This window comes from Triticum urartu, chromosome 5 (genome assembly GCF_003073215.2).
Source record: "Triticum urartu cultivar G1812 chromosome 5, Tu2.1, whole genome shotgun sequence".
NCBI classification, from domain to species: Eukaryota; Viridiplantae; Streptophyta; class Magnoliopsida; order Poales; family Poaceae; genus Triticum; species Triticum urartu.
This window is the reverse complement of record NC_053026.1, coordinates 522,909,389-522,981,477: the sequence shown is the minus strand read 5'-3', so window position 1 is coordinate 522,981,477 and position 72,089 is coordinate 522,909,389. Positions and strand designations below refer to the sequence as shown.

The 72,089-nt window shown below is 43.6% G+C and overlaps 2 protein-coding genes and 1 pseudogene across 2 annotated transcripts; all 3 read right to left on the bottom strand.

Annotated features, from left to right (window-relative positions):
• Positions 1-25,066: 25,066 nt before the first annotated feature.
• Positions 25,067-25,205, bottom strand: LOC125511812 (annotated as a pseudogene).
• A 5,164-nt stretch (positions 25,206-30,369) lies between these two features.
• LOC125556554 (polygalacturonase non-catalytic subunit AroGP3-like) lies at positions 30,370-34,014 on the bottom strand. Its single transcript, XM_048719265.1, has 4 exons — positions 33,962-34,014; positions 33,686-33,848; positions 31,468-32,526; positions 30,370-31,359 (listed from the first exon to the last, which is right to left on the bottom strand). Exons 1-4 carry the CDS (start codon positions 33,995-33,997, stop codon positions 30,599-30,601), a joined length of 2,019 nt encoding a protein of 672 aa, XP_048575222.1. The 5' UTR covers positions 33,998-34,014; the 3' UTR covers positions 30,370-30,598.
• Positions 34,015-39,323: 5,309 nt separating this feature from the next.
• Positions 39,324-40,332, bottom strand: LOC125556553 (probable flavin-containing monooxygenase 1). Its single transcript, XM_048719264.1, has one exon. It carries the CDS (start codon positions 40,171-40,173, stop codon positions 39,547-39,549), a length of 627 nt encoding a protein of 208 aa, XP_048575221.1. The 5' UTR covers positions 40,174-40,332; the 3' UTR covers positions 39,324-39,546.
• Between the last annotated feature and the right edge of the window lie 31,757 nt (positions 40,333-72,089).

Here is a 72,089-nt window from a genome sequence, read left to right as displayed (position 1 = left end):
TGATCCGGGGATGGTGCCCGGTTATAGCAATCTTGAAGATTACCTGCCCGACGATGTACATTATGATTTCTTGGAGGTGGAAGAACATCAATACCATTACGGGAAGCCTCTTGTCAAAGATGAAAAATCTCTAACAACGATGATGCGAAGATTCCATGATTGGTACATGGAAACCTGCAGAGAGTCTGGGGGGACGATTACTTTGTATCTGAGAGTTAAAGAGGAGCACGACCTCGTTGGAATTGATTTGTTGACTATTCCATTTGAGGAGTTCTTCCAGTGGTTCAATCAAAAGGCCCTCGATAAATTAATGGTCACTTGCTACTGTCTGTAAGTACTACTTCCATCATTAAGTCTCTATATATAGCTCAGGTCTTTCATTGCATGTATATATGATTATCCTCACTATATTATGCAGATTGAAGATCGTTGAGTGCAGAAAAGCAGAAATGTATGATATTGGGTTCATTAACACAAATCTCATAGATAAATTTGAGGTTGAAAAGAACGTCGATGATGCTGAGGCCAACTTGCTCAAATCATTAATAGTAAATCAAAACAAAGATAAAATACTCTTTCCTTACAACTTCGAGTGAGTGTTACTGTCTTGTGCATATTTGGTTTCCCTTATTACTCGAGCGAGGTTATAGTAATGTAATTGATGAGTTATGCATGCGTGCGCAGCTTCCACTATATTCTCCTGGAGATTAAGCTTGAGCAGAGACTAGTAACCGTCTTAGACTCGAGACGAAAACCTCCCGAGACCTATGCGGACATGACTAAAATGCTCGAGAAGTAAGTTCAATCGATCATTATCGCACCATATCGGCAACTTTTTGTTCATTTCCTGATATCAAGTAATTATTTTCTTTGTCTCGCAGGGTTTGGAAAGTATTCACCGCACAAGCTCCGGGACTACCGGGTACCCGAAAGTAAGTAGTACTAGCTAGCTAGTTCCGCGCATCTCGATCCCGTTGATTCTAGCTACTTTCATCAATTCCATTTATAATGCTTCATTATCAGTTCGATTGACCTCTATTTCTCGTAAAGTGCTTGTGGCAGGAAGAAGGGAATGATTTCTATGGATACTACGTGAGTTCATCTACAACGCGACTTGCAAAGATAAGCGAGGCTACTCTAAAAGACAATTTGATGTGCGTAAGCAATAATATTCACAATTTCATTTTATTACACCATCATTTCTGTTGAGTTTCATTCATATATATGTATTAACCCCCTTCTTCAAATTAGAAGTGGGAGATGCGGAATGAACTCCTACCAGAAGATCGCATGAAAGCAATTCAAGAGGAATTAGCGGGATTCTTTCTTGACCACGTCATCAATAAAGACAGAGAATACCATGTGGAACTTGATTTCAGATGCTAGGGGATTGTAACAGATCTTACATATTGTATATGTATGTAGCCAGTAGCGTCGAATAGATAATACGAAAACTTGTTGTTTGACCAATCTCTCGGAGAAGGAGAGGTCGATCACTTCTCTCGGTATGCATGACGAATTTATGTACTTAATGGTTTCCTTCATTTTCTTACTAGCTAGCGTGTTGAGGGCCTCTCTATACGTATAGTACGTAGCGTCGACCAAGCACAGAGATAAGAGAGGACACTTCTCTCTATTAATTAATTAGCTACCTAACACAATATATGAAACACCTTGATTAACCATACAAAAACCCCAAATCCACCCCCCTTTCAGAAAAAAACAAAAACCCTAGCCCCTGACCAGCTGACGCGTGGATGCCTATTGGTCCCGGTTGGTGCCACCAACCGGGACTAAAGGCCCTCCTGCCTGGGCTCGCCACAGCGGCCACGTGGAGGCCCATCTGTCCCGGTTCGTATAAGAACCGGGACTAAAGGCCAAGGGCATTAGTAACGACCCTTTAGTCCTGGTTCCGCAACCGGGACAGATGGGCCTTATGAACCGGGACAAATGGCCCTTTTTCTACTAGTGATGTGTGGAATGATAAACAACAAAATAAGATTCCTAGTCTCGCCTCTAAGACTAGCTCAAGTTTTGTTTGTGATCATGTTTTCCGGATCTTAGGATATCGTTAAGTGTAATGATGGTCCTAAAACAACTTTGAGAGTATGATGCTAGAAAAACGATCATACTGAATCGACCCAAACTTGTTTGTTATACTTTGCCAATAATATCATCCGAAATCAATTGTTATAGCATGGAATGTTAACGTGTGTTTTAGCTCCTTAGACCACTAGAGTATCGTAGTCACTTCTTACCATACGGTGGACTTTGGGGTTGCTCAAACGTCATCTGTAACACGGTGCTCATAACGACAACTTGCAAATTCATCGGAAAGTTTGACAAGGGACTAGATAGCTCGAGAGTGGAATTTGCTCCTCTGACAATGGAGAGATATTCTTAGGTCTCTTTCACTGTGACAACATCCATCATCGTCTAGCCCGACACAAGTGACTATGTCACGGGGATGCCGGAACATGTCAACGAGGAAGAAGAACAAAACCGGCAACGAGGAGATCAGTATAGTGAGCATGGTGAGGACTAGGAGGATACCAATACATCTCACCTCGGGTTTTGTAAAGTATCGCGATGCAAAGGGAACATCACATGATAACCAAAGGTTTTCACTCGAATGCCATCCGTGTGATCATAGGGATCGATATGGACGTCCACAGTTCCACTATCAATCATTGAACGAAAGGATGTTTGTTCATGTCTATGTTTTACCAAACCTACAGGTTCACAAGCTTATGGGAATCACGATCTGTTAAGTGTTAGTGGAGCAAAAGTTATGAGAAAATATTCTCGGAATAGTTCTAGAAATATAAGAAATAGTTTCGAGACAGTTCTGAAAGAGTTCCGAATATTTGCAGAAATGTTCTGGTGCGAGAACACCTTGGCTAGGGCCAAGGAATAAGGCCCACGAGGCTTGAGGTTAGTACAAAAAGGGGTTTTGTGGAGGACATGAGCCAAATGATAGGGTCCCTCGCGTCCTCCTCGAATTCCACACAAAACACCAAGGTTCCTCGTGTTTCTAGAAACACCATGGACCTTGGGCTCTGTCCCAAGTCCAGATGCCAAGGACGCCAGATGCCAGGGTCCTTGGCGTCTGGTACTGGGCCAGACGTGTCGAGGTCCATGGTGTTTCCGGAAACGCGGGGAACCTTGGTGTTTTGTGCTACAATCCGAGGAGGACTCTTCCTTGTGTTCCAAACCAACTTTGGGGAGGCCCCTTCCCCAAGTTGCGACCTCAGGCCTCAACATATAAATAGAGGGGCAGGGCTAGCCCCTAGAACATAAGTTTTGAAACCTCCTCCAGTTCTCTATTGCTCTAGTTCTCATCTAGTTTGATCTAGACTAGATAGTTCTAGGTCTCTCTAATTCTCATAATAGAGAAGCCACATGAGGTTCTCTTCTCCCTCCTCTAATTCTTCGGCCACAAAGTTCTTCCGGATCATGAAGTCTAGTGATACGTCTCCAACGTATCTATAATTTTTGATTGCTCCATGTTATATTATCTACTGTTTTGGACATTATTGGGCTTTATTATACACTTTTATATTATTTTTGGAACTAACCTATTAACCGGAGGCCCAGCCCAGAATTGTTGTTTTTTGCCTGTTTTAGGGTTTTGAAGAAAAGGAATATCAAACGGAGTCCAAACGGAATGAAACCTTCGGGAACGTGATTTTCTCATCGAATACAACTCAGGAGACTTGGACCCTACGTCAAGACACGTAACAGGTGCGAGGGACTCGCGCGTAGCCTCCTACTGGATTGATACCTTGGTTCTCAAAAACTGAGGGAAATACTTACGCTACTTTGCTGCATCATCCCTTCCTCTTCGGGGAAAACCAACGCAGTGCTAAAAGAAGTAGCAAGAAGGATTTCTGGCGCCGTTGCCGGGGAGGTCTACGCAAAAGTCAACATACCAAGTACCCATCACATACCCTTATCTCCCGCATTACATTATTTGTCATTTGCCTCTCGTTTTCCTCTCCCCCACTTCACCCTTGCCATTTTATTTGCCCTCTCTCTCTATCCTCCCTCTATTTGCCTCTTTATGCCCGCTTGCTTTTTGTTTGCTTGTGTGTTAGTTTGCTTGCTTGTCACGATGGCTCAAGATAATACTAAATTCTGTGACTTCATCAATACCAACAACAATGATTTTATTAGCACTCCGATTGCTCCTCTTACCGATGCTGAATCTTGTGAAATTAATGCTGCTTTGCTGAATCTTGTTATGAAAGATCCGTTCTCCGGCCTTCCTAGTGAAGATGCCGCTACCCATCTAGATAGCTTCGTTGATTTGTGTGACATGCAAAAGAAGGAAGATGTGGATAATTATATTGTTAAATTGAAGCTATTTCCTTTTTCGCTTAGAGATCGTGCTAAAGATTGGTTTTCATCTTTGCCTAAAAATAGTATTGATTCATGGAACAAGTGCAAAGATGCTTTTATCTCTAAGTATTTTCCTCCTGCTAAGATCATCTCTCTTAGAAACGATATTATGAAATTTAAGCAACTTGATCATGAACATGTTGCACAAGCTTGGGAGAGAATGAAATTAATGATACGTAATTTCCCTACTCATGGTTTAAATTTATGGATGATTATACAAAAAATTAATGCCGGATTGAATTTTCCGTCTAGAAATCTTTTAGATTCGGCCGCGGGAGGCACTTTTATGGAAATCACTTTAGGAGAAGCTACTAAACTCCTAGATAATATTACGGTTAATTATTCTCAATGGCATACTGAAAGATCTACTAATAAAAAGGTGCATGCGATAGAAGAAATTAATGTTTTGAGTGGAAAGATGGATGAACTTATGAAATTATTTGCTAATAAGAGTGTTTCTTCTGATCCTAATGATATGCCCTTGTCTACTTTGATTGAGAATAATAATGAATCTATGGATGTGAATTTTGTTGGTAGGAACAATTTTGGTAATAACGCGTATAGAGGAAATTTCAACCCTAGGCCTTATCCTAGTAATCCCTCTAATAATTATGGTAATTCCTACAACAATTTTTATGGAAATTATAATAAGATGCCCTCTGATTTTGAATCTAATATTAAAGAATTTATTACTTTGCAAAAGAATTTTAATGCTTTGATTGAAGAAAAATTGCTTAAGATTGATGATTTGGCTAGGAACGTTGATAGAATTGCTCTTGATGTTGATTCTTTGAAACTTAGATCTATTACACCTAATCATGATATCAATGAGTCTCTCAAAGCCATGAGAATTTCCATTGATGAGTGCAAAGAAAGAACCGCTAGGATGCGTGCTAACAAAGATGCCTTTATAAAAGCGTGTTCTTCTAGTTCCTATGAAAATAATGATGAAGATCTAAAAGTTATTGATGTGTCCCCTATTAAATCTTTGTTTTGCAATATGAATCTTGATAATGATGGGACTAAATATGATCCACCTTTACCTAGAAGGCGTTCCAAGAATTCTGAATCTTTTGATCTTGATGCTAAATTTGATAAAGGTGGGATTGAAGAAATTAAAACCCTAGATGTTGCTAAACCCACTATTATGGATTTCAAGGAATTTAATTATGAAAATTTCTGTTTGATTGATTGTATTTCCTTGTTGCAATCCGTGCTAAATTCTCCTCACGCTTATAGTCAAAAATAAAGTGTTTACTAAGCATATCATTGATGCCTTGATGCAATCTTATGAAGAAAAACTTGAATTGGAAGTTTCTATCCCTAGAAAACTTTATGATGAGTGGGAACCAACTATTAAAATTAAAATTAAAGATCATGAATGCTATGCTTTATGTGATTTGGGTGCTAGTGTTTCCACGATTCCAAAGACTTTGTGTGATTTGTTAGGTTTCCGTGGTTTTGATGATTGCTCTGTAAACTTGCACCTTGCGGATTCCACTATGAAGAAACATATGGGAAGAACTAATGATGTTCTTATTGTTGCAAATAGTAATTATGTGCCCGTAGATTTTATTGTTCTTGACATAGATTGCAATCCTTCATGTCCTATTATTCTTGGTAGACCTTTCCTTAGAACGATTGGTGCAATTATTGATATAAAGGAAGGAAATATTAGATTCCAATTTCCATTAAGGAAAGGAATGGAACACTTTCCTAGAAATAAAATTAAATTACCTTATGAATATATTATGAGATCCACTTATGGATTTCCTACCAAAGATGGCAATACCTAGATCTATTCTTGCTTGTTATGCCTAGCTAGGGGCGTTAAACGATAGCGCTTGTTGGGAGGCAACCCAATTTTATTTTTGTTTCTTGCTTTTTGCTCCTGTTTAGTAATAAATAAATTATCTAGCCTCTGTTTTGGTTGTGTTTTTTGTGTTTAATTAGTGTTTGTTCCAAGTAGAACCGTTGGGAAGACTTGGGGAAAGTCTTGTTGAACTTGCTGTAAAAAACAGAAACTTTAGCGCTCACGAGAACTGCTGTAATTTTTATTTGGAAAGTGATATTTAGTTAATTCTTTTTTCAGATGATTAATAGATAAATTCCTCACGTCCAGGAATTTATTTTAGAATTTTTGGGGTTCCAGATCGTGCGCTACATACAGATTACTACAGACTGTTCTGTTTTTGACAGATTCTGTTTTTCGTGTGTTGTTTGCTTATTTTGATGAATCTATGGCTAGTAAAATAGTTTATAAACCATAGAGAAGTTGTAATACAGTAGGTATAACACCCATATAAATAAATAATGAGTTCATTGCAGTACCTTGAAGTTGTCTTTTGTTTTCTTTCGCTAATGGAGCTCACGAGATTTTCTACTTTAAATTTTTGTGTTGTGAAGTTTTCAAGTTTTGGGTAAAGATTTGATGGATTATGGAACAAGGAGTGGCAAGAGCCTAAGCTTGGGTATGACCATGGCACCCCCAAGATAATCTAAGGACACCTAAAAGCCAAAGCTTGGGGATGCCCCGGAAGGCATCCCCTCTTTCGTCTACTTCTATCGGTAACTTTACTTGGAGCTATATTTTTATTCGCCACATGAAATGTGTTTTGCTTGGAGCGTCTTGTATGATTTGAATCTTTGCTTGTTAGTTTACCACATCATCCTTGCTGTACACACCTTTTGAGAGAGCCATACATGATTTGGAATTTGTTAGAATACTCTATGTGCTTTGCTTATATCTTTTGAGTTATATAATTTTGCTCTAGTGCTTCACTTATATCTTTTAGAGCATGGTGGTGGATTTGTTTTATAGAAACTATTGATCTCTCATGCTTCACTTAGATTATTTTGAGAGTCTTAATAGCATGGTAATTTTCTTAAAATCCTAATATGCTTGGTGTGCAAGATTAATAATAAAACTTTCTTATGAGTGTGTTGAATACTAAGAGAAGTTTGATGCTTGATGATTGTTTTGAGACATGGAGGTAATAATATCAAAGTTGTGTTAGTTGAGTAGTTGTGAAATTGAGAAATACTTGTGTTGAGGTTTGCAAGTCCCGTAGCATGCACGTATGGTAAACGTTATGCAACAAATTTGAAACATGAAGTGTTATTTGATTGTCTTCCTTATGAGTGGCGGTCGGGGACGAGCGATGGTCTTTTCCTGCTAATCTATCCCCCTAGGAGCATGCGCGTAGTACCGAGGTTTTTGATGACTTGTAGATTTTTGCAATAAGTATGTGAGTTCTTTAGGACTAATGTTGAGTCCATGGATTATATGCACTCTCACCCTTCCATCCTTGCTAGCCTCTTCGGTACCGTGCATTGCCCTTTCTCACATTGAGAGTTGGCGCAAACTTCGCCGGTGCATCCAAACCCCGTGATATGATACACTCTTTCACACATAAACCTCCTTATATCTTCCTCAAAACAGCCACCATACCTACCTATTATGGCATTTCCATAGCCATTCCGAGATATATTTCCATGCAACTTTCCATCATTTCGTTCATCATGACACATTCATCATTGTCATATTGCTTAGCATGGTCATATAGTTGACATAGTATTTGTGGCAAAGCCACCGTTCATAATTCTTTCATACATGTCACTCTTGGTCCATTGCATATCTCGGTACACCGCCGGAGGCATTCATATAGAGTCATCTTTGTTCTAGTATCGAGTTGTAATCATTGAGTTGTAAATAAATAGTAGTGTGATGATCATCATTTTCTAGAGAATTGTCCCAAGTGAGGAATATTAAAAAAAGAGAAAGGCCATAAAAAAGAGAAAAGGCCCAAAAAAAGAGAAAAGAAAAAAATGAGAGAAAAAGAGAGAAGGGACAATGTTACTATCCTTTGCCACACTTGTGCTTCAAAGTAGCACCATGATCTTCATAGTAGAGAGTCTCTCATGTTATCACTTTCATATACTAGTGGGAATTTTTCATTATAGAACTTGGCTTGTATATTCCAACAATGGGCCTCCTCAAGTGCCCTAGGTCTTCGTGAGCAAGCAAGTTGGATGCACACCCACTAGTTTCTTTTGTTGAGCTTTCATGCATTTATAGCTCTAGTGCATATGTTGCATGGCAATCCCTACTCCTTGCATTAACATCAATCGGTGGGCATCTCCATAGCCCATTGATTAGCCTCGTTGATGTGAGACTTCCTCCTTTTTTGTCTTCTCCACATGACCCCCCTCATTATATTCTATTCCACCTATAGTGCTATGTCCATGGCTCGCGCTCACATATTGCGTGAAAGTTTATAGGTTTGAGATTACTAAAGTACGAAACAATTGCTTGGCTTGTCATCGGGGTTGTGCATGATGATAGCATTCTTGTGTGACGAAAATGAAACATGACTAAACCATATGATTTTGTAGGGATGAACTTTCTTTGGCCATGTTATTTTGAGAAGACATAATTATTTAGTTAGTATGCTTGAAGTATTATCATTTTTTATGTCAATATGAACTTTTGTCTTGAATCTTTCGGATCTGAATATTCATACCACAATTAAGAAGAATTACATTAAAATTATGCCAAGTAGCACTCCGCATCAAAAATTCTGTTTTTATCATTTACCTACTCGAGGACGAGCAGGAATTAAGCTTGGGGATGCTTGATACGTCTCCAACGTATCTATAATTTTTGATTGCTCCATGCTATATTATCTACTATTTTGGACATTATTGGGCTTTATTATCCACTTTTATATTATTTTTGGGACTAACTTATTAACCGGAGGCCCGGCCCAGAATTGCTATTTTTTGCCTGTTTTAGGGTTTCGAAGAAAAGGAATATCAAACGGAGTCCAAACGGAATGAAACCTTCGGGAACGTGATTTTCTCATCGAATACAACTCAGGAGACTTGGACCCTACGTCAAGACACATAACAGGAGGCCACGAGGTAGGGGGCGCGCCTACCCCCCCAGGCGCGCCCTCCACCCTCGTGGGCCCCTTGTTGCTCCACCGACGTACTTCTTCCTTCTATATATACCCACGTACCCCCAAACAATCAGAGACGGAGCCAAAACCCTAATTCCACCGTCGTAACTTTCTGTATCCACGAGATCCCATCTTGGGGCCTGTTCCGGAGCTCCGCCAGAGGGGGCATCGATCACGGAGGGCTTCTTCATCAACACCATAGCCCCTCTGATGAAATGTGCGTAGTTTACCTCAGACCTACGGGTCCATAGTTAGTAGCTAGATGGCTTCTTCTCTCTTTTTGGATCTCAATACAATGTTCTCCCCCTCTCTTGTGGAGATCTATTCGATGTAATCTTGTTTTTGCGGTGTCTTTGTTGAGATCGATGAATTGTGGGTTTATGATCAAGTCTATCTATGAATAATATTTGAATTTTCTCTGAATTCTTTTATGTATGATTGGTTATCTTTGCAAGTCTCTTTGAATTATTAGTTTGGTTTGGCCTACTAGATTGATCTTTCTTGCAATGGGAGAAGTGCTTAGCTTTGGGTTCAATCTTGCGGTGTCCTTTCCCGGTGACAGTAAGGGCAGTAAGGCACGTATTGTATTTGTTTCCATCAAGGATAAAAAGATGGGGTTTTCTTCATATTGCATGAATCTATCCCTCTACATCATATCGTCTTACTTAAGGCGTTACTCTGTTTTTAACTTAATACTCTAGATGCATGCTGGATAGCGGTCGATGAGTGGAGTAATAGTAGTAGATGCAGGCAGGAGTCAGTCTACTTGTCTCGGACGTAATGCCTATATACATGATCATACCTAGATATTCTCATAACTATGCTCAATTCTATCAATTGCTCAACAATAATGTGTTCACCCACCGTAGAATACTTATGCTCTCGAGAGAAGCCACTAGTGAAACCTATGGCCCCCGGGTCTATCTTTATCATATCAATCTCCTACTACTTAGTTAATTACTTTGCTATTTACTTTGCCTTTATTTTACTTTGCATCTTTATCATAAAAATACCAAAAAATATTATCTTATCATATCTATCAGATCTCACTCTCGTAAGTGGCCCTATAGGGATTGACAACCCCTATTTGCGTTGATTGCAAGGATTTATTTGTTTTGTGCAGGTGCGAGGGACTCGCGCGTAGCCTCCTACTGGATTGATACCTTTGTTCTCAAAAACTGAGGGAAGTACTTACGCTACTTTGCTGCATCATCCCTTCCTCTTCGGGGAAAACCAACGCAGTGCTAAAAGAGGTAGCATCTAGATGCTTGCAATCTGTAGATAGGTCATGCCTTCGATCTTCGGTTTGAGGGATCGTTCATGAACGGTTCGAGAGACTTCATCAACAATCTACACCAACTCTTCTTCCACTGCAACTCGAAGTTGGTAACGATACAATGTAAACCTGATATGCATCTTCATAGTGTTCTTGGTTGACCATAGGGAGAATTTTTTTTGTTTTCTACTACGTTTCCCAACACCATATAGGGTTTGGGGGCATATAGGACCAAGGTACTGAGAGGCAGTCTGGAGTTGGCCTATGGGCCTCACACGCCTTGTTGGTGTGACCATAGGCTAGGTCATGTAGTGGGGCCGCATGGCCACCCCATAGGCCCCCTCAGTCGGGTCTGTCTGCCCCTTGGCATACTTCCCATGAGAAGCTTATGAGAAAATTTTATTTTATTTTTGTCTTCAGAAAAATTAATTCTTCACTATTTCTTCTGTTAGTGTTTTTTGTAACTTTTGCGGCATTTTTCCTCTCCTGGTGAAATATGCACATTAAGAGGGAAAATGCATAAGAATAGTCCTATAATGTGCAGAACATCATTAATAGAAAGTAATTTGTACTAAAAAATAGTTATGCAAAATGGATGTATCAACCCCCTCCTGAGGTAAATCCATTCTAAAACATGTTGATTCTGACAGGGGCAGAGCCTGCTTGCAACCCACTTTGAATCTGACCTCTTTGCTCAGATTGCACCAAATTAGATTGGATATGCGAGTTCTGAACGTGTTTATCCACTGACTTTGAATATTTTGCAGTCTCCTTTTGCACTTGTCTCATTTTCTCTAGGGTTGTTGTAATTTCCTCTATAGCCTACACCACTAAAATTGGATCTACCTTCCCTACCACCTCTGTTGCGTTGATACTAGTAACTAAGGTTGTTTTGATTTCTCTCTTGCCATTTAGACCAGGATTGCCATCAATGGGCATTGCCTCCTTCCTAATTAGGTCTAACCCTAGATCACGGAAAGGCAGGAAACTCTCATCCTCCTCATCATCATCATGGTAAGGGATGGGATCAGGTGCATAGAAGTATAGGAAGCAACATTGTGCCCTCCCACTACCAGCCCAGTGGGCTTCTCACCGTGAACACTTCTCTTTCTCAAGAAGGGTCTAAATCTTTTCAAAAATCCATCCCTAAAAACTTTGCTACTATCCCTTCCTCTATCGGCAAAATTTTCCAAGTTTTGGGAACGTCAATCTCAACATTTTTGAGTTCCCTTCCATGTAAAATGGTGGAATGCGAGGATAGGGATCTAATTGCAGCTTATGCATAACAGATTTACTACTAAGAACACCATCTTGTTCAAAGTAAAATTCATTAGCACCATTTCCTCCCAAATTAGGAGAACTAGCCCCACTATTTCCCTTACCAACATCAACAATTGAAAATTTTCCATGACCGGCATCACATATAATCATACCAGTAGGAGAGTTAGGACATGAAGGAGTAGTATTCCTCCTCTACCTACGAGATTTACTACGCCTATCATGGCTAGAATTATTCATCCCATCACAAACCTGCTGGAGTCGGAGATCGCCGCCGCGAAAGGTCAATGTGTGAAAGAAAAGAGGTGAAGCGTATGCCTCCTGGCAGGGACGTGTGTGTGTTAAATAGGGAACAAGATTACAATCGGTTGGCAGGTTGTTGTGTTAGCTTTACCCTCATCCAAGATTATACAAGATAAGGATCTCTAAACTCCAACAACCTGCCCAAGTTACTGTTGGGTTTCGTAGTAATTTCAAAAAAATTCCTACGCACACGCAAGATCATGTGATGCATAGCAATGAGAGGGAGAGTGTTGTCTACGTACCCAACGCAGACCGACTGCGAAAGCGATGACGCAACGTAGAGGAAGTAGTCGTACGTCTTCACGATCCAACCGATCAAGCACCGAAATTACGGCACCTCCGAGTTCGAGCACACGTTCAGCTCGATGACGATCCCCGGACTCCGATCCAGCAAAGTGTCGGGGAAGAGTTCCATCAGCACGACGGCGTGGTGACGATCTTGATGTACTACAGCAGCAGGGCTTCGCCTAAACTCCGCTACAGTATTATCGAGGACTATGGTGGCTGGGGGCACCGCACACGGCTAAGGAATAGATCACGTGGATCAACTTGTGTGTTTTTGGGGTGCCTCTGCCTCAGTATATAAAGGAGCCAAGGGGGAGGGGTGCGCCGGCCAGGAGGAGGGCGCAGGAGGAGTCCTACTCCTTCCGGGAGTAGGACTCCCCCCCCCCCAATCCTAGTTGGACTAGGATTCCCCGAGGGGGAAAGAGGGAGAGGGGGGCCGGCCACCTTCTCCTAGTCCTAATAGGACTAGGGGAGGGGGAAGGTGCGCAGCCACCTTGGGCTGCCCCTTTCTCCTTTCCACTAAAGCCCATTAAGGCCCATATGGCTCCCGGGGGGTTCCGGTAACCTTCCCGGTACTCCGGTAAAATCCCGATTTCACCCGGAACACTTCCGATATCCAAACATAGGCATGCAATATATCAATATTTATGTCTCGACCATTTCGAGACTCCTCGTCATGTCCGTGATCACATCCGGGACTCCGAACAACCTTCGGTACATCAAAATGCATAAACTCATAATATAACTGTCATCGTAACCTTAAGCGTGCGGACCCTACGGGTTCGAGAACAATGTAGACATGACCGAGACACGTCTCCGGTCAATAACCAATAGCGGGACCTGGATGCCCATATTGGCTCCTACATATTCTACCGAAGATCTTATCGGTCAGACCGCATTAACAACATACGTTGTTCCGTCATCGGTATGTTACTTGCCCGAGATTCGATCGTCGGTATCCATACCTAGTTCAATCTCGTTACCGGCAAGTCTCTTTACTCGTTCCGTAATACATCATCTCACAACCAACATATTAGTTGTATGCTTGCACGGCTTATGTGATGTGCATTACCAAGAGGGCCCCAGAGATACCTCTCCGACAATCGGAGTGAAAAAACCTAATCTCGAAATACGCCAACCAACATGTACCATTGGAGACACCTGTAGTACTCCTTTATAATCACCCAGTTATGTTGTGACTTGGTAGTACCCAAAGTGTTCCTCCGGTAAACGGGAGTGCATAATCTCATAGTTATAGGACATGTAATAAGTCATGAAGAAGCATAGCAACATACTAAACGATCGGGTGCTAAGCTAATGGAATGGGTCATGTCAATCATATCATTCAACTAATGATGTGACCTCGTTAATCAAATAACAACTCTTTGTTCATGGTTAGGGAACATAACCATCTTTGATTAACGAGCTAGTCAAGTAGAGGCATACTAGTGACACTCTGTTTGTCTATGTATTCACACATGTATTATGTTTCCGGTTAATACAATTCTAGCATGAATAATAAACATTTATCATGATATAAGGAAATAAATAATAACTTTATTGTTTCCTCTAGGGCATATTTCCTTCAGTCTCCCACTTGCACTAGAGTCAATAATCTAGATTACACTGTAATGATTCTAACACCCATGGAGCTTTGGTGCTGATCATGTTTTGCTCGTGGAAGAGGCTTAGTCAACGGGTCTGCAACATTCAGATCCGTATGTATCTTGAAAATCTCTATGTCTCCCACCTAGACTAGATCCCGGATGGAGTTGAAGCGTCTCTTGATGTGCTTGGTCCTTTTGTGAAATCTGGATTCCTTTGCCAAGGCAATTGCACCAGTATTGTCATAAAAGATTTTCATTGGACCCGATGCACTAGGTATGACACCTAGATCGGATATGAAATCCTTCATCCAGACTCCTTCGTTCGCTGCATCCGAAGCAGCTATGTACTCCGCTTCACATGTAGATCCTGCTACGATGCTTTGTTTAGAACTGCACCAACTGACAGCTCCACCGTTTAATGTAAACACGTATCCGGTTTGCGATTTAGAATCGTCCGGATCAGTGTCAAAGCTTGCATCAACGTAACCTTTTACGGTGAGCTCTTTGTCACCTCCATATACGAGAAACATATCCTTAGTCCTTTTCAGGTATTTCAGGATGTTCTTGACCGCTGTCCAGTGATCCACTCCTGGATTACTTTGGTACCTCCCTGCTAAGCTTATAGCAAGGCACACATCAGGTCTGGTACACAGCATTGCATACATGATAGAGCCTATGGCTGAAGCATAGGGAACATCTTTCATTTTCTCTCTATCTTCTGCAGTGGTCGGGCATTGAGTCTTACTCAACTTCACACCTTGTAATACAGGAAAGAACCCTTTCTTTGCTTGATCCATTTTGAACTTTTTCAAAAAAAATTCAAGGTATGTGCTTTGTGAAAGTCCAATTAAGCGTCTTGATCTATCTCTATAGATCTTAATGCCTAATATGTAAGCAGCTTCACCGAGGTCTTTCATTGAAAAACTCTTATTCAAGTATCCCTTTATGCTATCCAGAAATTCTATATCATTTCCAATTAGCAATATGTCATCCACATATAATATCAGAAATGCTACAGAGCTCCCACTCACTTTCTTGTAAATACAGGCTTCTCCGAAAGTCTGTATAAAACCAAATGCTTTGATCACACTATCAAAGCGTTTATTCCAACTCTGAGAGGCTTGCACCAGTCCATAAATGGATCGCTGGAGCTTGCACACTTTGTTAGCTCCATTTGGATCGACAAAACCTTCTGGTTGCATCATATACAACTCTTCTTCCAGAAATCCATTCAGGAATGCAGTTTTGACATCCATCTGCCAAATTTCATAATCATAAAATGCGGCAATCGCCAACATGATTCGGACGGACTTAAGCATCGCTACGGGTGAGAAGGTCTCATCGTAGTCAATCCCTTGAACTTGCCGAAAACCTTTCGCGACAAGTCGAGCTTTGTAGACAGTAACATTACCATCAGCGTCAGTCTTCTTCTTGAAGATCCATTTATTCTCAATTGCTTGCCGATCATCGGGCAAGTCAACCAAAGTCCATACTTTGTTCTCATACATGGATCCCATCTCAGATTTCATGGCTTCAAGCCACTTTGCGGAATCTGGGCTCACCATTGCTTCTTCATAGTTCGTAGGTTCGTCATGATCTAGTAGCATGACTTCCAGAACAGGATTACCGTACTACTCTGGTGCGGATCTTGCTCTGGTCGATCTACGAGGTTCAGTAGTATCTTGACCTGAAGTTTCATGATCAACATCATTAGCTTCCTCACTAATTGGTATAGATGTCGCAGAAACAGTTTTCTGTGATGTACTATTTTCCAATAAGGGAGCAGGTACAGTTACCTCATCAAGTTCTACTTTCCTCCCACTCACTTCTTTCGAGAGAAACTCCTTCTCTAGAAAGGATCCATTCTTAGCAACGAATGTCCTGCCTTCGGATCTGTGATAGAAGGTGTACCCAACAGTCTCCTTTGGGTATCCTATGAAGACACATTTCTCCGATTTGGGTTCGAGCTTATCAGGTTGAAGCTTTTTCACATAAGCATCGCAGCCCCAAACTTTAAGAAACGACAACTTTGGTTTCTTGCCAAACCACAGTTCATAAGGTGTCGTCTCAACGGATTTTGATGGTGCCCTATTTAACGTGAATGCGGCCGTCTCTAAAGCATAACCCCAAAACGATAGCGGTAAATCAGTAAGAGACATCATAGATCGCACCATATCTAGTAAAGTACGATTACGATGTTCGGACACACCATTGCGCTGTGGTGTTTCGGGTGGCGTGAGTTGCGAAACTATTCCACAATTTTTCAAATGTACACCAAACTCGTAACTCAAATATTCTCCTCCACGATCAGATCGTAGAAACTTTATTTTCTTGTTACGATGATTTTCCACTTCACTCTGAAATTCTTTGAACTTTTCAAATGTTTCAGACTTATGTTTCATTAAGTAGATATACCCATATCTGCTTAAATCATCTGTGAAGGTGAGAAAATAACGATATCCGCCACGAGCCTCAATATTCATCGGACCACATACATCGGTATGTATGATTTCCAACAAATCTGTTGCTCTCTCCATAGTACTGGAGAACGGTGTTTTAGTCATCTTGCCCATGAGGCACGGTTCGCAAGTACCAAGTGATTCATAATCAGGTGGTTCCAAAAGTCCATTAGTATGGAGTTTCTTCATGCGCTTTATACCGATATGACCTAAACGAAAGTGCCACAAATAAGTTGCACTTTCATTATCAACTCTGCATCTTTTGGCTTCAACATTATGAATATGTGTATTACTACTATCGAGATTCAATAAGAATAGACTACTCTTCAAGGGTGCATGACCATAAAAGATATTACTCATATAAATAGAACAACCATTATTCTCTGATTTAAATGAATAACCATCTCGCATTAAACAAGATCCAGATATAATGTTCATGCTCAACGCTGGCACCAAATAACAATTATTTAGGTCTAATATTAATCCTGAAGGTAGATGTAGAGGTAGCGTGCCAACCGCGATCACATCGACTTTGGAACCGTTTCCCACGCGCATCGTCACCTCGTCCTTTGCCAGTGCCCGTTTATTCTGTAGTCCCTGTTTCGAGTTGCAAATATTAGCAACAGAACCAGTATCAAATACCCAGGTGCTACTGCGAGCTCTAGTAAGGTACACATCAATAACATGTATATCACATATACCTTTGTTCACCTTGCCATCCTTCTTATCCGCCAAATACTTGGGGCAGTTCCGCTTCCAGTGACCAGTCTGCTTGCAGTAGAAGCACTCAGTTTCAGGCTTAGGTCCAGACTTGGGTTTCTTCTCCTGAGCAGCAACTTGCTTGTTGTTCTTCTTGAAGTTCCCCTTCTTCTTCCCTTTGCCCTTTTTCTTGAAACTAGTGGTCTTGTTAACCATCAACACTTGATGCTCCTTCTTGATTTCTACCTCCGCAGCTTTCAGCATTGCGAAGAGCTCGGGAATAGTCTTGTTCATCCCTTGCATATTATAGTTCATCACGAAGCTCTTGTAGCTTGGTGGCAGTGATTGGAGAATTCTGTCAATGACGCAATCATCTGGAAGATTAACTCCCAATTGAATCAAGTGATTATTATACCCAGACATTTTGAGTATATGCTCACTGACAGAACTGTTCTCCTCCATCTTGCAGCTATAGAACTTATTGGAGACTTCATATCTCTCAATCCGGGCATTTGCTTGAAATATTAACTTCAACTCCTGGAACATCTCATATGCTCCATGACGTTTCAAAACGTCGTTGAAGTCCCGATTCTAAGCCGTAAAGCATGGCACACTGAACTATCGAGTAGTCATCAGCTTTGCTCTGCCAGATGTTCATAACATCTGGTGTTGCTCCAGCAGCAGGCCTGGCACCCAGCGGTGCTTCCAGGACGTAATTCTTCTGTGTAGCAATGAGGATAATCCTCAAGTTACGGACCCAGTCCGTGTAATTGCTACCATCATCTTTCAACTTTGCTTTCTCAAGGAACGCATTAAAATTCAACAGAACAACAGCACGAGCCATCTATCTACAATCAACATAACATGCAAAGATACTATCAGGTACTAAGTTCATGATAAGTTTAAGTTCAATTAATCATATTACTTAAGAACTCCCACTTAGAAATAATCTTCTAAGTGATTACGTGATCCAATCAACTAAACCATAACCGATCATCACGTGAAGATGGAGTAGTTTCAATGGTGAACATCAATATGTTGATCATATCTACTATATGATTCACGCTCGACCTTTCGGTCTCGTGTTCCGAGGCCATATCTGCATATGCTAGGCTCGTCAAGTTTAACCTGAGTATTCTGCGTGTGCAAAACTGGCTTGCACCCGTGTAGATAGACGTAGAGCTTATCACACCGATCATCACATGGTGTCTGGGCACGACGAACTTTGGCAACGGTGCATACTCAGGGAGAACACTTCTTGATAATTAGTGAAGAGATCATCTTATAATGCTACGTCAATCAAAGCAAGATAAGATGCATAAAAAGGATAAACATCACATGCAATCAATATAAGTGATATGATATGGCCATCATCATCTTGTGCTTGTGATCTCCATCTCCGAAGCACCGTCATGATCACCATCGTCACCGGCGCGACACCTTTATCTCCATCGTAGCATCGTTGTCGTCTCGCCAATCTTATGCTTCACGACTATCACTACCGTTAGTAATAAGTAAAGCATTACATCGCGATTGCATTGCATACAATAAAGCGACAACCATATGGCTCCTGCCAGTTGCCGATAACTCGGTTACAAAACATGATCATCTCATACAATAAAATTCAGCATCATGCCTTGACCATATCACATCACAACATGCCTTGCAAAAACAAGTTAGACGTCCTCTACTTTGTTGTTGCAAGTTTTACGTGGCTGCTACGGGCTTAAGCAAGAACCAATCTCACCTACGCATCAAAACCACAATGATAGTTTGTCAAATAGACTCCGTTTTAACCTTCGCAAGGACCGGGCGTAGCCATACTTGGTTCAACTAAAGTTGGAGAGACAGTCGCCCGCAAGCCACCTGTGTGCAAAGCACGTCGGGGGAACCGGTCTCGCGTAAGCGTACGCGTAAGGTTGGTCCGGGTCGTCTCGTCCAACAATGCCGCCGAACCAAAGTATGACATGCTGGTAGGCAGTATGACTTATATCGCCCACAACTCACTTGTGTTCTACTCGTGCATATAACATCAACATAAATAACCTAGGCTCGGATGCCACTGTTGGGTTTCGTAGTAATTTCAAAAAAATTCCTACGCACACGCAAGATCATGTGATGCATAGCAACGAGAGGGGAGAGTGTTGCATACGTACCCAACGCAGACCGACTGCGGAAGCGATGACGCAACGTAAAGTAGTCGTACGTCTTCACGATCCAACCGATCAAGCACCGAAATTACGGCACCTCCGAGTTCGAGCACACGTTCAGCTCGATGACGATCCCCGGACTCCAATCCAGCAAAGTGTCGGGGAAGAGTTCCGTCAGCACGACGGCGTGGTGACGATCTTGATGTACTACAGCAGCAGGGCTTCTCCTAAACTCCGCTACAGTATTATCGAGGACTATGGTGGCTGGGGGCACCGCACACGGCTAAGGAATAGATCACGTGGATCAACTTGTGTGTTTCTGGGGTGCCTCTGCCTTAGTATATAAAGGAGCCAAGGGGGAGGGGTGCGCCGGCCAGGAGGAGGGCGCAGGAGGAGTCCTACTCCTTCCGGGAGTAGGACTCCCCCCCCCCCCAATCCTAGTTGGACTAGGATTCCCCGAGGGGGAAAGAGGGAGAGGGGGCCGGCCACCTTCTCCTAGTCCTAATAGGACTAGGGGAGGGGGAAGGTGCGCAGCCACCTTGGGCTGCCCCTTTCTCCTTTCCACTAAAGCCCATTAAGGCCCATATGGCTCCCGGGGGGTTCCGGTAACCTTCCCGGTACTCCGGTAAAATCCTGATTTCACCCGGAACACTTCCGATATCCAAACATAGGCTTCCAATATATCAATCTTTACGTCTCGACCATTTCGAGACTCCTCGTCATGTCCGTGATCACATCCGGGACTCCGAACAACCTTCGGTACATCAAAATGCATAAACTCATAATATAACTGTCATCGTAGCCTTAAGCGTGCGGACCCTACGGGTTCGAGAACAATGTAGACATGACCGAGACACGTCTCCGGTCAATAACCAATAGCGGGACCTGGATGCCCATATTGGCTCCTACATATTCTACGAAGATCTTTATCGGTCAGACCGCATAACAACATACGTTGTTCCCTTTGTCATCGGTATGTTACTTGCCCGAGATTCGATTGTCGATATCCAATACCTAGTGCAATCTCGTTACCGGCAAGTCTCTTTACTCGTTCCGTAATACATCATCTCACAACCAACATATTAGTTGTAATGCTTGCACGGCTTATGTGATGTGCATTACCAAGAGGGCCCAGAGATACCTCTCCGACAATCGGAGTGAAAAAACCTAATCTCGAAATACGCCAACCCAACATGTACCATTGGAGACACCTGTAGTACTCCTTTATAATCACCCAGTTATGTTGTGACGTTTGGTAGTACCCAAAGTGTTCCTCCGGTAAACGGGAGTTGCATAATCTCATAGTTATAGGAACATGTATAAGTCATGAAGAAAGCAATAGCAACATACTAAACGATCGGGTGCTAAGCTAATGGAATGGGTCATGTCAATCAGATCATTCAACTAATGATGTGACCTCGTTAATCAAATAACAACTCTTTGTTCATGGTTAGGGAACATAACCATCTTTGATTAACGAGCTAGTCAAGTAGAGGCATACTAGTGACACTCTGTTTGTCTATGTATTCACACATGTATTATGTTTCCGGTTAATACAATTCTAGCATGAATAATAAACATTTATCATGATATAAGGAAATAAATAATAACTTTATTATTGCCTCTAGGGCATATTTCCTTCAGTTACAACTTACGCACACAAGCTACACCCGTGACATATGTCACGTTACAACTACAATCATATCATTTAACATCCTCCCTCAATCTAAACGTGTCAAGGTTGAGATTGTTCTTGAAAGCTTGTAGTTGTCAAATCTCTAATGGCTTTGTAAAACCATCTGCCACTTGGTCTCCTGTTGGGATAAACCTGATTTCCAACAATTTCCTAGCAACCCTTTCTCTGACAAAGTGAAAGTCAATCTCTATGTGTTTCGCCTTTGCATGGAACACTGGATTAGCTGAGAGATACGTTGCTCCAAGATTATCACACCATAAGCAAGAAGTTCTTGACCTTCTTACTCCTAGCTCATCTAATAGAGTTTCCATCCACATTACCTCAGCTATTGCATTTGCCAGGGATTTATATTCTGCTTCAGTACTAGAGCGAGAGATTGTTGCCTGTTTCTTTGCATTCCAGGATATAAGGTTAGAACCAAAGAAAACAGCAAATCCACCTATAGACCTTCTGTCATCAGGACACCCTGCCCAATCTGCATCAGAAAAGGCACTTACAGTTGTTGAGGGTGATTTACATATTTTGAGTCATGTACCAACACTTCCTTGAATATATCTCAATATCCTTTTTACTGTTGTCCAATGTAGTGAAGTAGGGGAGTGCAGAAATTGACAGACCTTATTAACAGAGAAGGATATATCAGGTCTTGTCAAAATTAAATATTGTAGTGCACCCATCACACTTCTATATTTAGTCCCTTCTTTTGGAATCAACAATCCTCCTTCATGCAATGACAATTTTTCTGTTGTAGACAAAGGTGTATTGGAGGGTTTACAGTCTCTCATACCTACACGCTTGAGTATATCCTTGGCATATTTTTCCTGAGTTAGCAGTATACCATCATGTACCTGTTTTACTTCTATGCCAAGGAAATAATGTAATTCTCTCAAGTCCTAGAGAGCAAAGTCATTCTTCAAGTTTTTAAGTAAAGCTGAGGTGGCTTGTGGAGAGGAGCTAGCAACAATTATATAATCTACATAAATAAGCATATAAACGATCACCTTCTCATTCTTGAAGAAAAACATAGAGGTATCTCCCCTTGAGGGTCGGAAACCAAGTTGTAGAAGCTTTGTGCTTAGTCTTGAGTACCAAGCTCTGGGTGCCTGTTTCAGACCATATAGTGCTTTGTCCAACTTACATACATGTTGTGGTTTGGTGCCATCCACAAACCCAAGTGGTTGCTTCATGTACACCTCTTCCTCGAGAATGCCATGTAGGAACGCATTCTGTACATCCAATTGGCGAAGAGTCCATCCCCTGGAAACAGCAATAGACAGAACAAGTCTAATAGTAGCTGCCTTAACTACTGGACTAAAAGTGTCTTCATAGTCAATTCCATAACGTTGTTTATACCCCTTTGATACTAGTCTAGCTTTGTATCTATCTATTGTACCATCATAATTTCTCTTAATTTTGTATACCCATTTGTAGTCTATAATGTTTCTGCCTTGCCTTGGTGAGACTAGATGCCAAGTTTGGTTTTGCATGAGTGGATCATACTCTACATGCATAGCTCGTTTCCAATTTTTATCATCTAATGCTTCAGCTAGATCATGGGGTTCTCTAGTAGCAACAAAGTTTACCATTTTGAAATTTTTATCATACCTGACCGTTCCATCTTTAGCAACAAGTGGTTTGAAAATGCCTCTTTGTGACCGTGTACTGGGTCGCTCAGGTTCAACCGCCACAGAAGATCCTGACGCTGCAGAGGATCCTGCAGCCGGTTCTGGACGTGACCGGGCCTGGGGATTAGCCCAGATTCTGTCCTGTCGGGGGAGACATGCGCCCGAGACAGCGACGTCGGTCCAGTCGGCGAGGCGGAACCGCGTCCAGGAGACACACGCCCGGGAGTCTGCGCCTCCTCATCATTTGGTGATGGTGACGTGTTGGACGCATCCGCGCCAGCCCGCGCACCCGACCGTGAGCCTGGCCACGTGTCACCCGCGGATGGGCTGCCCGCATCAGGTGGAGGGAATGCGCCGGCCGGAGTCCGCGGTTCCACCTCTGAGTTTGTGCGCGCGCCAGATGCAGCAGCGTCGCCAGATCTCTCGAGATCCGCATGCGCAGGAGGATCTGCTCCGTGTTCCGAGCCAAGCCGGTTTGGACGTATCTGCTGCATAAAATCATGACCAAAACTAGCATTTTCTGCTGCATTTTTTTCACTGCGGCTTCCTGCATCATCAGATCCATTAGTAGTCATATTAATCATATGATCATCAACTATTTTTCCCCTTGATTAGTAGGATTAAGTAGGTCAGGAGGAAATAAAAGGATCTCAGCCCTTAGGCGAGCACCGGCATTAGGATGAAGGGCCGCAAAGTGAAAAAGATTTTCATCAAACACCACATCCCTGGAAATGTATACACGTCCTGTAGAGATATCAAGGCACTTATAGCCTTTGTGCATGTTACTGTAACCAAGGAAAGCACATTGCTTTGATCGAAATTGAAGTTTATGTGTGTTGTAAGGACGTAGATTGGGCCAACAAGCACACCCAAAAATTATAAGAGAAAAGTAGTTGGGAGTTTCACCAAATAATCTAGTAAGGGGAGTTTCATGATTTATGACTTTACTTGGAACCCTATTGATCAAGTAGGTTGTGGCAAGGAAGGCCTCATCCCAAAACTTCAAGGGCATAGAGCTGGCTTGAGCGAGCAAGGAGAGGCCAACCTCAACAATGTGACGGTGTTTGCGCTCAGCTGACCCATTCTGCTGGAGAGCATGAGGGCATGATACATGGTGTGAAATACCAATTTTGGTGAAGAAAGAGTTCAACTTTTCATACTCCCCTCCCCAATCTGTTTGAAGAGCAAGAATCTTTCGATCAAAACGTCATTCAACAAGGTTTTGGAAGTCATGGAATTTCTAAAAAACTTCAGATTTGTGCTTGATGAGATAGATGCATGTGAATTTACTAAAATCATCGATAAAACTCACATAGTATTTCTTTCTACCTACTGTTTCGACAGCAGGCCCCCACACATCAGAGAAAACAAGTTCCAAAGGAAATTTGATTCACTCAAGGATTGAGGATAAGGTAACTGGTGACTTTTGCCCTTTTGGCAGGCGTCACATACATGCTTATTGCTATCATTATTGGCACACGGGAGCTTATTCTCACTAAGAATCTTCCTAACAACAGTGGAAGAAGGGTGACCTAGACATCTATGCCACCAATCCAGAGGTGGTTTGGTGACATTAAGCACATGCTTCTGGACATTTCCCCTGGTGTATTTGACAGGATAGAGCCCTCTTCTACCCCTGCCTCGAAGAAGAACATTCGTCATTTCCAAATCCTTGATGAGAAAAAATGAGGGTGAATTTCAACAATAGTATTATTGTCAAGAGCAAGTTTACTTGCAGAAATCAAATCTTTAGTTGCCTCCAGAACATGAAGAACATCTTTTAGATGAAGATTGCGATATGGGGTAGAAATAGTTGCATAACCAATATGATCAATGGACATACCTGATCCGTTTGCAGTATGAATCTCATCGTTGCCCGTGTACCTCTTCCAGACGGTCAGCTTCTCCAGATTGCTTGTAATATGGTCGGTTGCACCACCGTCCAGATACCAGTTGGTGTCAACCCCATACTGATGAGCAGCCATGTTGGCCAAGCACTACTCTCCTCCCTGATATGAAGAGTCGTAGTGCTTCCAGCACTTCCAAGCAGGGTGGCCAATTTTTCCACAGATCTGGCACACCAGCTTGGCAGAGGAGTTGTTGTTGTAGTTCCCCCTGCCTCCACCGTGTCCTCCTGGGTTGCCGCGACCACGGCCGTGGTCACCACCACGGCCACGATCTCCACCGCCGTCTGTTTTGTTGTTGAAGCCGTGACCACCGCCGCGATCGCCGTTGTCGATGGTGTTGTTGTTCTTGTTGAAGCCGCGTCCACGCGCCACCACATTTGCAGACGACTGAGAGGACCCGCCGCAAAGATTCACGCGAGTCTCAAAGCTCAGAAGTTGTGAGAACAGCTCCGGGATCTTGACAGGCTCGACCCTAGAGCACATGGCCGACACCACCAGGTCGAACTCCTCATCGAGTCCAGCGAGGATGTGGGAGATCACCTCTTCCTCGTCCAAGGCCTTCCCTGAAGCAATTAATTCATCACACAGAGTTCAGACCTTACCAACATACTCTATGATTGTGGAGTTGCCCTTCTGAAGATTGGCTAGGGCAATTCTGACGTTGACGGTCTGCGCCATGGTGTGTGACGCAAGCATCCCTTGCACCAAGTTCCACAGCTCAGCTGCGGTGTGGTAGGTCACCACTTGGATGGCCATCTCACGCGGCAGCGTGGTCAGTAGGTATGAGATAACCTGCTGATCCCGCGCGTACCACACACCGAACTCCGGGTTTGGCGCCTTGGTCTTGGTTTTTCCGTCATCGCCGGTGACCTCAATGGTCATGGGCGGAGCCGGCTGCTCGGTGTCGAGGAAGTTTGCCATCTACGCTCCTTTGATGGCTGAGAGCACCGTGGCACGCCATAAGGCCTCGTTCCCTCTCGTAAGCTTCTCGGTTGTGTTGTGTGCAAACGGAGATGAGGGGAAAGAATTTGCGGAGGAAGAGCTCGCCATGGATGAACCCGAGGTAGGCTCTGATTACCATGAAACAAAAGAGGTGAAGCGTATGCCTCCTGGCAGGGACGCGTGCGTGTTAAATAGGGAACAAGATTACAATTGGTTGGCAGGTTGTTGTGTTAGCTTGACCCCTCATCCAAGACTATACAAGATAAGGATCTCTAAACTCCAGCAACCTGCCCAAGTTACAACACACGCACGCAAGCTACACCTGTGACATATGTCACGTTACAACTACAATCATATCATTTAACAATGTCCTCTTCGCCCGAAGGTCGGGTGCAAACGTGATCGCCCAGTGTATGTCACACGGCGCTCCTCAGCTCAAAACCTGATCAGCTAACTGCCATGCATTGACACCATCGAGAAAGAGTGGAATTAACTTCTTCTATCAACAACTAATTAGATGACTGTTAGCATTGACCATTGTGAAAACTCGTAGAGGTCCGGCTTCATCTCAGTAATATACCACACTCATGCTGAAATTCAATAGAGTCCCACAAGTCAATCGATGAAAGAGAGAAACGAGGTTGTTCTACAAGGCTAGAGTCTCCTTTTCTTCCTACAGAAATTCAATACAAAAACAAAGGTGTTCCGCATTGGTAATGGCTTACTATGTACGGATGGTATTTCAGGTGTAGCTGGTCAGGTTTATTCTGAAAGTAGGTCAATTGGTGCTTCGGAAAGTGGGCTCGAGAGGCTAGTCGCTGCTTGGTTTACAAAAGGGAATGATGAAGAGATACCAAAGCAGATTTAGTATAGAAAAGAAGATTCATTCCACTTTATTTGATACCCGCTTAAAGTTCTATCACGTTTTCTTCGAGCATCAATCTCGTAGGAATTTCGATTGGAAGTGTGGTAATGAAGGGCGGTGCCTTTACACTTCGACTTGTTTCTTTGAATATAACATAATATTGACTGTGCACTTTGAAGATCAAGTATTCTTTTTCTATCAATGAACTTTTCATAATACATCTCCGGAAGAGAACAGAGATAACTACTTAGACTAGCACTATCAAGTATCAACTACTTGAACTCTATTACAGTAAAAATAGAAGAAGTAACTACTTGTGATTATGTGTTCAAAAAGAAAAAACTACTTGTGATTATGCCATACCTCTATCAGTAGCATCTACTACTTATGAATTGTGATAGAATGGTGTTGGATCTATGATGCATTTTATTTTGATTTTGGTTCATTTTTTCCTTTTTACTATCCCTATAGGTTTATTTGCTTATATCTTTCATTTGGCCGCGTCCGTTCATTCCTCACCCTTCATGATAGAGTTCTTGCTTGATGGAACAAGATCGGAGCTTAATGCTCTAACGTTGTAATGATAAGACCCTACGGAGCTAGCTAGAGCTTGAGAGTCAAGTCTATCTTGCTGGCGATCTCCTCATCTTCCTTCACTTCACTAACGTTATGATCGCCACCGTCGCCACTGCCGCTGCCACCAGCCAACTGGATCGCGGTCATCGCCGGCGCAACGTCAGGGAAGCCCGAGATGGGAGCCCTGAGCAACGCGCCATAGCCGTAGGCCTCTGCCGAGTACATCGGCTGGTTGGCGCCGGCGTGATGGGTGAGCCCAGCCAAGGACGGCTGGGCCGCCAGGCCCCATCCTGGACGGTTGTACTGCATGTGCATCCCGTAGAACGGCGTCGCGGCGCCGACGAACGACCTGCCGGTGGCGGAATAGGGCCAGACGCTGGGGAAGCGGAAGTGGTGCGGCACTAGGGGGCCGCCAGGGCCGGTACCCCGCCCCGCGGCAATGCCCATGGCGATGGAGCGCTCGCGCTTGTGTGCGTTCTGGTGGCCGCCCAGCGCCTGCGACGTGTAGAACTTGCGTTGGCAGTAGTTGCACTTGAACATGCGGCGAGAAGCGCCGCCTCCGGCTGCCGCCACCGACGGCCCCGCCGCCTGGCTCGACATGGCCTTTCCCTTCTCCTCCTCAACGCCGCGAGCGCCGAGGAGGTTTAGCTCCAGGGCCGGCGCCGACGTCTCCTCATTGATCGGCTGCACCTCCTCATTGTCGACTTGCACCACGTCCATGGACGCGGTTTGGTTTTGGTTTTTCCTGGCGCACGAGTTGAGTAGCTCTTGGATGGGATCTGTGCGTGCCTACTTATACAAGGCAATCATTCAAAAAAAAAAACTTATGCAAGGCCGGAGATGATCTGGGAGGAATGCAAGTTCGCTTGCTGAATTTGAAGATTGGGTGACATCTGGGGTTTAATGTGGTCGAGATCACGGCCTTAAATCATACTCCCCAGTTCGGAAATACTTATCATCAAAAAAGATAAAAGGAGACATATCTAGATGTATTTTAGTTCTAGATACATCTATTTTTATCCATTTTGATGTATTTTAGTACTAATCTTGCCACATCTTTGTTCTCTCCCACTCTTCTCTGGACGCGTCCATGCAAAGTCAATGTTTTCTATGCTTGCACAGATCAGATCTCAAATGACCTAATGTAGATTCAATGTTTTCCATACATGCAGATATCAGATCTCCAAGGATCTCTTCATGTAGATTCAATGTTTCGAGTTTTGAACTGTGGATGCCTTCACGTAGGTTCTCTAAGGATGCCCAGTTTCTCTTTTTTCAGTTTTCTAAGGATCCGTAGGAATTTATTGGGTGCTTAATTGACATGGATGTGGAGAATTATTTGATAGCATCATTGCCACCCCAGTATCGTGAGAAACAATTTGGCCAGATTTGGGAAGTTGTTATTTATATATATTTTTAAATGTTTGCTATACTATTATATATGTTGGTAGATCATCATTAAACATTTAAAATTTATAAATACATTGCAGAAAAAACACTATATGCAATAACTTCATCGTGAGAGGAAATTTTCTGAATATCTCGGGAACTGATCTGCTGGGAAATGAAAAGGTTTGCTATGGCCGTTGGGAGCTCCTATTCAGCGACTACGTGTTGAATAGGTAGGAAAAGCGCATGTGCGGGGAGGGATATCTCCCCCCCCCCCCCTTTTTAATTTTCTCTTTTATGTTTTTTTCTTCAACAAATCAGAATTAAAAAATGCTGATTTTTAAGAAAAATATTCATGATTTTGAAAAATGTTCGGGAACTCATAAAATGTTTGTGGATACAAAAAATGTTCGTGCTGTTTAAAAATGTTTGCATATTCAAAAAATTCCCATGATTTTGAAAAATGGTTCGAGAAATGAAAAATGTTCAGGATTTGGAAAAAATTGCCATGTAATAAAAACTCATGAATTTTAACAAATGTTCATAAATTCAAAAACCATAAATTTTTTGAAAATGTTCTAGAATTTCAAAAATTGTTGCCCAATTTCAAAAAAAATATGGTCATGAATTCAAAAAAACATCAAAACAGAAATAATATTCTTGAACTTCAAAAGTTGTTCCCAAATTTTAACAAATTTTCACCGTATCAATAAAATGTTCACAAGTTTAGAAAATGTTCACATTTTCAAAAAAGCATGAATTTATTTTAAAAAACACTGTACGTAATTCTTAAAATTTTCATGAAATGGAAAAAATATACATGGTTTTAGAAAAGGTTAAGGAATTTGAAAGATGGTCGCAAAATGAAAAATAAAAATAAAACAGAAATTAGAAAGGAAAAGGAAATTAAAAACAAACATGAAAAAAATTAAAAAAGAAAAAGAAAAGAAAAGAGAAATAAAAAACAAAAAGAAGAAGGAAAGAGAAAACTGGTTCAAGGAAGTTTCTAGATAATCTCAAGTGCATGGATGCAAGTTATCATTGAAAAAAAAGGACAATTCCGAATTTGTTTTGTCTATGAATAAGGAAGCTATAGGTAATGCAACTATGAATGTCATGGAGTCCAAAATCGAAATAGGGAGTCTGTTGTACCAGCCTACTTGGGTTGGCCTAATACAAAACTTAATGAATGTAGGGTACGTGTTTGGTCGCTATGAGTGACCTACGTGCCAAATATGAGTCGTGATGGCTGTTTCCCCACATCAAACATTTTCGTTCGATGCGACGAACAGGAGCACGAACCATCACGCTAACTCAATATAAATACAAAAAAATCATGCTTCGTGAAATTTGTCATGGAAAAACTGTAGTAAAGAGACAAAAGTTTAAGTTTTGTCGTGCAGTTAATAAACATGATGGCAAATACAAACACATATTGCAAATAGATCTGGCAAGAAGCATGGGGAAATATTCTTGGAATTTTTCACCTAAATATACTCTCGTCCTAGTAAGCTAAGCATGCAGGACTCATAATGTGTAGTCAATATACAGACTGGATATATAGTAGAAAATAACATCATTTAAATATACTCTTGTAATCAATATAGCTCAAAATAATGATGAAAGTTGGATATAGTGAAGACTCTTCATATTTGCAAATCGACAAATTGTTCTGAACAGGGCGATATATTATATCATTTTATTGCTATTATTATAAAGTGGCAAAATTGTTTAGAATATACTCCCTGCATTCACAAATATAAGATGTTCTAACTTTTTTCTGAATTGGATGTATATATACATGTTTTGGAGTGTTCGTTCACACATTTCAGTCTGTATATAGTCCATATTAAAATATCAAAAGCATCTTATAGTTGGGAGTATTTTTTTAAACCATTCGAATGGTCATCTTTATATACTGTACGGAAAGACACTTCATAAATTACTCAATTTACTAGTAGACACAATGTAAGACACAATAAATGGGTGATGTTCTTACAACAATTGCAACACGCCACACACATTTTACTCACATATTATGAAGTTCATACGACAACTTCCACACACCACTTATTTCATAACATCATCACGCAGTTTACAAAGATTCACCCATATGATGTACCGATGTATGTGTCACGGCTCACACAAACAGACCACACAGGTGCACGTGTATCCTCTTCTAACGGGCTGCCGCATGTGTGTCTCCCTGCTCACCACCACGCACCCAGATGATGCTGAGCTTAGTAAGGAAATGGCACACGGCGACATCCCCCGGCTTGAGGTTGTGCAGCTCAAAGAACGGGTTCTTCGGGCTCCACCGCGACGTGTCAAGGTGGCACACGGCTAGAGCCTCCATCACCGCCGGCGCCATTGCGCCATCCACGCTCTCAAGGGTGACCGTGTACGCGGAGGTAGGGTTGGCGGTGTGGCAATAGTACACCGTGTATGGGTACGTCAGATCATGGCAGGTCACGATCTCCGGTGAGTCGGAGAGCTTACGCACCGCCGTCACGTTGTACATCCCGCGCAACGCTGGCGTGCCTTCGGCATCGACGGGCAGATTGGCAGCCGAGAACGCACGGACGTTATGCGTCCCATGAAGGGATGCTGCTAGCTCGGCAAGGGACTCGAGGGAGGTGGCGCAGCCTGCTTTTTGGCCGGGAAGCGTCCGCGGGTGGTCGCAGGTGTCCAGCGTCCATCGTATCTCTCTGGCCATCGCGAGCGACGCCGGTGCAAATATCGCCATGATGTCGGAGAGGCGCTCCTTGGAGAACGGGATGGATTTGGCAATGCCGTGGGGAAGAAGGGCCGGCAAGGAGGTTGTCAGTGGGATGGTTGGAGTTATCACAGAACCTGGCCGCAACATGTCGTGGAAGAAGAAAACGTCTGCCTGTTTTTTGTTCCCGTGCTCGTGAGAGTGAGCATGGTGACTCCCCTCTCCTTTTAGTACAACATGAAAATTAGAAGAAAAAAACATCTATGATAACTTGTATATAGTCATACAATTGATTGACATGTATATAGGAATATAAAAATAGTAAAATTTACCTTTTAAATGTGTCGCATGTCCTGTTGAAAATGTCTTTAGATCCTTTTCATGTCCTGACCCATATGACATGGTGGCTTTATATGGATCCTCTTCATGTTCTGACCCGTATGACATTGTAGCTTTATGTGGATCATCTTCATGTTCAGATCCATATGACACTGTAGCTTTATGTGGATCCTCTTCATTTTCCGATCCATATGATATTGTAGCTTTATGTGGATCATCTTCATGTTCAGATCCATATGACACTGTAGCTTTATGTGGATCCTCTTCATTTTCCGATCCATATGACATTGTAGCTTTATGTGGATCATCTTCATGTTCAGATCCATATGACACTGTAGCTTTATGTGGATCCTCTTCAATTTCCGATCCATATGACATTGTAGCTTTATGTGGATCCTCTTCATGTTCAGATCCATATGACATTGTAGCTTTATGTGGATCCTCTGCATCTCGGTTCAAGAATTTATTGTAATCACATTTGCCTTCGTCCAACCCATATGACATGGAGATTTCCTTCAACTTTCCTTCTTGTTCTTTCCCATATGAAACAGGTGCTCCCTTTAGACTCTTCCTGACTTCTACCCCATATGACACAGAGATTTCCTTTAGAACATCCTCGCCTTCTACCCCATAAGACAAAGATATTTCTTTCAACTCCTTTTCACCTTCTAACCCATATGCCCGTGAGACTTCTGTTTCATCCTTTTCACCTTTTGATCCATATGATATAGATATTTCCTTTATATTGTCTTGTTTCCTTGGCTTATATGTTGCAAAGATCTTCTTTAAGTTTGGGAGAACTTTGTTTAAGTATGTCTTGCCTTCTAACCCATATGACACTAATATTTCCTTTATATTTTCTCCCATGTTTGTTCTATGTGTCGCAAATATTTTGCCTGCTTCTTCTTCAACTTGTGATGAAATATGAACATGTTTATCCTCATGGGCAGGTTCCAACTTGAGTTTTTCATAGTATGATCCAATTTTCCGTGTTCCTTTGCCAGACTTGAGGTTATTTGCATTAATAATAATATCATCTGGAGAGGTGTGAACTGCATGCACATATGACAAACATGATGTATATAGACCTATCAGTAGGTTAATAGTGGTGAGGACAAGTTGCATAAAATCGACGAGACAATCACAAAATATATCGTATGCACATTATGCGAAATGCATACATTGTTCCTCATTCACTCATGTTTGCAGTATATGTGGCTTAATTTGGCGAAAAATAATTGTTGATATCCATGTCAAGCTAAGGGCTGGATCTGAGCATTTTTTTTCATTGAATCACCGGTATCAACTAAGCATTGCCTTTAATTGTATCTAGATAATAATTCCTTCAAAAAAATGTTGACATATACAAATATACTTATGAACAATTGCATGGGTCTAATTTACACACTCCGCTTTGAAACCATTTAAATTTAGAAGCATTTTTATGGTGCTCCCACTTTCCTCTTACAAAGTAAGAGTAGTATTTAATTCAATTATCACCCCCATCAATCAAAGGTAAGTTTGGCCGTGGGAGCTTTTGACGTAATTAATTTTTTGGCTGTGTATTGGGATGGAAATTTTGAACGATCATACCATTTGATTGATGACGCCCATATATATATACACTTTTGTACTCCATACGACATGTAACAGTTTAGAAGGGTCGTTTTCCGCATGCACAAGTACTATGTTTCTTGTCAAAAGAAGTTACTTTATTCTTCATGGTACATATATCATGAAAATAGTTCGTGTATATGCAATAGTTCATATGTTTTAAGTTAACATTTACTCTAGTGTCAAAAAACGTCTTATATGAGTATCATTCACTAGCACATATATACAAATGTTAGGTGGTGTTTGGTTCTCTAGTCCTAGGACTTTTTCGAGTCCCTAGGACTTTTTGAAAAAGACTCTCAAAGAGGTGCTTCTAAGGACTTTTAGCAAAAAGTTTCAAAAAAGTCCCACCATGTTTGGTTTGCTAGGGACTTTTTTTAGTCCCAACACAAAAAAGTCCCTGGAACCAAACACCCCCTTAGTGATGGATTGCAAACCAAGAGTTGTTATGAAAAGTGTGTAGGTATCAATGAGGGAAATGTGCGCCACCAATAATTGTCAAAACCACTTAAATGAGGTCACTATATATATCTCTCTCTCTCTCTCTCTCTATATATATATATATATATATATATATAGAGAGAGAGAGAGAGAGACCGTTTTGTTGGGCTAACAGCAGGTTGATGATAGCTGGAGGCATTGGAGTTCCAGGAAGCACTGCCTCCCAGTACGCCGCCGATGATACCTCCTCCAAGTTTGGCACCGCTGTCGTGGCCGCGTCGACGAAGCTCCCAAGCCACCCGCCTTCTCCGCCAGCGACCTGCGTGCATCACAACGAGCAGCATAATGATCGTAACACACACACACGCACGCACGCACGCGCGCGCGCACACACACACACATATCTGATTAGAGCATGATTTATGCACTCACCAATAAAAGCGAGATGAGCGGCAGAAGTAGATCCATGTTGTGTTGCTAGTGAGTACTGGTGGAGAAAACATGTTGAACGGGTTCCTATTTATAGTCCAGATGGGTGAGCTAGTTGCATAACAGTAATCATGTAGATGCTCGACAAGTGTCGGGTTGAATATTCAAGATTCATGAGCAGAACAATCTGGCCTAGCTATACAGATGACCCAAAGGCCAAAGTATGATGACACTGGACACTGACCACTCAGCCATTCACATAACACCTCGTAGTTAAGAAGTACACCATGCGATCCTCGTGTTTCTTTCTTTATTTACTGGATACTAGAGCTGTGTGGCGTGATCCGGGGGCAGTAACTGTCCCAAACTGCTGGTGAAAATCTTGACTAAACCAAACAAAATACACCTTGAAATTTCCGACCGGAGGGAGTGTGTTAGATTTCCGGTAGCTCAATCCAAGATTCATGAGCTGCAGTACAAGCATAGAAGAACTGGTTTTGTCCTTCTTTTCTTCCTTTTAGCCAAAGGGCCGACGCCCCCATGAGTGATGAGTGATGACCAAGGCGAAGTGACACCATGTCCATCATGCATGCTGATTTCATCATCAATTTGGTCTATTTTATTTTGTTCTTTAAAGAACTCTGGTTTTTCGGTGTCCTAATCTCAACACAATTTTTTGTTCAATTGTGCATCTATACCGCCCGTTGTTTGATGTAATGTTAGTCTGTAAACAACACACGCCATGTGGAACTCGCTTTAGTTATTTTAGTCTCAAATACGGAATATTGCAAACCCGGACCAGTTAGGATCTGAAACACGCTGCACCCTATCGTACGTGTAGGTACGTTGATCACGACTGAACTACTCCCTCCAACCCAAAATAAGTGTCGCACTTTCAAACTAAGTTTAGTTCGATCTTAATTCAAAATTGTGACACTTATTACGCCATACATGTAGTTTCTCTTTTTTCTGCTTTTACCTATTCTCTTTGTATACGCTCCTGTCTTGTAATCCTGGCCGATTGATGGCTTTGTTAATTCAAAGTCAGGCTAGATCCGAGCTCTTGTCGGACTCGACCGACACCTTTTCTCTAAAATAAAGTTCAAAATTGTGACTCTTATTATGCATCCAAGGGAGTAGTTAAAACAGGGCTAAGAACATCTTTAGCAGCTCCCTAATGAGGCTTGCATTGCTATAGACAGAACTAGATCAATATTCGAGTTTCGCTGCACGGCTAGCAAATCGTGAGGTGCTAAGTGTTTTCTTGAACTCCTCTAAGTTAAGGGGGCATGCTCCTTTTTGGCCCTGCAAAAAGAAAAGATGACATCTACTTCCGTTTACTCAGTTGTACGTCGATTTTAAAAGCAAGTCTAGAGTTTTAAAAACATTTATCTTTGTCATAACTGTACGACAAAAAAGGGTGTCGTTGTAACCAGGTGATTTGCATGACAAAATTATTCATCATAGAAGGCCACCGATAACCGCCCAAACCTTAGGCCGACGCATTCGCATGTCATGGCAGTGTCCTAGATACCATCATTTCACGATGCTTTATGGCATGTGCAATAGTGGCATATGGATACTGATGCCCATGGCAGTGACCGAGTTTTTCTTTCCAATGCAAACTATTACTGGTGGGCCTCATTAAGAAATCTTTATCTTTACCTAATATTAAAGGATGGAGGCTTTCATAGTTCTCTATAAGTCACCCCTTTATATCCGTTAATTTTATATTAAGTCACCCCTTTATATCCGTTAATTTTATGTTAAGTCACCCCTTTATATCCGTTAATTTTATGTAAGCATAAAGATCGACGGTTGAGACGTTACCTAGGAAAAACACCACGCCCCAATCCCTTCATTCTTCCCAATTATATTTCCTCACGGAGTCCACGACCGCCGTCGCTCATGGGATCCCAGTACCGCACGTCGGACGAAGCGCGTGTGAGGTTTGGATCCAAATTCTTCACTGTGTAGGATTCCCTTCTTTAATCTCAATGTCACTCCTTCGGCTATTTGAGGTGAAGAGGAGGTCACGTCGAGTCAGGTCGATGGCGGTTGATATCTCCGTGCGGGTTGTAGTACATACCTATGTGCGTTGGTGCGGCCGACGAGCGGAAGTCTGTGACGGTGGGGCTGACGAGCGGGAGTCTATGATGGTGAGGCGTGGCGGAGGTGGGTCGGTGCGGCCGGGCTGGATCGTCCTGGTCAAGCAGGTCGCCGCCCCCAGGCTACCCACCGGACTTCAATTCCCTACCGTTGTGAAGCTCTAGATGGAGCTCCACTTGGACCAGTCTATCCATGCGCTACTGATACGTCCATTCTGCATCATACTTTTATATCGATATTTATTGCATTATGGGCTGTTATTACACATTATGTCACAATACTTATGACAATTCTCTCTTATTTTACAAGGTTTAGATGAAGAGGGAGAATGCCGACGCTGGAATTCTGAGCTGGAAAATGAGAAAATATTAGAGACCTATTCTACACAACTCCAAAAGTCCTGAAACTCCACGAAAGTCAGTTTTAGAATATATATAAAATATTGGGCAAAGAAAGTACCAGAGGGGGGCCACCCACCATCCACGACGGTGGGGGGCGCGCCCTACCCCCTAGGCGCGTCCCCCCTGCCTCGTGGGCCCCCTGGTAGGCCTCTGGTGCCTATCTTTGGCTATATGAAGTCTTTCGCCCTAGAAAAAATCATAAGCAAGCTCTCGGGACGAAACTCCGCCACCACGAGGCGGAACCTTGGCGGAACCAATCTAGGGCTCCGGCGAAGCTGTTCTACCGGGGAAACATCCCTCCGGGGGGATCATCATCATCGTCATCACCGTTGATCCTCTCAACGGGAGGGGGTCAATCTCCATCAACATATTCACCAGCACCATCTCATCTCAAACCCTAGTTCATCTCTTGTATCCAATCTTTGTCCCAAAATCTCAGATTGGTACCTGTGGGTTGCTAGTAGTGTTGATTACTCCTTGTAGTTAATGCTAGTTGGTTTACTTGGTGGAAGATCATATGTTCAGATCCTTTATGCATATTAATACCCCTCTGATTATGAACATGAATATGAGTTGTGAGTAGTTATGTTTGTTCCTGAGGACATGGGAGAAGTCTTGCTATAAATAGTCATGTGAATTTGGTATTCGTTTAATATTTTGATGAGATGTATGTTGTCTCTCCTCTAGTGGTGTCATGTGAACGTCGACTACATGACACTTCACCATTGTTTGGTCTTAGGGGAAGGCATTGGGAAGTAATAAGTAGATGATGAGTTGCTAGAGTGACAGACACTAGTAGAAAAAGGGTCAAATGTGAAGCACATTAGTGCCGGTTTGGTTTTGAGCCGGCACTAATGTGTGCATTAGTGCCGGTTCCAACAGCTAGCCGGCCGCTCTCATTAGTACTGATTCGTGGCGAACCTTTAGCACCGGTTCATGCCACGAACCGATACTAAAGTGAGTGGTGGAAGGATGTTGTCAGTCCGGGGCCCCTCCAGCACCTTTAGTACCGGGTCGTAACACGAACCGGTACTAAAGGTCGTCCTACATACACCCTTCGTCCACCCGAGCTCGCTCTGTTCTTCTCCTTTCCCCTCTCCTCTCTGTTCTTCCCCTCTTCCTCTCAAGCTCATCACACATTTTGCCCAAAAATTGTCAAGATTTGAAGGCCCCCATCCATTCAAATGATCACAAAGGTTAGCAACTTTGTCCTTTCATCTCTCATTGCTAGATTAGCTCTTGCAATGCTTTATATACTGATTTATTTGTGAGTTTAGTAATTTGGGAGGAATTATATATATGTGCTAGTATTTGATTTATATGCAATTTGAGGTCAAAAATAACACTTAGTTTGCATATGTAGATGTGGTTTACTTAGTGCCTTCTAAATCTCCGTCGTAACCACTGTCGATCGCCCGCACCGTCCCGTCGCCAGCACCACCTTGTGGTGAGCCTCTTGTTCATGAATGTTTTATATAAAAAATTGATGTTTGTGTGATTTGGATATATAGTTACTCGTATAATTATCTTACCCGTACGTTGTTTGTTATACATAGTGCCATGGTTTTGATATCCGTCCCCGTCGGCCCTCGTCCGGGTTATGATTCGGATGTGGTATATTATCTTTTAAAACTATTTGTTGCATTTCATGTTTTTGACAAATTATGCCCATCAAGCTGACATAGATATTTGTATGTAGGAGGTATGTGAACCGGAAATTCCAACCGACCCTATTGTCGAGAGGTTAAATTTAGTTGAAAGAGAAAACGAGGATTTGAAAGAAAAATTGAAAAGAATTGAGGGGGAGAAGATGGAATTGGAGTTGCATGTTGCCGATGTCGTCAATGATCACAAGATTAAGATGGAGAAAATGCGCTTGAAGATTAGAAAGATTAGAAAATATGGCATTCATAGTGAGGCTTGGTATCATTATGTTGTTGGATCAATTGTTACCTTAGTTGCGATCTTGATCACATTTGTTGTTGCATTTAAATTATTTAGCTAGAGAGTTGTTTGTTTGTTGCATTTAAGTGTTGTATGAACTTTATGTATGAACTTGTATTAATTTGGTCTTTTCGGTGTTGTGTAATGAAGATGAGCCGACAATGGATGTACGATGACCGATTCTCTCCCGAGTTCATTAATGGCGTGCAAACTTTTCTGCTTGCGGCTGAGGCAAACAAGCGGGCGGATGGTTTTATGCCTTGTCCATGTGTTGGTTGTAAGAATGATAACAATTACTCTAAGTCAAGAACCATTCACGTCCACCTGTTTCAGTCCGGTTTCATGCCCCACTATAATGTTTGTACCAAGCACGGAGAAAGAGGGGTTATGATGGAAGACAATGAAGAAGAAGAGGACGACGACAGCTATCCTGGCCATGATGGGTTCCCTGAATACGATGATACAACAATAGAGGAAGAAGCTGAGCCGGTAATGCGGGAAGAAGCTGAAGAAGAGGCATCAGATGAGCCCGCTGATGATCTAGGTCGGGCCATTGCTGATGCAAAGAGAAACTGCGCAAGTGATTTGGAGAAGAAGAAGTTGCAGCGCATGTTAGAGGATCACAAGAAATTATTGTACCCGAATTGCGAACCTGACAAGAAAAAGTTGGGCACCATACTGGAATTGCTGCAATGGAAGGCAGAGAATGGTGTATCTGACAAGGGATTTGGAAAGTTGCTGGTAATGATAAAGAATATGCTTCCAAAGGACAACGAATTGCCCGAGAGTACGTACGAAGCAAAGAAGGTTGTCTGCCCTCTAGGGTTAGAGGTGCAGAAGATACATGCATGCCCTAATGACTGCATCCTCTACCGCGGTGAGTACGAGGATTTGAATGCAGACATGTTTAGCATGAAGTGAAGTGTTAGCTCATATAAAATGTGAATAGATACATCCGTATGTAGACAAATTTAAGACAAAAATTTTAGAACGGCGAGAGTAAATTGGTTGTCTATATATGATGCTGATGCTGGTTGCGATATACACAGCCAGGATGATCTGTTCAAGTGTTGATGCAGACATGTTCACTGTTAGCTATTGTTGTCAGCTACAGTACTTTGATTTCTTTAAGTATCAGCAACATTTTGTTTTTTGGAGAACGTTGAGAATGAGCAACACGGATGACACCGTACGACAGAAAATATCTGGTGATGGGCTCATGGATGACACTGTACTGGAGTGGAAGATGAGCCACACAAATTTCGCTGTCGTACAGTATGAGGTTCCCACTGTACGTACTAGTGCTCTTACCTCGACGTCGCCGGCACCCTGCTGCTGCACGGTGAGCCGCCACTGGCCGCGGCCATCCCCGAACGCCGACCCATCGCCGGCCCACCGGTCCCACGCCCGGACCTCGTCCTCGCCGACGCCGGCGTACTCCATGCCTGTCACGCGGCATCCGAACCGGACGCGCTCCAGCACGCCGAACCGCTCCGCGTAGGAGCGCAGGTACGCCGCGGCCTGGGCGTGGTCCGGGAACACCTCGGCGACCTCCGGCGGCCAGGGGAAGTCGGAGAACTCGTAGAGCGTGCGCGGCGTCTGCAGGCGCGTGGACGCCAGCGCGCGCGCCCACACGCCGCCGATGGCGCCCGAGGACTCGAAGACGACCGGCTGGAGGCCGCGCTCCAGCGCGTGCTTGCACGCCGCCAGGCCGCTCGCGCCGGCGCCGACGATGGCCACCCTCTTCTGCGCCTTCTCCATGATGGGATGGGCTGCGTGTCGACTGGCTGGCTGGCGTGTGATATGGTATGGGCTGCTTGTGGAGTGGGGGAGGTGATGTAGAGGAGAGCGTGGGTGGGTTCAGCTGAATTTGGACTTTGCAGGTCGCATGCTTTGGGCGTGTATGCATGCCACTCGAGTGAGCTAATGCTTAGGTGTGACGCGGCATCACGCAAATGGGTGTGGTTGGCTTTTCTACAACTGTCAGTTAGCATTTGTTCTGAGTGGTGAGATGTGCAAGAAACTACTGGAGAGTGCTAGGTAGGAGTAGTGGTCAAAGCAGGTCTTCCTTTCGTTTTGCGCTACTAATTTTCGTGCAGATTCCGGAAAAAAGGCCTTCAATTCTACCTTAGCTCATCATATCTCCTCGTCAAGAAGATGCAGGAGCCATGGTCGCCGATCAGGAAAAATATGCATCGTCCATAGAAAAAAAGCCTCGATCGACACGTGGTGAATCAAGCTTCCTTTTTCTTTGTGGATGATTACTCAACTCATAGTATTCACGCAATCAGCAAAAGCTAGCTCAATGGCAACATCCACCCAGAACCAATCCAGATCATGGTTCTGCCTTCTAATTTGGCAAAACTAGGTAAGCGATTGCTGACTTTGTTTTGAGGGCGGATTACATGAGTAATACAAGAATCATGAAGATATCGCTTGGATCAGTTTGACTGCAATGGTAGAATCCAGCTCAACCATGATAGAATCGAGCTTCCAACGTGCCAGCGGTTTCAGGGCATGGACAATACGACTAAATATCTCTGTCCCAAAATATAAACGTTTTGGTAGGCCGTCTTATATTTTGGTATAATATATGTGTTGCTAGTGAAATACCAAACAAAATATATCCGAAAAGATGGGTCCGACTATGTCACTTCTAGATGTGAGATAATACTCACTATCTCACATCTAACTATGACATCATCCCACATCAGCAGATAAATGAAGCCCTACCATTGTATTGTTTTGTTTTGTTGCTATTTTTTTGTTTGTCGCCCATGACACCCAGCCCAGAACGACGGGAGCTTCTCCGCCTGGCGTGGCCTAGTGTCAAACTGACAACGAGCAATCGCGTGCAAAAATCCCCATAAAAGAAGTAGCGCGTAGTTTAAAGAACTAATGGCAGCGCGTAACTCAACATTACTGGAAAATTGTAAACAATTTTTCAAGTTTCAAACACTTTTTCAAAATTATTATTTTTTGTTAAATCCAAGCAGTTTTAAAATTTTCTAAACATTTACTAAAGCTGTGAAGAATTTTTAAATATTCGCAAACATTTTTTGAATTTGTAAAAAACAAAACATGAAAATACGAACATGTTTTGAAATTTGAAGCAATGTTGGAAAACAAGAACATTTTCTAAAATGCAAACTTTTTTTGAATTAGTGAACACAATTCTTTCAAAACACGAACATTTTCAAAAACTCCAAAACAATTTTTTAATTGGTGAAGAAACTAGCCTTATATACAAAAGGGTATCAGTCAAAAGGGCGTGTCTCATTTGTATGCAACTATGAAATTTCGAATAAAGGTGGGGAACTAGCTCAATGCGTTGAGAACTAAAAATCATATAAATGGTGCCTTTAAGAAACAAACATGAAAACTTGGGTCCCTCCGACTCGGTTGCATTTCTTTCAAAACACAAAATGGGTCGAAGATGGGCTTGCAACTGGGACATTTGAAAAATGGGTTAGGCCCAAAAATTAAAAAACAAACAATGTTGAGCAGCTAAAAAGCGCAAAAAAGAAAAAGAAAAGGTGGACTAGTAACTGTCAGGGTCAGGGTTCACATTTTGCGTATTTAAGATGGAATTGTACCTGGCCTAAAAATTGGTGGCTCACCCAGTTGAAGGTTGCCGTGAACTTGTAATTTTGACGAGTCCAATTTATGTGATCATTTTCATAGTTATTTTGTGCCTACATGATAGGCTTTGTGAAATTTTACCGCGCTCGCACACCTTGTTGATATCCCCCAGGTAACGCTTTTTGGACCATTGAGTGCTTTACGGAAGGAATCCCAGGAAATGGTAGTGGAATCATGTATTTAATGTGATAATTACCTACCATAGAAGAATAAAGCAAGGAGGCGAAAGAAGGAGTTGCTGCAGCGCTTCTAGAGCGGAAGACAACGTTCCATATGAGCGCGACCGCTTGTATGGGCTGTCGTATGAGGTGCCAGCGCCGCCGCTTCATCGACTACTTCCACCCCGTGAAATCAAATCAGGGATCAGACGCGCAGAGGATCCAGAAACTCGTTCAGAAGGCAGGACCCTAGCCTCCGGAGATCATCCGGAGGATGGATTAGCAAGGAGAAGAGGGAAAAACAAAGAAAAACGAAAAACCGAAGAAATTCATTGAAGAAATAGAGAAAAGCAAAAAATAATAAATTGTGAACATATTTTTAATAATGCGAGCATATTTAATACTTTTTGAAAATGTGAATATTTTTAAAAATAATTAACAATTTTGAAAATCTGAACATTTTTTGATAAAGCAAACAATTTCTGAATATTGAACATTTTTTTAAATTTCCAATTTTTTAATACCAAAAGGTATATATAAATAGAAAATGGAAAAACAGTAAAGAAGCCTGTAAAAAAATGAATCAGAAAAAACCGATTCAACCTTGTAGATAGTTCCCAAATCCATTAGAACCCGGCCGGACTAGGAACGTTTGAGAAGGTTCGTAAAACCGAGAGGCCCACCTCGCCAATTCCCTGTGCGAAGGCACGACTATTAGACGGAATGAGCGTCCAATTGAAAATTGCTAGAACACACCCTTTAAACCGACCCACATGGCCGTAAGTAGCATGTATCCATCGTCTCTAACCATGGTGACCAGGCTCATAGGATTTGGGTTTCCTAGATTAAAATGCTCTTTCTATGCCGAGATATAGATGGCACATATCTTGGTTCGTCAGCCATGGTTATACAAGGTCTAGTTAATCCAGCCTCATTAGAGGCAATTGCTTGTAGAGAAGCTCTATCTCTAGCAAAAGATCTTGGCATGCAACATCTTCACATTGCATCAGATTGCAAAGGAGTGGTGAACCATGTTCATGAAGGCAATGGAGGTTCTTATGGTAATATCATCAAAGAGATCAAGCAGATGGAGAAATCTTTTAGTTCATGTTCTTTTGTGCATGAACTTTGAGCTTCGAACTTTGAGGCCCATAACTTGGCAAGGTTAGGCATCTCCCTATCTCAAGGGAGACACATTTGGTTAGGCACTCCCCAAATTCTCAAAATAAAAAAAGAAGGTTAGGCCCCCCCCCCCCCCCCCCCCCCTTTTTAGGGAATCTTAGATATTCCTTGTTAACAAGAATTTCGGCCCCTGGAACGCCAGCTATGGGGTGGGCCCACTGCGTAGTGTCCGTTCTGGTAGTATTGGGCCCGTCGTGGAAGATTTGGGTATTTATATGTCACTGTGTGTGTGTCTAAATGGTGATTGGCGGTTCACCTAAAAAAAAAATGGTGATTGGCGGACGACGTGTTGGTGGCTTGGTGCCATGCATGCACAGCTAGCCGATGGAGCAAATCACAGCCAATGACCAGGGTTTGTCCAAGCACCTGTTGAGCTCTGGATTACGGTCTCCGCGCACAAAAGTGACGGTGGCCCTACCTAACATGCATGCACGAGCACGACCATGCCCGCCGCGGCGACGAACGTGCCGTGCCGTGCCGAGTGTATCGCGGTGCACCGCCAGCGCCAGCGCCAGCCGCCAGGTGTGAGCTCCCTCCCTCGCAGCCTGTTGATCTGTTGTTCCCTGCGCTCGCGTTGGACCATGGCACAGCTCGGCTTTCGGTTGATCCAGATGTTTATAATGAATGGGCAGATTCGGAAAAAAGAACAAGTATTTTAGAAAATATAGAATATTCTAAAAATGTTTATAATGCCATGCGCGCGGCGGCGGCACATGCATGCATGATCTGGATTGAGCCGCGGCGCCGGCCTCTCCTCTCGATCATGGAGAAGAACAACGATCTACTCCACATGGATTCCCCTACACAATTCTACGTACGTTCTACGTGACAGAATCCCTTCAAACTAAACGCAAACTCGACTCGATCCATACGTGAATTGCTAACCGTGGTGTGTGGACATACACGAGCATGGCTGGCTCGCGTGCTGCTCCGGCCGGTCAGCTCCCAGCCCCAGCCACGCAAGCTTCTGGTCGAGTCAGAAGGGGCATGGAGTCTATCGCTTCTGGTAAGCAGCATCAGCATGCCAGGCCCAGAATCGCTTTTGCAGTTTTGCGTCTTGGAGTTGGAGAGGGAGAACGAATCTCTCTCGCACGCGACATACACCAGCATGGCCGGCTACGGCTACGCAGACTACACATGCACGCACGCGAACCGGCACCGCGACGTGCGCCCGTTAGACCGAACGGGGCCGCCCGACAAGAATGCCATCCCTGCCGCCGTTGCAACGTTGAAATCACGCGCAAAGTTAAACCCGATTTAAACTACTTTCTTACCGACGAAATTTGATTATACTACTACTAGTAGGAATTTATTTTTGGGATAAATGAGGTTAACCGTCAAGGATTTAGTGACGCAATGAAGATGTTAGGGAAAACAAGTAGTATTTTAGACAATGTTTCCGAAAAAAACTATGCTACTCCCACCGATCCATATTAATTGACGCACATTTAGTACATACAAAGTTGTACTAAGTGCGCGTCAATTAATTTGGATTGGAGGGAGTAGTATAATTTTTTTTGCCAAATAAATTGTTTAAGATAACTTGAAATCCATGGATTCTCAAGGTTATGTTGTACAATGTTAAAATCCGAATAGTCATTCCCCTAAAATATATCCGAATAGTCACTGTTCACCTTTCATTCTTTCTATAGATTTACCCTTATTCTCACAGGAATATTTTTTCCTTACATCTAGCCTACGTTGTAAGGGATTACTGGATGTGTGAAACCAACATGACATTAACAAAAATCACTTTGAGTTGAGCAGTGGCAGAATTTAAAAGCAATCTTTGATAATTATACGAAACCATACGAATGCACCAAGTTAAATTTTGCAAATATCGAGAAACTTCGATAATTATATTGACCTTCTCCACACTAGCTTACAAAATGCATTTCTAATCAGCAGGGAATGCGGTTCACTACAGATGTGCTCTTGGTTTCTTTGCACCCTTAAAGTCCTATCTAACCATGGAGCATTCGGTTCACCACACATCAGTTCCATAACCAAAAGAACTATACCAAAATACTATTTAACCATGGAGCATTCGGTTCACTACAGACCAGCTCGTCGTTTCTTTGCACCCTTAAAGTGCATAAGAGCAACTTCGTAGTTTTACTTATGTGCGATTTCACTCTTTATGTTTACTAGCAAGCTAACGGCAAGATAATCACCTTCCATAGTATTGCGTAGCCTTGTCTTAATGATCATCAAAGCAGAGAATGCTTGCTTGGCACTTGCTGTAGAAACTGGAAGAGTTAGAAGCAATCTCAACAATCAATCAACCAAATTGTAGATAGAATGTCTCCCTGTCTCAAAGAGATGTCAACAAAGATTTGTTAAGGTTGACACATTTTGAAACTCTTTATCATTGGAGTCATCCACAACAAAGTGTTTCAGTTGCTGCTCCAATCCATAGATCTCCTACTGGGTGAAAAACCAGCTGGATTATATTTCTTCCCTACCTCGCAAATATCACCAGCTTCGAAATATCTAAATTTATTTTGGGGATCAGGGTAGCACTAGTGGTCAAAAGATCCAACACTTTGTCATTAAATCTGAATTCTAATGCATGTAGCTGAGTATCAAGTGCTCCACGAAATACTTCCACCGGAAAATAATGCTCCTTAGTAAAACGATCTGGTTGGCGACGAGCACGACCACCACACATATTGTAAGTTTCTCCCAGATCTGGAATATCAATGGAATGATTTACAAGGAACCCAACAACCATATCAAAAAAGGCTTCCCAACCACCATCTGATCTCATTTCATCAAGACGGTCCTTTGTTGTGAACTCTAGACGCATGGCATATGTCATGTGATTTCCTTTGCAAGCTTGAGCAAGATTTTCGGTTATCTCCAGTATTTCTTCTATCAGACATACGACAGATCTGAACTCAAAAGAGGACAAATAGCTGAAAGCAGTGTCTCCATCTGCATGAACTAAGCCAGCTGACCCATCAAATGCTATATTTTGAAGAACTGAATTTACTGCATTACAATTTTCTTTAGTTTGGATATATAACCTAAGTGAGACCCCCATTTAGTGTCTGCAGGTTGTTTTAATTAGTGTGCAGATTTGATTTTCCCCTTTACGAGTTTCAGTGTCATCAATAGCTAGTAACCGATCTAGTTCCTCCAACTTGGCATCACGAAGCCCATCATGGTGCTTTGCGGAGGAGTCAACGATGTTTACAATAAAAAGAAGTTTCTGAAAGAATTTAGCAACGTAGACCACTTCCTTCGATGCAGCCACAAGCGCAAGTTGCTAACGATGAGCACAACAGTGGACATAATACGCATACGGGCATTCTCTGAGAAAAGAGCTTGCAAGCCATTGATCTCCCCCTCATATTACTAGCCCCGTCACACCCCTACCGACGAAGGTTCTGAACATCAAAAGCATGTTTCAATAACACAGAACTTAATACCAATTTAAGTGTTGCGGCTTTGGTGTTCGTCACATGTATCAAGGCAAAGAACCGCTCTTGCAGTATACGATCTTCATCAACGAATCTGAGAACCAATGTCATTTGCACTCTATTTGCTGCATCACATGTCTTGTCCACTAGAATAGAAAATTTATAATCCCCAATCTCTTCACGGTTATGTTTCCTAACTTTAAATGCATAAATACCCAAAATCTCCTGTTGGATTTCATGTGTTGTGTAGTTTGAACTGTATGGAGCATTCTTTGAAATAACTGAGCAATCTCAGGATTGAATTCTGCAAGGAGCTCTAATAGTTCAATACACTTCCCTATGTTCTTTGACTCTGGTGTTTCACCATGGCCCCTAAATGCACAAGATTGTGATGTAAGCCACTTAACAACTGCAATTGGTACTTTCATCCTCAGCTGGTGTCTCTCTATATCCCTCTGGTTGCCCAGTGCTACACCATTTCCTAAATGTCCTTGCTGATTCAAGAAGTCATGGCATGCTTTGGTTGCATTATTATTATCAGACTAAGGTTCATAATCTACGTGGTCTAAGAATGCACATTTATTTCCACCATTGACCTTCTTCAGTTAAACTATTATGTTCAGAGCAGGGCACAAACCCTAAGCAAGTCGGCACCGGCGCCAGCGGGAGGCGTGAAAACCCTAGTTGCAAGGGAAACTATAGTATTGTTGCCTAAAGGCGATATAAGAAGGGCACACTCATATGGCCACGGACACGTCGCTAACATCGGTCAGGTGCCGGCTCGAAAACTGTTGTCACTAAGTTCCGATTAACAAGTATTTTTTAATATAAATTTCCAATAAACTAGTTATCCCATTTATTTATAACCAATTAAATGATTATAGAAATGCTCATGTGTTGCAAATCTAAAATGACCGCTCATATAAAAAGGGCATTCATGTATATAAAATTATCTCATGTATTTTTATCTCCCTAGTTTTATCGGTTTGAAAAAGTAGGTGGAAAAGATTGATGATCTTCAAATAAATATTCACGCATATAAAACAGTAATGTTCATGTCATTTAAAAAAAGTCCATGTAATTCTTTTAAAATGTCTATCAATCATTAAAAAATATATTCTGTATGTGAAGAAGTGTTCATTTGTCGCAAAAACCTGCCTCGTCTCCTATGGACCGAGGGCGTGACGCATCACCGTCCTTGCCGGCTGGAGGCTCCATTTTTACATGTTTCTTTGAGTGTGGTTAGGATTTGGGTCCTGCTCAAGAAGGTGAGATGATGTCGGCCTCCTAAAGATGGAATAAGGTTCTCCATGCCCAACCCATGTATCGGTGATGTGTCTAGCATCACCAGAGGGCGCATGGAGGTGTGTCTATGACGGATATCACATAATTCAGTCGGTGGTTGTCTTTGGTGGATCTGCTCGGATCCGATATTTGTTCGTCTACGTTCGTGTTTCTATAGGTTGGATCCTTTTGATCTATGTTTCTCTTCACCGGCAGCCGTTGCTGTTCTGATGCGCTCGTCCTATGAGGCTTTAACGCGATAACTTATCGGCTGTAAACTACTCCCTCCGTTTGTAAATATAAGTCTTTTTATAGATTTCAAAATGAACTATATTCGGATGTTTATAAACATATTTTAGAGTGTAGATTGACTCATTTTACTTTGTATGTAGTCGGTATTGAAATCTCTAAAAGGTCTTGTATTTAGAAACGAAGGGAGTACAACAAGTTTCACCTGGGTCCGGTGAGGAAGGGGCGATGATGGCGGCGTGTCTGGCTTGCTTCAGTGCTTGTAGTCGTCATCGATTGAATATTTATGTATGGATGTAATTTTTATTATTTTTTGTGTCTGTTGCACCGCAAGATGAATAGATCAAAGGTTTTGCAAAACAAAATGCAAACGAAGGTCCGTGCGTTTTCCAAAAAGTTGGCACATTTGTGGCGGATATTTATGTGCAGCATAAAATATTGCACACAAATATGTCGGTTTCGGCGTCTGCGCGCGCGGCAGCGGCACACGCGAAAGGCCAAACCAACCTGCATGCACGCATGGGATGGGACGGGATGGGATTGAGCCGCGGCGTCCAACGGGCGACGCGCGCCTGGCCTATGTAGGGAAGCCACCGGGGGTGCGCCGGTGAGCTCCCTCACTCGCTGGCTCTGTCCGTCGTTGTGGGCTCCTTCCTTGTGTTGGCGTTGAAAAAGGCGCAGCCGCTTTCGGTCCAGTCAGAGGAGGAGTTTGCCGCTTCCGGTAAGAAGCATCAGCAGGCCATTGCCAGGGGCCCGGCCAGAATCGCTTTTGTAGTTTTGTGTCTCGGGGAAGGAGAAGGTAGTCTCTCTCTCTCTCTCTCTCTCTCTCTCTCGGTTGCAAGTGAGAATGCATGCATGGCGGATGGTGGGTGACAAAGCAAAAGAGGACACAAGCTATAGATGAATAGAAGACATGTTTTTACTCTTGGAAATGCCCTAACATGCACGCATGCATGTGCACCAACAATGACACGAAAAGTCCGTCCATTGAACGTGGCCGAATCAAGGAGAGAACTACCCTGCCCGTCCGTTCACGTCTGAACCGCGCCCGGCGCAACAACTCAAGGCAAGGCAGAGCTAGCAATCGCTTTTGCTCTCGGAGACCGGCCGGTGTCCCACCCCCCCTCACGTGAGAGGCTGGCTACCAGTGTAGTACGCCATTGGTAGCACGCCTGCGCTGCATCAACAGTACCCTACCGCGTACAGCTACATCTACGGTCGCAAGCAGGCACGAGGTCACCCGGCTGGACTTGCATGCAACCGTCTGTTCTGGTCTGGTCCATGCATTTGTGGGGTTTTTGTGGGCGTGCCAAATAAGCCAAGGAAGCACCAACGGCAATAAAATGAATTGTTCAAACGAAAAGTGCGCCGGCAAATGCAACAGAGAGATACGTAAGAAAGTTCCGGTCCGTTTTCCTTTTGCTTTTTATCTATCTACTCTACTCTACGTACCTCCATTGGCCTCAGGCTTTATTACGTCGTCTTGGTCTTGTCTAGCGCACCAAAGCAAGGCGCATGCGGAACGTCACACGCACAACACCGCTTAGCCATAGCCAGCCTAGCCTCTTATAACCCACGTACCGTAACTACTACTTCCTCTGTCCTAAAATATAAGAACGTTTTTAACACTAGTATAGTATTAAAAACGTTCTTATATTTTGGGACGGAGGGAGTAGTACGGTTTATTTGGTACACATATTATACGTCGTGTCATATTCCAGCTATTCGTCACGATAGAGATGATGTGTACATGTATGAATACCTACTTTTTATGTCACTTGGATCAAAAACACCCTCCAATAGATGTTGTACATGTAAAATAAATAAATCTACTTACAATTTTACATCTGATGTATTCATACATCACTTGGAGATGCAAATATACATCTGCACTCGTGCGGTGATGTAAAACCAGCCGCCGTGCGGTGCTGTAAAACCAGCCGCCCATCGCGCGAGCACCAACCAACCACCCAGGAAAGGCCCCCTCCCCGGAGCGACTGCCTACCGCACCCCGCAGCCGTCCGATCCTCTGCCCTATGCCTCTAAATCGCCCGAATCCACCGCCGCTCCATTTGAAGCTTTTTCATCGCCGTCCACACCCTGTCGCCGCCGCACCACCCCACTCATCTAAATTGACTGAATCCGCCGGCGCTTCATTTGAAGCTTTTTCGTCACCGTCCACACCCTCTCGCCGCCGGATCCACCGCCCCACACATCTACATTGACCGAATCCGTCGCCGTCCGCGCCCTGTCGCCGCTGAATCCACCGCCCCACACATCTACATTGACCGAATCCGCCGCCGCTCCATTTCAATCTTTTTCGTCATCGTCCACACCCTCGCTGGCCACCCCACCCCCGCGGACGTGCTATTTGAATTTCGGTTGCCGACGCGGCATTTGGACATCGGCCGCGCCGATTGATTTGAAGCTCTGTCGCGCCGGTTGTCCTGAAGCCGTAGCCGCGCCACCACCATGCCGCCGAAAGAAGGTCTCCAAGAGCAAGACCGACTTCTTTTGGGTGCGGAAGAAGTCATCCGGGAACTTCGGCATGGAGTCCCAGTGCGATGGCTATTGCTATTGGATCGGCATGTTCGACTCCACCGACGTGGCTTGCTCATGCTTACGACATCGCCACGGGGCGTTTTGGCCGGCCGAGGCACGAGATGAGCTTCCCGGAGATCAAAACTGAGGCGGAGGCGGAGTTCATCGAGCAAAAGAATATTAACACGCGATGGATGGACGAGAAGAGCGAGGAGGAGGAGAAGAAGCATGCGATTCACATTGGTCTCTACGATAGTGGCGCGGCGACAATGGCGAGGTTCGCGCGGGACCATCCGAGTATTTCCAGGCCGAGCGTGAGTTCTTTTGAAAGCACGAGGCTGAGTGGAAGAAGAAGATGGCGAAGAAGGAGGACAAGGTCGGCCCCTCGATGGTGATCCCCGTCGAGTTTGACTCGTCGGGCTGGGATGGCTCGGGGAAGGAGGACGGTGAATGCGACGACCCAGTAAGGACGAGTTCTGGGAGCAGTTCCATATCGACGATGATGAGTAGTTTTATGTTTGATGGAGGGGAACTTTTGGTCTATGGGGACATATGCACCCTATATGGGATTTTTTTTAGTAATTCAACAAAAAGTCAAAAAATCCTGAAAATATTTTTGAAATAAACTTGACCTTCTATTGTACTCGTGAGAAATAAAATCCACAAAAAAATATATCCTTTTGACTTCTTTTCAAAAAAGACAATTTTTTGGCTAAAATAGTGTGAATAGTGATCTATAATAGCAAATAAATTGTCTTTTTTGCTGTGAGGTCAACTTTTTTTTTCGTCGACATTTATATATCAGTGCAAGAGTAAGTCAAGTGTTTTGTCAAAATAGTTCTTACCTATTTTGACTTTTTATTAAAATATTAAAAAAATTCCTCATATAGGATGCATATACAACCAGGAACCAAAGTGTATTTCCCTATGTTTGATGTAGTGGAAGTAGACTAGTAGTAGTAGTAGTAATAGTTTGTGTGATGTAGTAGTTGAACAATATTTGATTATTTTTAAGAACTATGTTAGCTTCAAATGAATTTGCTAGGCTTGAACTATGTTCTCGGAGTCTCTCTCTCTCTCTCTCTCTCTCTCTCACGTGACACGTCCATTTGTTCCGTTGGTGGTATAGCACTAGCACGCACGCGCCGTTGCAAACAGGCACAAGTACAAGGCCCAGGTCACCTGCCTGTCTCCGCGCTGTCTCCGGCTGACTACACCCACACCACCTGCTCCTCGCCGCCTGCCTCCCGCCGCCTCCTCCTCTCGCGCGGATGGCATCCACCGCGCGGCCGCCGCCGCCGCCGTTTCCGGACGCGCCGGTCTTCTGTCCACCTACACGCATCCAGCCCTACCCACATGTCTTCCCCGCCACCGCCCCATCGGCTTTCCCCGAGCATCTTCCTCCGGTCGCCTCGTGGCCGTGGATGTCTCCCATGGAAGCACCACCGCCGCCGCCGGCTTGGCTGCTGGACGCGGTCGTGATCTCCATCTCTTCTGCCTACAAGACGCCGCTCGCTCCACCGCTCTCCGCCCAGACCCAGCCTGGTTTGCCTCCGACCGGCGCCTTACCTCTCCCCGACGAGGAGATGGGCATCGGGCCACCTTCCTCGCCGCGGTGTCTTCCACCACCTGCAGCGCTGTCTTCTCCGGCGCAAGACATTGGATCCCTGCTTCCGCACACCGGGATGCGCTACAAGCCAAGATCTACGCCGCCTCGTTCCGTCTACTCCATGGTGCTGCTTCCTACAAGCGGCGGCGGGCACGTCGTCGCCGACGAGGAGATGGGCGTGACGGCGTCGGGGACGCCTGCTCCACCTCCACCACCCCGCAGGCCTCCGCACGGCTCGCAGTCGACCCACTCGTCGTCGTGGCCTCCAAGTCCAAGGCCAAGAGCGCTTCCCTCTCTCGCTGCAGCGGGAACGGCTACCGCAAAGCCGGCGTGGCGTCGATCTGCAACTCCGGCGCTTTTCTCCCCTGCTGCAGCAGTCAGCCAGTCACAGCAACGCCGCCGTGTCCTCCAAGCGCGCCTCCCTCTGCTGCTGGTGCGGCGGGAACGGCCACGGCAACACGTGCGGCAACGACGGTGTGGCCTGGATCTCCAAGTTCGTCGTCTCTCTCTCCTGGTGCAGCGGCCACAACAACGCCGCCGAGCTCTCCAAGTCCAAGCGCGCTTCCCTCTCATACGGCAGCTGGAATGGCCACCGCAGCGCGTGCAGCAACGTCGGTGCGGCCACGATCTCCAAGTCCGGCGCTTCTCCCCCCTGCTGCAGCGGCGACACCAACGACGCCGTGCCCAACAAGCCCGCTTCACTCTCCTGCTGCAGCGGCCACACCAACGCCGCCATGGCCGCCAAGCCAAAGCGTGCTTCCCTCTCCTGCTGCAGCGGGAACGGCCACGGCAACGCCGGCGTGGCCTCGATCACCAAGTCCATCGCTTCTCTCCTCTGCTGCAGCGGCCACACCAAAGTCGCCGTGGCCTTCAAGCGTGCTTCCCTCTCCTGCTGCAGCAAGAACAGCCACCGCAACTCGCGCAGCAACCCCAGCGTGGCTTCAATCTCCAAGTCCAGCGCTTCCCTCTCCAAGTCCGCCGTGGCCTCCAACTCTGCCCCCTCCCACTTCAGCGGTGCCGAGGTCTAGGCGTGGAGTGTCCCACCAGAGGCCGATACCACCGTGGCCTCCATGCACACCTGCTCGTGTCGCGGGCAGCCCCATGTCGTTCTTTGCACTGGAGGGAGTGGGTGTCCAAGCTGACAGTGATGAGAGAGATGATGAGGAGGACGACAACAGTGATGAAGATGCGCGTCTCATGTCCGGCCGGCAGGATATGCGGTATCGTACGTCCTCTCCGCATCCTCGGTGGTAATCAAGGTGAAGAAATTGCTGCTGCCGGCCGGCGTGTGGAAGCTGCTGGTAGTGGAGGTGGAGGTGGAGATGGTGGTGGAGGAGGTGGACATGGAGGTAGAGGTTTAGCTTCACAACCCCAAGCCGCAGGTGAGGAGTGGTACTTGACTCCACGGATGCTGCTTCTTGGTGTGGTGCTGATATACATCTTCTATCATGGCAGTCTCATTTTTGTGTCTTGGATCATAAGTCTAATTCCCAAGGGCCGTTATCAAACCATGGTCGGCAACTGCCTTTGGGGTTTGTTCTGGTTCTCAACCATTCCCCTTCTCTGTTACCCATATGTCAGGCTTTGTGAGCGTGCCGCCAAAGTCAAAGCGGATCGTGAGGCAGCTAGGCTAGCACTTGCAGCAGCATCAAATCAAGCAAACCTGCAGCAACCTCCGAACCCAGCTAGGCCACCACCAGCAACAGCAAACCAAGCTCAGAACCATGATGAAGATGAAGCTAGATTCAACCGCCGTCTCAAGGCAGCATCAAATCAAGCAAACCTGCAGTAACCTCCGAACCCAGCTAGGCCACCATCAGCAGCAGCAAACCAAGCTCAGAACCATGATGAAGATTAAGCTAGATTCAACCGCCGTCTCAAGGCAGCATCAAATCAAGCAAACCTGCAGCAACCTCCGAACCCAGCTAGGCCACCACCAGCAGCACCAAACCAAGCTCAGAACCATGATGAAGATGAAGCTAGATTCAACCGCCGTCTCAAGGCAGCATCAAATCAAGCAAACCTGCAGCAACCTCCGAACCCAGCTAGGCCACCACCAGCAGCAGCAAACCAAGCTCAGAACCATGATGAAGATGAAGCTAGATTCAACCGCCGTCTCAAGGCTAATGTGCTGATGATGTGGATTGCCGCGGCTGCGAGGATCGCATATCTCGTCTTCGGCAACTCCTTTCCTATGGTCGCATTCGCACACGGCGTGGCATTCGTCGTTGAGGTGATCGACCTGCTGGTCAAGTACTGCGTGGAGGGTGAGATAACTCTGAAACTGCCCGAGGTATGATAGTCCATCTGCTCTTGTCACATGACTGCTGCAAAGTCTCTAGGATCCAGAACCCAATTGGATGCACTACTTATCTCCATTTTGAGTCCATGTGCTCTTGTCACATTTTCGATGAAGGGTGGACTTTATTAGCTCAAAATGGAGCATCTGCTCTTGTCACATGACTGCTGCAAAGTCTCTAGGATCCAGAACCCAATTGGATGCACTACTTATCTCCATTTTGAGTGCTGTCACTTTTCCAGTGCATGCATGTCTATGTTTGTGCCAACATCTCCTTATTATCTTGTTTCCGAGCTGAAACATTATGTACTAAATTGTACGCACTATTTATTCCGTCATTGTTGCTACTTTCGTATGGATAAGATGTTTGCTTGTGCACAATTCCAGATCTACATATTCCAATGATGACTTGCTCTTCCCTGAATGTGTCCATGTTGACCACCATGCAAATTAGAGTTAAATTCAGAGTTTTGTTAACCTGTCTCAGAAGTGTTTGTCAGTAAAAATTTATACATAAAAAGATGTTTGGACATTTCTTATAGTTTCAACAAAATTTTACAAAAATCATCTGGACTCACTCCTGTCAATCTGAGTAGTTGCATATAGTTAGTCCAGCTGATTTTTGTAAAATTTTGGCTCAGGGCTTTTTTTTTTTGCGGGTGGGGCTTCCCTGTTTCAGTGATGGTTATTTTCTTGGGCGCGACCAAACAAGTTTTGAAATGCCCCTGCTTCAGCCTACTATGCCAGGAAATGCAACAACATGCCTGAACTACAAGCGCTGTGACACATCTCCTAAATCCTTTTTCCTTAACATGCTGGATATCAGCTCGAGTGACTATTTTGCGAGCGGTGTTGCCGCGCTGGCACCCTCGAGCGCCATCCATGGACAGCGGCACTGCCTTGCCGCCCTCCCTGCCTGAGCCACACCCTCCACCGCCCCGACCATCCCTCTACTCTTCTCCGGCGTGGACGCTTGAACCCACATTGCACCCACACCTGTCAGCCTTCAACATTACATTTGCCGGTGATGTTGCTGCTCGCACTCCTCTTGGGCTGGCCACGTATGGCCTCCCTGTTTTTGGCTCGGGGCTTTGCGCACGGAAGGAACTAACCGAAGCCAAAAAATCTAGTCACTTGGTAAGTAGCAATCGCGAAGATCAAATGGTGCTAGCTTGATGATCAAAGCCGAAAAACACATGTTTTTTCAATGCTCTTATCACATGAGACATATTGCTTTATCAGAAAACGTTTGTTTCTTCCGGTCCACATCAGAAATGCACACAAACCGATTTATTACAAAGGAGTGACTCGGGCGCAAGGGACTTCAAAATTTAAAAGGTTGAGCCACTTTGTCTCCACCATTAGTGCAAAGGAGTATTAGGGCAAGCTAGCAATTTACAAAGGTGCTTCAAAAAATATACTGGAGTTATTATAAAGGTTGAGTCACAAAATTTAAAATTGCTAGCTTGCCCCAATATAACGGAGTTATTACAAAGGAGTGGCTAGGGCGCATGTGAATAGGCCTCCTCCAACGAATATACTGGAGTATTTACATGGCAGGGATTCACCTGAGGAACAATTAGATGTCCTTGAGACTTGTCGTCATTGCTAGTTTGCTCAAGCAAAGTCTATAAGGTTGTTTTCTGCGAGGAAGTTTACGTGTTAATTGACAAGCATATATCTTAATAGGTGGCCATATGCCATGGAGTACAAAATTGGATGCATCGCAGGTGACACGTGTTGGGGAATGCAGTATTTCAAAAAATTTCCTATGATCACGCAAGATCTATCTAGGAGATGCATAGCAACGAGAGGGGAGAGTGTGTCCACATACCCTCGTAGACCGAAAGCGGAAGCGTTTAGTAACGCGGTTGATGTAGTCGAACGTCTTCGCGATTCAACTGATCCTAGCACCGAACGTACGACACCTCTGTGTCCAGCACACGTTCAACACGATGCCGACCCTCGAGCTCTTGATCCAGTTGAGGACGAGGGAGAGTTCTGTCAGCACGACGGTGTGGCGACGGTGATGATGATGTTACCGGCGCAGGGCTTCGCCTAAGCACTACGACGAGATGACCGAGGTGTGTAACTGTGGAGGGGGCACCGCACACGGCTAAGAGAAGACTTGATGTACCTTTTGGGGTGCCCCCCTCCCACCTATATAAAGGAGGGGGCGCGTGATACGTCTCCAACGTATCTACTTTTCCTAACGCTTTTCCTCTTGTTTTGGACTCTAATTTGCATGATTTGAATGAAACTAACCCCAGACTGACGCTGTTTTCAGTAGAACTACCATTGTGTTGTTTTTGTGCAGAAATAAAAGTTCTCGGAATGGAACGAAACTTTGCGAGGAAATTTTATATAATATATAAGAATTTCTGGAGACAAGACCTACCGGAGAGGGCCCCCTGGGTGGGCACAATCCACCAGGGCGCGCCCCCTCTCCTGGCGTGCCCAGGTGGGTTGTCCCCACCTGGTGGCCCCGCATACCCTGAAACCGACGCTATAAAATCCTATTTTCGGAAAAAAAATCAGGGAGAAAGAATTATCACGATCCACGAGACGGAGCCACCGCCAAGCCCTGTTCTTCCTCGGGAGGGTAGATCTGGAGTCCGTTTGGGGCTTCGGAGAGGGGGATCTTCGTTCTTCGTCATCACCAACCCTTCTCCATTGCCAATTCTGTGATGCTCCCCACCGGGAGTGAGTAATTCCTTCATAGGCTCGCTGGTCGGTGAGGAGTTGGATGAGATTCATCATGTAATCGAGTTAGTTTTGTTAGGGCTTGATCCCTAGTATCCACTATGTTCCTAGATTGATGTTGCTATGACTTTGCCATGCTCAATGCTTATCACTTTAGGCCCGGGTGCCATGATTTCAGATCTGAACCGTTTATTTTATCATCATTATATCCACGTTCTAGATCCGATATTGCAAGTTATAGTCACCTACTACGTGTTATGATCCGGTAACCCCGGAGTGACAATAACTGGTACTTCTTCCGGTGATTACCATAGTTTGAGGAGTTCATGTATTCACTATGTGTTAATGCTTTGTTCCGGTTCTCTATTAAAAGGAGGCTTTAATATCCCTTAGTTTCCAATATGGACCCCGCTGCCATGAGAGGGTAGGACAAAAGATGTCATGCAAGTTCTTTTAATAAAGCACGTATGACTATTTACGGAATACATGCCTACATTATATCGATGAACTAGAGCTAGTGCCGAATAGCCTTAGGTTGTAACTGTCACATGATGAATATCATCCAACAAGTCACCTATCCAATGCCTATGAATTTATCTTATATTGTTTCTGCTAAGTTACATTGCTATCGTCACTGTTACGCTTGCTACAAAATTACTGTTATCACTGTTACTGTTACTATTGCTGCTGTCACTACTATCAAAACTATCAAAGTACTGTGCTACTGATTACTTATTGCTGATAATTAATCTCCAGGTGTGGTTGAATTGACAACTCAACTTCTAATACCTTAAAATATTTTTGGCTCCCCTTGTGTCGAATCTATAAATTTGGGTTGAATACACTACCCTCGAAAACTGTTGCGATCCCCTATACTTGTGGATTATCAAGACCTTTTTCCGGCGCCGTTGCTGGGGAGCATAGCTATATATGTTGAGTCACTTGAGATTATTATCAATTTATCACTATGAAGAATCTGAACTAATATATTTCCCTCAAGTACGAGGGGAGGTAAGAAACTGCCATCCAGTTCTGCTTTAGATTCACCTTCTGTTATGAGTAAACTTGCAACACCACCACATGCTATTAATTCTGATATGTCGCAAGTTATTGATGATGCTACTTCTACTATGAATGATGCTAGTACCTTGCTTGATAATGATGATGTGCCACTTGGTGAATTTCTTAATAAACAAATTGCTAGAGCAATACAACATGATGTTGTTGAATCTGATGATGAGCTTGAAATTGAAACTCCTGAAACACCTGCCAGAACTAGCCCTCCTAGATATGAATTGCCTAAGGTACCGGAAGGCTATGTTGTGAGTGAAGAAACAACTAGAGATATTCTTGCTTGCAATGATAGAGATGATCCAGAGAAATTACTACACAAGTATAAACAAAAATATCTGAATGCTAGAATGAAATGTGATCCTAAGTTTGCTACTTCACCTATTTTTATTGATGATAAGGATTATGAATTCTCTGTCGACCCAGAGTTAATTACTTTGGTTCAATCTGATCCTTTTCATGGTTATGAAACTAAAACTATTGTGGCACATCTTACTAAGTTGAATGATATAGCCACTCTTTTTACTCATGATGAGAAAACCCGCTACTACTTTATTCCTAAATTATTTCCTTTCTCATTAAAGGGTGATGCTAAAGCTTGGTACAATACTCTTGCTCCTGGTTGTGTGCGTAGTCCCCAGGATATGATTTACTACATCTCTGAAAAATATTTTCCTACTCATAAGAAACAAGCTGCCTTACAGGAAATATTTAACTTTGCTCAAACTAAAGAAGAGAGTCTCCCACAAGCTTAGGGGAGGCTTTGCCAGTTACTTAATGCTTTGCCTGATCATCCTCTTAAGAAAAATATGAAGGAAATATGCCCTAGAGGTAATAATAAAGTTATTATTTATTTCCTTATATCATGATAAATGTTTATTATTCATGCTAGAATTTTATTAACCGGTAACATAATACATGTGTGAATACATAGACTAACATAGTGTCACTAGTATGCCTCTACTTGACTAGCTCGTTAATCAAAGATGGTTAAGTTTCCCAACCATAGACATGAGTTGTCATTTGATTAACGAGATCACACCATTAGGAGAATGATGTGATTGGCTTGACCCATCCCGTTAGCTTAGCACTTGATCGTTTAGTATGTTGCTATTGATTTCTTCATGACTTGTACATGTTCCTATGACTATGAGATTATGCAACTTCCGTTTATCGGAGGAACACTTTGTGTGCTACCAAACATCATAACGTAACTGGGTGATTATAAAGGTGTTCTACAGGTGTCTCCAAAGGTACTTGTTGAGTTGGTGTATTTCGAGATTAGGATTTGTCACTCCGATCGTCGGAGAGGTATCTCTGGGCCCACTCGGTAATACACATCACTATAAGCCTTGCAAGCATTATAACTAATGAGTTAGTTGCAGGATGATGTATTACGGAACGAGTAAAGAGACTTGCCGGTAACGAGATTGAACTAGGTATTGAGATACCGACGATCGAATCTCGGGCAAGTAACATACCGATGACAAAGGGAACAACGTATGTTATTATGCGGTTCGACCTATAAAGATCTTCGTAGAATATGTAGGAGCCAATATGGGCATCCAAGTTCCGCTATTGGTTATTGACCAGAGAAGTGTCTCGGTCATGTCTACATAGTTCTCGAACCCGTAGGGTCTGCACGCTTAACGTTCGTTGATGATATAGTATTTATGAGTTATGTATGTTGGTAACCGAATGTTGTTAGGAGTTCCGGATAAGATCACGGACATGACGAGGAACTCTGGAGATAAAGTTTGATATATGGGATAATAGTGTTTGGTCTCCGGAAGGGTTCCGGAATTCACCGGAAGGGGTTCCAGATGTTTCCCAAAATGTTTGGGTACGAGAACACTTTATTTGGGCCAAAGGGGAAATCCCACAAGGTTTTTGGAAAGCGCAAAAGGAAGTTTTGCGAAGTCCAGGGGCAGACGCCAGGGTCCATGGCGTCTGGGTCCAGACGCCGGGAACCCTGGCGTCTGGCCCTGGAGTCCGAGAAGGACTCTTGCCTTTCGGGTGAAACCGACTTTGTGGAGGCTTTTACTCCAAGTTTCGACCCCAAGGCTCAACATATAAATAGAGGGGTAGGGCTAGCACCCAAGATACATTAAGAAACACCAAGCCGTGTGTCGGCTACCCCGTCCACTCTAGTTTATCCTCCATCATAGTTTTCGTAGTGCTTAGGCAAAGCCCTGCGGAGATTGTTCTTCACCAACACCGTCACCACGCCATCGTGCTGCTGGAACTCATCTACTACTTTGCCCCTCTTGCTGGATCGAGAAGGCGAGGACGTCATTGAGCTGAACGTGTGCTGAACGTGGTGGTGCCGTACATTCGGTACTTGATCAGGACGGATCGTGAAGGTGTATGACTACATCAACCGCGTTGATAAACACTTCCGCTTACGGTCTACGAGGGTATGTAGAAAACACTCTCCCCTCTCGTTGCTATGCATTACCATGATCCTACGTATGCGTAGGAATTTTTGACAAAAGCTCGGTATGATAACTACTTGATAGTTTAGTGCACCATGCTTTACGGCTTAGAACCGGGACTTCAAAAATGTTTTGAACGCCACGGAGCATATAAGATGTTCCAAGAGTTGAAATTGGTATTTCATACTCATGCCTGTGTTGAGAGGTATGAGACCTCTGACATTACTTTGCCTACAAGATGGAGGACAATAGCTCAACCAGTAAGCATGTGCTCAGATTGTCTGAGTACTACAATCACTTGAATCAAGTGGGAATTAATCTTCTAGATAAGATAGTGATTGACAGAGTTCTCTATTCACTATCACCAAGTTGCTAGAACTTCGTGATGAACTATAATATGCAAGGGATAACGGAAACGATTCCCAAGCTCCTCGTGATGCTGAAATCGATGAAGGTAGAAATCAAGAAAAGCATCAAGTGTTGATGGTTAACAATACCACTAGTTTCAAGAAAAGGGCAAAGGGAAGAAGGGGAACTTCAAGAAGAACGGGAAGCAAGTTGCTGCTCAAGTGAAGAAGCCCAAGTCTGGACCTAAGGCTGAGACTAAGTGCTTTTACTGCAAAGGGACTAGTCACTGGAAGCGGAACTGCCCCAAGTATTTGGCGGATAAGAAGGATGGCAAAGTGAACAAAGGTATATTGGATATACTGACATTCCCATTCGTTATAACCTGGTTTTTAGCGTTAAAACTTGTGATATTATTCCACTGCATGCACTCGCTTTATTTTATTCTGTTGCCAGGGGCGGATACAGGATTATGCCTGCAGACATCATCGCCTACCGGAACGCTTAGGCTGCTGCTAAAGTGGCACAGGAGGAGCCTCAGCAGTGGGACGAGTGGATTCCCGCTCCTCAGCACCCCTACTACCCTCCAGGCTACTGATCGACTACCAAGTTAGGCCAAAAGCCTAAGCTTGGGGGAGTACGTGTTTCCACCGACATTACATTCATATTTACTTATTCCATTTGTCGGTGCTCACACTTTTTCATTGTATCATCCATGCTTAGACTTATTCTCTTGCTTTCTTCTTGTGTGTTTGATAAACTTTAGAAAAAAACCAAAAAAAATATAGTTATAGTTAATTTACCTTCTATGCATGCTCAGTAGTATTATTAAAAAGAAAACCTAAAAAGATTTCCTTGTTCTTCTTTTGCTTGTTGGGAGCTTTCCCGTGTAAATAGTTTTTCTTGTTTTTTCTTTTCTCTTTTATTTGCTTGTTCAATAAAACCAAAAACTCCAAAAATATTTCAGTGTGTTTCTCTGAATTTCTTTTCCTTTTATTCGAGTTGTACCGAGGAGAAGACCATGATAAAAATGTTGAGTGGCTCTTATATGAATAATTGTTGAACTAATAAAGAGCCCATTTTACCTTGTCTTCTCCCGTTGAATAAAATGTTTTGCAGATTCAAGCTTAGTCCATGGCACTCTTGCACTATTATTATTTTCACATCGTTCGGTCGTGCAAGTGAAAGGCAATAATGACGATATTCGATGAAATGCCATGGCAGAGAGAAACTGGTATGAACTCGACTTGTTCTGTCTGTGTAAATATGTTTAACCTAGTATCCAAGATTCAGCCCATTATGATTAAACATGTTTGCAATGACAATTAGAGATTATAGTTTCTCATGCCATGCATAAGTAGCTGGGAGTTGATAATGATTTATCTTGGATATCAACATTGCATTAAAATGATTGTGATGTAGTATGATGATATGGTATCCTCCTCTGAATGTTCAAGTGGCTTGACTTGGTACATGTTCATGCATGTAGTTGAATCAAAAACAACATAGCCTCTATGATATTTATGTTCATGGTGATCATATGCTACTCATGCTAGTGTCCAATGTTACTTATGCATAATGCATGGTCATGATCGTTGTTGCTCTCTAGCTGGCCGCTTCTCAATCTAATTGCTAGCCTTCGCTTGTACTAAGTGGGGATTCTGCTTGTACATCAAAAACCTTAAACCCAATTTATTCCCAGATGAGTCCACCATACCTACCTATATGCGGTATTACCCTGCCGTCCTAAGTAAATTTGCATCTGCCACCTCTTAAAACTTTTAAAAAATTATCTGTTTTGTGTGCATGGATCGTTCATGGAATGACAGGAGGTGGTCGGTATCTTCCATGCTAAGTAGGTTATTCTTAGGTCGAGTGTTTATTCACTCGCCATTGCACGAGAAAAGGGCGGTAATAGGGATGCCCCATCCCAAACTACAAAATACAAAAAGAGTTAATCACTCGAATAAACAAACAAAAACTCCCAATGGAGTCAAAACCTTTACTTTTATCGCTTGGGAACGGCCACTAGCCTGTTTAGCATGGGAGATATTCATAACTGATGATCGTGAAGTAAATGAGAAGGGTGCATGTCTCAAAATGTCATTTATCTCTGTTTTAAAAATTGAGCTCTGGCACCTCTACAAATCACTGCTTCCCTCTGCGAAGGACCTATCTATTTACTTTTATGTTGTGTCATCACCTTCTAAAACAAGCGCCAGAAACTGAGAAGAGCACATCTGTCATGATTTATGCATTGTGTGTACCTAATGTTGGGTGCATCATGGCTGGATCTTTTCTACCATGAATTACAATGCTTAGTCGCTGCTTGAACTTTGGAGGTGCTCAGCATTTATGTTTTGCGGTCTCAGAAAGGGCTAGCGAGATACCACTATTGTCATATTATATCATGGTTGTTTTGACAACGTGTTGCCGTTTGAGATATCTTATTATTGCTTGCTAGCTGATTATGTCATTGATATGAGTTATTATAATATTTAAGCGTTATTGTAGGCATGGTTAGTTATAATGTTGCCTAAAAACCTGGGTGCTGTTTAAGCTTATTTATGCAAACAAGAGCAAAAGAGTTCGTAAAAGTTTTTCTTCTTCAGTTTCATGCTAATCGAAAGTGGTTGTTAATAAGACTTGATCAACCTTATTAATGGATCATTTTTTAGCGGTATGAAGTTGATGAATTTAGTAAGCACTACTTTCTGTCCCTACTTTTCATTTTCTGTTATTATTAGTTAAATAAAATAAAATGCCATGTTTTGTCTGTTTTCTGAATTCCCCGTGCAATAAAAAAATGTCCCAGAAATAGAAGTTCTCATAATGCCCTAAAAATTTTATACGATTCTTTCTGAATATTTAAGAATTTTTGGTGCAAATAATACCAGAGGGAGGTGCACCAGGTGGGCACAACCCACCTGGGCGTGCCAGCACCCCTAGGCGCGCCCTGGTGGGTTGTGGTCCCCACATGGGCCCTCTCACTTATCTCTTTATACCACATCATCACCTACCTCCAGAAAAAGAACTCCTTGGCTCTCTCTCCCGTTTTCTTGAGCTCAAACCCACGGATTCGATCTCTTTGCTCGAAGCTCCATTTCCGAAACTGTTTCGGGGGATTGTTGCTTAGTATGTGACTCCACCATTTGTCCAATTAGTGTTTGTTTTAGTGGTTTATATTTTGAATAATTAGTTACTCTTGGTGCTGCTGTAGATGTGTTTGCATGTTAAATTCTTAGTGTTCTAAGTAGTTTGAATGCTTGCTATGGCCTCTATGCATCCCTATGAGTAGTTGGTATCAATTTTGTGAAGTTTTGTTGATAAATTTTTGTGGGCTAATAAATTTCAGAGTTTTGTTCATAGGAAAACCATGAATAACTTTAGCAAGTTTGGCTCCAAGAAGAAATCCAAGGGTGTTATTGGGGAATCATTTGACAGTGACCTCCACCCTTGGAGGTTGGCGGAGGTACGGGCGTGCGAATGGCCGAACCCCGTTCCTGAAAAGGCTGGAATTCTTCAGGAGTTCATGCAATATGTTGCAAACGCCAGGCTCACCGACTTCATTGTAGATGAGTGTGAGCAGCACCAAATCCTCACAAATATCTTTGTTCAAAGTTTTACTTTCCTGCCTAGGAATAATCCTCCTGAAGTGAGCTTCGATTTATATGTTGAAAACCATCAGATACCACTTACTGAATTTTGTGATATATGCTTGATCCCTTTTGATGGGAGCTTAGCCGAGCCTAGGCCGGCTGGGTTTGAGTACTTTTATCACACATTGACAGTGGGAGATGAGAGAGGGGTGTCAGCCACCACGGCTGCTAGCATACACTTTCCTGCCATACATTATTTTGCTTTATTTGTTGCTAAGTGCTTGCTTGTAGAAAGAAAGTAGGTGCACTCAGTGCACCAGACTTTGTTGTTTTACGCCGAGCACTAGAGGGTGACAACACCCATAGCTTGGGAGCTATTGTGGCTCGTCGCCTCCATCTTAATAAATCCCAGGGTGAAATACATGGTGGCATTTTTGCTACTCGTTTGGCAGCTCACTTCGAGGTTGAGATACGCCCTCATGATTACCCTTTGACCAAGGTCTACCTAGACAGGGCAGCCATGTAACACCAACATTTTCTTGCACGAGATTATCTTGACATTCCCATTCGTTATAACCTGGTTTTTAGCGTTAAAACTTGTGATATTATTCCACTGCATGCACTCGCTTTATTTTATTCTGTTGCCAGGGGCGGATACAGGATTATGCCTGCAGACATCATCGCCTACCAGAACGCTTAGGCTGCTGCTAAAGTGGCACAGGAGGAGCCTCAGAAGTGGGACGATTGGATTCCCGCTCCTCAGCACCCCTACTACCCTCCAGGCTACTGATCGACTACCAAGTTAGGCCAAAAGCCTAAGCTTGGGCGAGTACGTGTTTCCACCGACATTACATTCATATTTACTTATTCCATTTGTCGGTGCTCACATTTTTTCATTGTATCATCCATGCTTAGACTTATTTTCTTGCTTTCTCCTTGTGTGTTTGATAAACTTTAGAAAAAAACCAAAAAATTAGTTATAGTTAATTTACTTTCTATGCATGCTCAGTAGTATTATTAAAAATAAAACCTTGCATCGACGTAACTCTTTACGACGAACTCTTTATCACCTCCATAACCGAGAAATATCTCCTTAGTATTTGTGACACTCCAAAAATTTTAATTTGGTTTTCATCAAAAAAATTTGTTGGATTTCTTTTTTTAAAAGAAGACATTTAAAATTTCTTTTCCAGAAAACCTTCCTCTTAAAAACTTCCTTTTCTTTGGCAAGGATTTTTATTTTTTAAAACTATGGTGTTTGATCTTTTGAAACTTCTTCTCTGTTGGTTTCCTCTCAAAATTTCCTTGGGAGTTTAATCTTTTTCTTTTAAAAAGAAACTATGAAAATTTGGCATTTTCATATCTTGTTAACCACCCATGGCTTTGTATTTTGTCCATGTGGTAAAGCCTCTCCAAAACCTCCCCTACTCCTTGTAATCAACCTAAGTTCTCTGTCCCAACTCATCCAAGCAAGTTCTGGATTTTATTCTAATTATTTTCCCCTCAAATCATTTCTGAAAATTATTTGGAGCCTGAGAGATTTTCAAAGCAAGTACCCTTTTTCATTTGAGTTTTGACCTCAAACCAACTCTCCTGGATAGTCCTTTGAACCCACAACCCATAACCATCTTGATCCACTCCTCCCCTTTTCAAAATTTTCAAAATTCAGTCTCTGCAAGTTTGGACCAGATTTGCCAAATTTGGTGAAATTCATATCTACACTTCTCCAAAAATTCCACAAAAATTCAGGCAGCCTACTTGAGCAATGAGAAGCCACTACACCAAAAATCAGCTCAAGGAAAAATTCCCAGAGGCCAAAAACATTCTGTCGAACACCTGAGCTGCACTGTTCCTTTGCATTTTCAGAAATTCAGAAAAGTTCAGAGACGCCGCGCCGTTTCTTCGTCAGTGATCGGTCACCGTCCACAGTGCGCTTGGCGCGTTACGCGCGGCCTCTTCTCCCTGGCCAGCACCCCCGCACGCGCGCTTGGCGTCTTCCCGGCGTTGGTGGCGCCCCTGGCCGCCCGCGCCGGCGTGTCTTGCGGTGGCCGAAACCCCGTTACAGCCGACAGGGAACAAGAACGGCGGCTCAACGCCGTTCCGCGCTGCCCTTTGCTCCCTGGCTCTACGCGTGGCCCATGCATGCCAGCGCACGCCCGTGGCACCGTCACCGTGGCCCGGCAAGCACGGGACGTGCTCCCTGCTGCCGACGGGCCCGCGCCACCCCGTTCTGTCGAGCTCGCCCTAAGCATCAAATCCTAGCCGGGTTAGCACCTAAATGGAGCCAGTGGACCTCCGTGATGGCGCCCAACTCCCTAAGCACCCCCGACCGAGCTCTGCGCCGCCGTAATCTTCACTGGAGACCCCCGTTCACGGATACCGCCTCGGACCGCCTATATAAAGGGCCCCCGAGCTCACCCTCGTGCACGCATCATCTCTACACCTCACCAACGCCCCGCCAGGCCACCAGGAGGACCTTGAGGAGGTCTCCTCCCCTAGCTCCGGCCGCCCCGATCCGCCTCGGCCTCCACCTCGATTCGCTCCGGTGAGGCCGTCTCCGGCGCCCAAACCCCGTCGGTTACTCCCTCTAGCTACCAGAAGCCTAACCCCCTCCTCAATTTGATCACTGCAGCTCTCTCCGACGAGCCCCTCGATCACCCGAGCCGCCGTCCGCCGGAGCAAGGCTCGCCACCGACGTGGTACTCGCCGGCGACCACCACCACCACCAACCAACGCGGAAGGGTGCCCTGAACACGGAGGTACCCTCCGATCTCCCTGCCTCGCCGTGGATCGCCGCCGGCGACCACCGCGGCTCTCGGGCACCGACGAGCTTCGTCCCCCCCCCCATTTGAAAGTTTAAACCTGACGAGTGGGACCCCACCGTCAGCCTCTCTGCCCTCTCTATTGAATCGTTTTCTGGAAGCGCCTTCGGGCAAAATGCGCTTTCCCCTCTGGGCTGGCGTATTCTATACGGAAACGTTTTCTGTTTTTATGAGCTAGCCCCTGGGAACTTTCTGTTTCATTACAGATGAGTCCCTGGACAAAAACCTTTATAACTTTTAAACAGAATAATATTTTTGATTGATTCTTTTTCTATTATCTTCAATTTTTGTCTAGTTTTTTATCATATTTATTTGAAAATTTTTTTGGAATACTTTTTGTGCACCTCGTGGTATTTACGATAGCACATATATTTTCTTTATACCGTAGATACCGAAGGAGGTGACGGAACCGCAAACTTCACCAAGCTAGGCTCCGACTACTCCGAACCAGGCAAGCATGTTTGAACTTTTGATATGATGAGTGTCTTGGCATGTTTTGCATTTAGTTAGTCTCATGGCATGTTGGTGAGCATACCGATGAACGTTATTTCCATGCACTGTTGAGGTAAGTGAATTCGATGATCCATAAGTGTATGGATGTGGATATGAATGGCCATGTGTTGGCATGAGGATGGGTAAGATGGCAGTGTTGTAGCACGCCAGTCTTATGCCAGACTATGTGACTGCAGTGTCAAACCATATCGGTCCAGTTCCTCCCATTTCCTTCCCTGTACTACCACATGTTTTCCGCAAGGAATATGGCTTAGTAAGTTGCAAACCGCTTTCCTGGTAGACACCAAAAGGAGAGGCCGTGATGATGGTTCCATGGCCCTGGATTAAAGCCAGTCATCCGGTCAGGGGGCATGGGTGTTTCCGGTTGGGACCGAGAGGGGGGCACCCCTTAGAGCGCGCGTATATAAATTTGATCCCATGCTATTCGAGATTGTGATCTCCCCGTCTCAAAAGTTTTTCTTGGACGATGTCTAGGGTGATTCCTAGCATCGGGAGGTAGGATGGGTGTGTACTGGTTAGCTGTGTTTTCTTCCGAAATACCGTAAACGGAACTAGTCCTTCGTGACTACGGAAATCCGTTGGCTGTGGGAAATTTTTGTACAACCTCTGCAGAGTCATATATTCCTTGAATCATCTATTCTATGTCCAAGTTCAGTATCATCTTATCCTGACAAGTGCCAGTTTTGATGACAGAGACTCCGGTGAATCACATGAGTGCTAAGTCCGGTTAAATGATTATTCCTGTGGATGGACTAACCCGTTTATTTTCATGAATTGAATGTTGATTATGAGTATTATTTACTTGTGAATAAAAGCCCTTTCTGTGATGTCGCTCAGACGTCCGACTGTGGCATTTCTTTTAAAGCCCTTTCTGTGATGTCGCTCAGACGTCCGACTGTGGCATTTCTTTAAAGCCCTTTATGTGATGTCGCTCAGACGTCCGACTGTGGCATTTCTTTTAAAGCCCTTTATGTGATGTCGCTCAGACGTCCGACTGTGGCATTTCTTTTAAAGCCCTTTCTGCGATGTCGCTCAGACGTCCGACTGTGGCATCATTTCCTTCTATTTATTTGTTCACCTTTCGAGGCATCGCTTCAGACACCCGATCGGTTTTCATTTATGTTTTGTTGGGATTTCAGGCGGACTACCGCCGTTTCCCTTTTTACTTACTTCGTTATGCTAATTTTTGAATATACATTGGTGAATTAATCGTGACGCATTCATGCATGCATTTGTTATATCTTACGTCCGAACTGTCTTGCGAGTACTTTCAAAGTACTCACTGGCTTGTTGATTTGGCCAGATGCTGACGAAGGCGATCTCATGGATGAAGAGTTCGATAGCGAGTCCGACGCCTAGAGGAATCCCAGTCAGTCTCGTGCGACCCTGGATTTGGTCACTGTATTATATCCGCTTCCGCTACCAAATAAATTCATCGAGCCTCACCTCGACGCTCGATGAGATGCCAGTTTTAGAGTCATGTATCCCACTCCCCGCTGTGTTTTTCCACCACCACCCGATCCTCGAGTCAGTAGTATGCCTCCACACCACTGTGTCATGTCCGCCATTGTGTATAATTATTGGCGTCCTTGTAATAATTTGGTTGAGCAACCGTAGCTCGACCCTGTAATATATGTTATGCTACTGGCTTATTGTATCAAGAATTTTTCTACCGGTAAGGAGAATTTTTCTCATACTGGACTCAAAAGATTGGTTTCTCAAATAAATTTTTATTGGAAAACCGGTCGTGACATATTCTATGGATAATTTTGACCGATGTCCAGTGATCCACTCCTGGATCAATATCGTACCCCCTTGCCAAACTCATGGCAAGGTACACAATAGGTTTGGTACACATCATAGTATACTTTATAGAACCTATGGCTGAGGCATAGGGAATGCCTTTCACGCTCTTTCTATTTTCCATCGTGGTCGTGCTTTGAGTCTAACTCAACTTTACACCTTGCAATACAGGCAAGAACTCCTTCTTTGATTGTTCCATTTTGAACTACTTCAAAATCTTGTCAAGGTATGTACTCATTGAAAAATCTTATCAAGCGTCTTTATCTATCTCTATAGATCTTGATACCCAATATGTAAGCAGCTTCACCGAGGTCTTTCTTTGAAAAACTCCTTTGGAACACTCCTTTATGCTTTCTAGAAAATTCTACATCATTTTCGATCAACAATATGTCATTCACATATACTTATCAAAAAGGCTGTAGTGCTCCCACTCACTTTCTTGTAAATACAGGCTTCACCGCAAGTCTGTATAAAACTATATGCTTTGATCAAGTCATCAAAGCGTATATTCCAACTCCGAGATGCTTGCACCAGTCCATAGATGGATCGCTGGAGCTTGAACATTTTTTTAGCACCTTTAGGATTGACAAAACCTTCTGGTTGTATCATATACAACTATTCTTTAATAAATCCATTAAGGAATGCAATTTTGATATCCATTTGTCAGATTTCATAAAATGTGGCAATTTCTGACATGATTCAGACAGACTTTAAGCATTGATACGAGTGAGAAAATCTCATCGTAGTCAACATCTTGAACTTGTCAAAAACCCTTTTCGACAAGTCGAGCTTTGTAGATAGTAACACTACTATCAGCGTCTGTCTTCCTCTTGAAGATCCATTTATTCTCAATGGCTTGCTGATCATCGGTCAGGTCCACCAAAGTCCACACTTTGTTCTCTTACATGGATTCTATCTTAGATTTCATGGCCTCAATCCATCTATCGGAATCTGGGCTCAGCATCGCTTCCTCATAGTTCGTAGGTTCATCATGGTCTAGTAACATGACTTCCAGAACAGGATTACTGTACCACTCTAGTGTGGATCTTACTCTAATTGACGTACGAGGTTCGGTAGTAACTTTATCTGAAGTTTCATGATCATTATCATTAGCTTCCTCACTAATTGGTGTAGGAATCACTAGAACTAATTTCTGTGATGAACTAATTTCCAATTCGGGAGAAGGTACAATTACCTCATCAAGTTCTAATTTTCTCCCACTCACTTCTTTCAAGAGAAACTCCTTTTCTAGAAAGGATCCATTCTTAGCAACAAAGATCTTGCCTTCGGATCTGTGATAGAAGGTATACCCAACAATTTCTTTTGGGTATCCTATGAAGACGCGCTTCTCCGATTTGGGTTCGAGCTTATCAGGCTGAAACTTTTTCACATAAGCATCGCAACCCCAAACTTTAAGAAATGATAGCTTTGGTTTCTTGCCAAACCATAGTTCATACAGTGTTGTCTCAACGGATTTAGACGGTGCCCTATTAAACGTGGATGCAGCTATCTCTAATGCATAACCCCAAAATGATAGTGGTAAATCGGTAAGAGACATCATAGATCACACCATATCAAATATAGTACGATTACGACATTCAGACACACCATTACGCTGTGGTGTTCTAGGTGGCGTGAGTTGTGAAACTATTCCACGTTGTTTTAAATGAAGGTCAAAATTCGTAACTCAAATATTCTCCTCCACGATCAGATCACGGAAACTTTATTTTTTTGTTACGATGATTCTCCACTTCACTCTGAAATTCTTTGAACTTTTCAAAATGATTCAGACTTGTGTTTCATTAAGTAGATATACCTATATCTGCTCAAATCAACTATGAAGGTTAGAAAATACTGATACCCGCCAGGAGCCTCAACACTCATTGGACCGCATACATCGATATGTATTATTTCCAATAAGTTAGTGGCTCGCTCCATTGTTCCGAAGAACGGAGTTTTAGTCATCTTGCCCATGAGGCATGGTTCGCAAGCATCAA

Bases quoted from the DNA above. Each gene is read 5' to 3' on its own strand.
- LOC125556554 (XM_048719265.1), bottom strand. From the start codon at position 33,997: ATGGATCTACTTCTGCCGCTCATCTCGCTTTTATTG. The intron at 33,849-33,961 runs GTGAGTGCATAA...TGATGCACGCAG, and splicing joins CGCTCATCTCGCTTTTATTG to GTCGCTGGCGGAGAAGGCGG. The intron at 31,360-31,467 runs GTAAATTTTACT...TTGTACTAAAAG, and splicing joins ACATGCGACACATTTAAAAG to GAGAGGGGAGTCACCATGCT.
- LOC125556553 (XM_048719264.1), bottom strand. From the start codon at position 40,173: ATGGAGAAGGCGCAGAAGAGGGTGGCCATCGTCGGCGCCGGCGCGAGC.